Raw genomic sequence first — 71,826 nt, 5'->3', positions numbered from 1 at the left:
GGACATCTCATCTCCTGCCCTTGGACTGGGATTCACACCATCAGCTTTCCAGGGTCTCCAGCTTGCAGATGGCAAGTTGTGGGACTTCTCAGCTGGCATGATCACATGGATGAATTCCTCATTTTCTCTCTCTCTACCTACTCATCTTTCCATCCATCCATTCTATTGGTTCTGTTTCTCTGGAGAGCCCTGACTAATCCATATCAACAGGTTAGGACAGGAAGGTCGTTTGCAACTTGATTTGGGGCAGGCTGAACATTAGGTGTCCATACAATGTCCAGGGGGAGCTATCCATTAGCAAGAGGAATTTATGGGCTTGTACTAAGCAGATGGTTTCGATCTCTAGATGTGCACTGGTGACTTAGGTACTTCCTGACAATAAAAGTGAGAAGAGAAAACTGAACCCAGAGGATACCAACATTCCATGGCCTAGTAGCAGAGGGTAACACTGAGGAATCTCAATAACAAATTCAAGAATAGGGAAGACGTCACACAAAGGAAATAGAAACCATCAAATAAAATGCAAAAACCTAGAACTGAAATATAAGATACTTGTATTTGAACTACAAATAACAAGACATGAAACTTACTGCCCATGCCACCGCCAATACTAAAGCTGAAGATACATGATCTATTAAAATAATGTATTATCAATGAACTTGATGGCAATCATCTGCTTCTGAAAATTCCAAATAATCTCCCTCAAACATGAAATATGTAAAAGGAAATAAAAATATGGGATGGGAATCAATGCTGTTTCACTTTCTCTGTTTGATGAATAAAGAAAATGGTTTCACCAGGCATGGTGGTGCATGCCTACAATCCCAGCTACTTGGGAGGCCGTCGCAGGAGGATCATGAGTTCAAGGGTAGCCTAGAGGTCATGGCCAAAGCCTATCTGAAAAGAAAAGAGAAAATGGTTTTAACATTTTTGTATTTTAAATATTCCTGATGACATCATAAAAACAGGATGTATAACTTCTAATGCACCCCAGAGAAAATTATTTTTAAAAGACCTGACTCACTAATAACAAAAATCATAAACAAGATGGCGGAAGTAGGCCAAAAAGCAGTATCACAATAAATGTGAGCAGGTTAAATTCATCAACAACTTTGAGGCTGGATCAAAAGATAAACTCCAGATTGTCAGACCTCAAAGTGAAGTTTAAATATTATCTGGTGGCAAGTTACTGGAGGACTCGAAAATACCCAAGTCCCACCCTGCCAATTACCTTTCCTCATGAAGTTCCCAAAGGGAAGATTCTCAAACGAAACAAAAGAAAATGGAGAAACATATTTCCATGTTGATTTGATTAGGTTGGAGCCCTAATAAGAGGCTCTGTGGAACCCCACATCTGCATCAGAGAGCCAGCAGTCCCAGGAGATCCCCGCCACCACCAATAGCTGCCAGAGAACACAGGTTGCCAGACTGAGCAAAGTTAGCACAGAATGCCCAAATTTGAAGTGCAGGTAAAGACTGAATAATTTTTAACATAATTATGTCCCACGCAATGTTTGGGACATAATTATGTTTAATGGTGTGTTTTTAAAAAGTATTTATGATTTATCAGAAATTCGAACTTACCTAGGCATCCTGGGGTTTGTGTAGCACCCAGCACACCCTAGCAGGAGCACTAGAAAATGAAAGCCAAGCAAGAGGCAGTGGGTAGCCACACAGATCCATAAGGAGGAGAATGAAAGAGGAGTGGCCCTCCCACCAGTGAGACAAAGGGCAGCAGCTTTCCCTCCGTGCTATTTATAAAAAACCCATGAAATGCTGCATGAAGGTTAAAGGCAAAGAGATTCACAGATGAGAGACTCTGACATACATTTAACCACTTCCTGCAAAGTGCCCGCTGAATCCGCTAAGAAAAACACAGGTGAATCTACATTAGCATGTAAAACAGGAAGGAAGCCCCAGCACGCGCCAGAACCTAGAGGTGAAGTGTGAGGTGGGAAGGACCCAATGTGACGATCCAACCTAGTGGTGTGCTGGGTGCAGCTGGCTCAAGTTCACTCACAGTAGTCGATGGTTGTTAAATGGCTGTTCAACCTTGAAATTGTGGTGGGAGAATTTACACCTTGGAAATTGGCAGGTGCTACACATTAGGGATTGTTAGTTTTTTGAATGCTTGTTGATAAACATTTGTTGCACTAATTACTCTAAAATTCACCAAATAAGAAGAAATAAGACAAATAAGTCTAAGAGAACCTAAGGCAGATGTGGTCTGTGTCCCACTCATATCCTTTTTTCAGTATGTTCTGCTCATTTCTACCTCATCTCTGCATCAGTACCTGAGACCTCTTGTTCCCAGAACTGCCCGGGCTTGCTGCAAGTTAGAAGTGCTAAGGAACTTACAAACCCCCCAGAAATAGCCTTCAACAAATGCCTGCCTGGGAGCTGCTGTACAAAGGCCCCAGCTCCCTCCTGATTTGGGTTTTTTTCCCCCAAAGGCCTTCAGATGTCCGCTGAGGTAGCCAGCTTCATCACACACATTTTGACCTCTGAAAGTCCCTCCACATATGTACTTTTCTAAATATAACTTTTTCTTGATGTTTCTTATTATGGAAAAATACACTGGTTACAATTCTAAAAGATGCAAGAATATATATACAATTACAAAATTTTCTCTTATTCTTTTTTTACTATTTGCATGTGAGCACATGTGCATCACTCCACCAGCCAGGGAGCGCAAAACGGCAGGGAGCCGAAAACAAACGCCACCAGGTGGCGCTGGCGAGTAGTGCGCAGTGCAGATGTGGGCAGTACTGGCCCACAGGGCTGTAGGCATGGCCCGTCCCTCCTGGCCTCCCCACACTGATGTTGGAAGGAGGTGTGGGTTGTTCCTGTGGCCAGGCTCAGAAAGGAGGTCTGGCTAACTTTGGGTGGCGATGGCACCCAGAAAAACCCTTGAGCACAGCAGTAATATCACCATGCCACTTCACTTCCCAGCCAGGTCCCTTGGAGACAGCGGAGCCTCCAAGGTGGTCAAGCAGGACAGCCAATCCAACTGAACAGAGCCTGGCACGGGCATCACACAGAGACCACACACACATTCCCGCACCAGCCCCTCCTTCTGAGGAAATGAACAGAGAAACAACTTGGCCCTCAGGCATGGCTCAGAGGTTCAAAGGAAGAGGTCATACCAACAGAACGAGAACTGCTGGCCTGCATACATCGTGGTTTCTCAAAAACAAGAGAAACGTTAAAACAGTTTTCTGAAATACATTCCACAGAAAACCAGCTGCTAGAGGTAATGTGTTATCCCGCTTTCCATCCCTGTGACCAAATATCTGAGATAATCAACTTATCAGGAGGCCAGGTTTCCTCTGGCTCCCTGTCTCAGAAGTTTCAGTCCTCAGCTACTTGGCCGGTGGCTTTGGGTCAGTGGCGAGGCAGAGCATCGGGGTGGGAACACATGGTAGAGCAAGCTGCTCGCCTCATCACCAAGAAGCACAGGGAGAGGAGGCAGCCTTGGAGATTCCAATGCCACCTTCAAGGACATACCCCCAGTGGCTTCACTTCCTCCCACTAGGCTATAGTCTTACAGTTTCTACCAACAACCATGTGGCAATCAAGCTTTCAACACACAGGCCTTTGGGGGCATTCCATTTCCAAGCTCTAGCAGATAGAGAAAAGGCTAGACTAAGGCAAGGCCAGGTCAGGCAGAGCTGCAGGGAGTGCCTCCCCCGGGGACTTCCTGGACCCAGGCCAAGGTGTGTAACTGCACAGGACAGGCACAGCGTGACATTCCCAGAACAACTTGTAGGACTCACGTTCCAAGAAATGTCAGCTTGGAAAACTAAGCTCCCTTCAAAAGATGTGTACAAACAGAAAAGACATTTAACTCAAAGGTGTGTAAGGAAGTGACAGAAACTGATGACCCTGTAGGCCACAAAGGGCCCCTCAGCAGGGCCAATATCAATTGATTTTCAGGCCATATTATCCACAATGCAACAAAAACAGAAATTTAAAATGAAAGGATAAACCAAAAATGGGAAAAAAAATCAAATCACTTGGAAATTTATTCCTTAATAATTCAAATCAAAGAAAGGAAGAATACTCCAGTTATAGGCCACTGGAACTCCACACAGCAAAACTCAAGGAGTGCCACCAAAGCGCTCCCCACTACCCTAAGTGTTTTTGTTATTAAATGAGGAAGTCTCAAAGTAAATGAAGAGTGGAACCCAAGGAGCGAGAAAATAAGCAGCAAGATAAACCTAGGGAGAGAAGTAAAAGTAAAGATAAAATTGGTGAGCCAGGTGCAGTGGTACGGCCTGTGATCCCAGTGACTCAGGAGGCTGAGACAGGAGAATCACAACTTCAAGATCAGCCTCCGAAACTTAGCAAGACCCTGTCTCAAAATAAAAAATAAAAAAGGACTGTAGATGTAGCTCATTGGTAAAGTACCTGTGGGCTCCATCTTCAGAACCAAATAATGATAATAATAATAGATAAAAGAGAAAACATAAAAAACAGTAGAACTAACCAAACTGAGACATGGCTACTGGTAAATAGCTATAAGATAGCCAGATTAGTGGAAATCCAATTAAGAGAGGGGCTCAGAAGGAAAGTGAGTGAGACACACACACAACATGAGTAAAGGAAAGCAAGTTAAACCCAAGGTGCAGAGAATGTTTCAGATCCCAAGAGAATACTAAATACATGTGGTTCCCCATCATTTGGAGAATTTGATGGTGAACAGGTATCTTAGCTCAGGCTACTAGCATCACCAAATAGCCTGGGTGCATTTCTCACAGTTGAAGCCCAAGGTCCAGGTGCCAGCAGGATGTATTCTGGGGAGATTCTTTCTCATTTGCAGACATCAGCTTCTCTGTGTGTCCTGGGCCTTTCCTCTGTGTGCAAAGAGAGAGTGCTTTGGGGTCTCTTCCTCTCCCTACAAGGACAACAGTCCAATCTGATTAGGGCCCCACCCTTATGACCTCATTTAATTTGACCTCCTTATATTCAAATACAGTCACCTAGAGAGTAGGGCTTCAACATATGAATTTGAGAGGGACATAATTCAGTGCCAAACAGGATGCTTTTCTAGGAAATGGAAATTACAAAAAGAAAAAAATGGAAATTGCCAAGAAAATTAGAAAGCCTTGGAGTCAACCTCACGCTTGACCTTAGCCAAAAGGCTGTGAGGCAATAAGAATTAACTAAGACTGACAGAACCATTTCCAAAAAGGATATGGGTCAAGTAGTTGACAAATTAGGAGACAAGTTCCTTCAAACTTTCAAAGGATGTATATGGGCAATTCAACCATCCTGAAAACAAGCAAATAAAAAACAGAATGCAGCCTGGTTCACTTTACAAATCTAGCACCACGGTGACACCTGCCCTGGCCAAGGTAACCAACGGTACCCAGTTGGCCTTTGCCAAGATGCCAGGTGATGAATGTGCACTTCATAGGTTAAGGAGCCACAGGATGCTACCTTGAATGTCATACCATGGAAACAGTTTTCAAAATAAGATCTTCAAGATTAATATCCAGAATATATGAAGAATTCAAAAAACACCCCCAGAACCCCACAAATAACCCAATTAATAAATGGGCAAATTAATTACATAGGTACTTCTCAAAAGAAGACAAATGGCCAACAAATATATGAAAAAATGTTCAACATCCTAGCAATTAGGGAAATGCAAAAAAAAACCACGCTGAAATTTCATCTCATCCCAGTCAGAATGGCAGTCACCAAGACTACAAACAATAATAAATGCTGGAGAGGATATAGAGAAAAAGGAACACTTTTACACTATTGGTGAGACTGCAAATTGGTGCAACCACGAGTTTCCTCCAAAGACTAGGAATAGAACCACCATGTGACCCAGCTATACCACCTTTCGGTATTTATCCTAAATATACAGTCAAGGGCTGGGGATACAGCTCTGTTGGTATCTAATTTGTATGCACTAGGAGTAAGTCTTGCCTTGCATGCACTAGGCCCTGGGTTCAATCCTCAGCAACACACACAAAGAATTAAAGTCAGCATGCTATCGTGACACATGCACACCCATGTTTATAGCAGCACAATTCACAGTGGCCAAATTATGGAACCAGCCTAGATGTCCATCAATGGATGAATGGACAATGAAAATGTAGCAAATGGGTATATATATACACAATGAGTTTGATTCTGCCATAAAGAAGAAGGAAATTATGTCATTTACAGAAAAATGAATGGAACTTGAGAAACATTATGTTAAGTGAAATTTAAGCCAAACTCAGAAGGTCAAGGGTCATTTCTGTCTTATATGAAAGCTAGAGAGGAACATTGAAAAGAAAGGTGGTTGTGGGGGGAAACTCGTGAAAAATCCAAGGGAGCTCAACAGAATAGAGGAAAGGCAGAGGGGCGGGGAACTCATGAAAATCCAAGGGAGCTCAATAGAATAGAGGAAAGGCAGAGGGAGGGAGGAGGAAAGGACAAGAGGAACTATTGGGGAGTGATATTGACCAAATTACATTTTTCTATGGTGTGCATGTGCGAATGCGTAACAACGAATCCCACCATTGTGTATAATTATAATGCATCAATAAAAATATGGACAAGTAAATAAATAAAATATGATCCTCAAATCAAAGAGGCTACCAGGAGTCCACCAGCTGAGACCAGAGGAGCCTTGAGACAGGAGCAACCCACAGACAAGGGCGGTGTGCGGAGAAGTCCTAGGCCAGAGCTCAAGGGCATGCTGAGGCAGCCTTGCAGTCTACCTGCCTTCAGGGCACAGCAGGGAGATTATGAAGTGGTCACGCCAACCCTAGCGGCACCTACACATGGTGTACTTAGAGTGTGGCACGTTTAGAATATCCTGACATCCGGAAGAGGGTGTCGTGTTACCTGTGACTGCTACATGGTTCCGGAAGGCAGGTGAGCTCCGTGTAGACCTAACCATTGACCTGCCTGTAACTGTAGGACCATCTTCTAGGTGTGCTCTGGAGGGGACACTGGCCTGATGCATCAGACTTATTCCAAGCCTGAAGAATTCAGATTCCCAATAACTCAAATCCCCCAGTGGTTCCATTCCACTCCATGACAAGGATTGCTGACTCGCTGACCGGGACACACCAGTTTTTGTTTCTAGAAAGCACCACCTGCCCGCCTGGGGACTTTCCTCTGGGTGCCTGCCTTACCATCGTCAGCACCTATCGGGCTAGGGCTCAGTGAGAGGAAAGCAGACCTGGTCTCACTTGCATTATTGGTCACATTCACGCAGACAGGCCTGAGGAGTGCCACCCAGATAGGAGTCTGTGCATCCCTCTCTCTGCTCAGGTTGCCATGGTGAGCAACCAGTCAGGTCCCAGGGTCCGAGCAGATGCTGGGAACAGGCTGCCAGTTTGAGGACCTTTCAAGATGTCCATTAAAAGCACAAACAACCCCGTCTCCTCTCTACATAATGGCCCTAATATCAGCCTGCGGCACTAATGGGTGCTTGGCCTCAGAGAATCCTGCAGTGCCTAATGCCCCTTCCTTGGGATCTCCCCGAACAACAAAGGGTTCCGTCTCCACCTCCCTAGGCTGACTCTCAGGGGCCCAAGGACCCCATGGCGGGCCACCTGAGGGAAAGGCCGTGGAACAGGAATAGAGTAGCTTTGGGGTTGTATGGAAGAAAGATGCTGACCCGCCTGTTGACTCCCGGGAGAGCCAGGCCACGATGCCTCTGGGGCTGGGTGGCAGGTTTGGAGAAAATGGGTACTCTGTCACACATAGGACCTGACTTACAACTTCCCAAGGGCACCTTCTCAGCAGAGTGAAACCGGAGCTTCTGTCACCCCTGTGAGTAGGCTGGGACACCACAGACACAACTCCTTGGCCTCCTCCCTCCCACAGAGAAGCCGGCTGAGCTGGAGGCCCTCAAATCCCACCAGCCTGGGACAAGAGCCTGTCAGTCTCCAGAAGGCCCCCATGAGCACTGACCAAGCTCTTGAACGCCAGCTCCAAGCTGGGACTTGGGTTTTCTCCTTTGAGGAGAGGAGAGCATATGTTATGTGTGTGCAGAGAAAAGGGAAATCAAATATAGTTTGATAACAGCCGATAGACAATAGGTAAACTTTATTCACAAAAGTATAGTTACCTGGATTCAGAACATGGGCCATAGTTTCTTAATACCAGACCTAGAAGAACTAATTTTTTATGATTAAATTACTGTTACTTATTTTCCTACAGGTAATTTTTCTAGTTTCAATATTTTCCCCTCAAAGTTAAATGAAAAAAAAAAAATTGAAAGTTTAAAACTGGATCACTTGGCCCTTTCTCTCCTTGTCTCCTCTTGTTCAGAGTGCTTCCATCTCTTGATGGCCAGCATCCTCTTGGATCTGCAGTTTGGCTCAAGGCATTTCACGTCTTAGCAGAATCTTCTTTGTGGTTTTAGCCTTCTTGCAGAAAATTGGCCTTGTCTGCCCACCGTAACTGCTCTGCTTCTGATCACAGCGCCTCTTTCCCTGGGTGTAAAGGGAATCCTTGTCTGCCACAGTCTGGTTAGGCACAATTCAGGAGCCACTTATCAAGCAGAAAGGAACTTTATTTTTAGAACACACACACCGCACCACAGAGCTCTTCAGGAATTCTCTCAGAGCCCAACTGCCACCACCGGCTTCCCACAAGCCTCTCAACCTCCCCTACTCCTCCTGCTCTTGAGGCCGATTGGCTGGGTCATGTGGACAGAGCCAAAAAAAGTCCCCCAATGAGCAGCTCCGTGGTCTGAAAGGGCGGGGAAACAGCTCAATGAGCATCACCGCAGAGGAGCCGATCCGTTGGCAGCTAGAAGTTTGCTGGGGCTGCTGTGAGCCAATCATCAGCTGGCAGCTGGAAGTTTGCTGGGGCCCCTTGGGCTGTGGATCTCAACATCTCCCCCTCTCTGTTTAAACAACAAGCATGTGGCTTAGGGACCGTGCCTGCCTTAGGTTGTCCAATACTACATATGGTCCTTACCCGTTATCGGATGAGTTGACCTCAAGGCGTCAGCCTCCTGTCTTAGGTTGGTACCATTGCAATTGGATCTTACCCGTCATTGACTACCGGTCCAGCATACAGTCACACCTGTGGATAGGTCTTTGTACTAGCGGGGGGGGGGGGGTGAGGTTCTTTGCCTCACCTCTGTTGGCCCCCAAATTTTAGCTGAACAACCATCAAAAACAGAAGGGAGGAAGATACACCAAGCCAATTGACGGCTCCTTTTGGAAAAATTGTACCACCGATGACACCATCAGCAAAAATACCCCAACACTACCACAAGTCGCTGCCAACAGATAGTTCACAATGCATACAAGTGATACATAGTCCAGGCAAGTTCTGCAAGCAGTTCAGTGATAGCTATTGCAGAAGCTGTAGATTGGTTTTATCTTTGTCTTCACCGGCACTGGGATGAAGATAGGAATTCTGGCAATAATAGCTAAAGAAAAAATTATGTAACATTCCAGAAGTCACTAAAAGAAAACAATTTTCTGAACAATTTACATTATCTTGAACAGAATTATTAAATATAATGAAAAGGAAAGGTGAAAGTAAACAAACAGATCTGTTAACCTCCTTTTTTGTTCACATATTAAAACAATCCTCGGGCTGGGGATGTGGCTCAAGCGGTGGCGTGCTCGCCTGGCGTGCGTGCGGCCCGGGTTCGATCCTCAGCACCACATATAAACAAAGATGTTGTACCCGCCGATAACTAAAAAATATTAAAATTCTTTAAAAAAAATCCTCAACAGCTGTTTACCCAATTTAAATTAAGCCATTTAAATCACGTGAATAAAAAAAATTATTTGGATCCATTTTTTCATGAGCGCTCATCATATATGATATATGGACATACGTACATACAAACATACAACATAAAACACAAGTGTGCACACATAATATAATACATACAACACATAACATAATAGTAAAGGCCTTATAACTTTTTACAGGTGAAATCTCCATTGGAATGTTTAAAAACTCTATAGTCAAAAAATAGAACTGATCAGCAAAACATTAACCTAGGTCTGTATGAGCTCAAAAAACAAAATAGAAATTCATAATGTGGGAAAGGGTAATAATAAAATAGATACTGAAAAAAAGCATCCTGGTTCTGTCACAGATGTAAGGATAGCCAAACTGGAGTTTTGGATATCAGCTGTTATGGATTTGAGCCAAATCATCTTCTTTTTGGTCTGTAGAAATTGCTTTAGTTAATCTCTCTGGAATCCAAATCGGCTGCTGTTCTCCCTGTGGAAACACACAAATAGACCCCCAACTCCAGACAATCACTGGGTCAGGACCTTAGTTAATCTCTCTGGAATCCAAATCGGCTGCTGTTCTCCCTGTGGAAACATACAAACAGAACCCCGACTCCAGACAATTACTGGGTCAGGACCTTTCCATTGTCCTGTTAGAATATCCTTCCAAAGTACCTTGGGCTTATGTACATATTTTGGACACATATGCCTTTCCGCAGCACTAAGTCCTGATGAATCCAAATTTTAAAAGTTTAGAGTAAAAAGCGTTATTTTAAGTTTATCTTTGGGGAATATATACCCCTTCCCAATTCCCTATTTTTGCTTTAATAAGTACATTTTAATAGTTTGATGAGCTCTTTCAACTATGCCTTGTCCCTGTGGATTGTATGGGATTCCTGTTATATGAGTAATGCCAAATGATGAGCAAAATTGTTTAAAAGAGGTAAAAGTATAACCAGGGGCATTATCTGTTTTTAACTGTTTTGGAACACCCACAGTGGCAAAATTTTGTAAGCAATGAGCTATAATATCTTTAGTTTTTTCTCCGGCATGAAGGGAGCCCATCAAAAATCCAGAAGAAGTATCAACTGTAACATGCAAATATTTTAATTTTTCAAATTCTGGCAAGTATGTGACGTCCATCTGCCAAATATGGTTAGGTATCAGTCCTCTAGGATTGACTCCAAGATTAACTTATGGTAAAAAGATCACACAATTTTGACATTGTTTTATTATTTGTCTAGCTTGTTCCTTAGATATTTTAAAACGCTTTTGTAAAGTATTAGCATTGACATGGAACTTTTTATGAAAATTTGTAGCTTCTTCGAGTGTAGAGAAAATATGTATGTCATGTGTAGTTTTATCTGCTAAATCATTGCCCAAACTAAGGGCTCCAGGCAATCCTGTATGTGCCCTGATATGTCCTATAAAGAATGGATCTTTTCTGTCCCAGATTAGACTTTGTATAGTGGAAATATATAGACTTTGTATACCTAGTTTTGTTAAACCCTCCTCCTATGGGGCAATTCCTTTTAAAATGTCCTGTTTGTTCACAATTGTAGCATGTTTTTGGCCTGGCATCTAAAACCTGTTGTACTGCAGCTGCCACGACTCACCCTTGTTCATTAATGTCTCTACATAATTTAATATATGTGTTTAAATCTTCATGTTTCCATGGTCTAATGACTTCTCTGCACCAATGATTCGCTTGCTCATAAGCCTGTTGTTTTATTAATGGCATTGCTTGTTCTGTATTCCCAAAAACTCTGGTAGCTGTTTGAATAAGTCTATCTACAAATTCAGCATAAGGTTCATTAGCTCCTTGTATTACCTTAGATAATTGACCTTGTAAACCTCCATGTCCTTGTAAAGTTTCTTCCACGCCCTAACTGCATCATCAGCAATTTGTAAGTATACGCCAGGATCATATGCAATTTGTTGCTGCTGATCCTCATAAGGTCCCTTTCCTAACAACATATCTAGATTTCTCTGAGGATAACCAGCTGCTGCATTTTGCCTAGCCGTGCCCTTGCAAAATTCCTCATTGGCAACCTTCCATAACAGGTATTGTCCTCCATTTAGCACAGCTTTACACATACTAGCCCAATCTGCTGGCGTCATGTTCAAGTTGTTAATGGATTAGACCTGTTTACAGTGAAGGGTGCTTGAGGACCATAGGTTGTTACAGCCTCTTTTAGCTGCTTCACTGTTTTGAAATTTAAAGCATGGTGAATTCGCTGCCCTCCTGCCTGCTCAAATACAGGGCATGGTAATATTTGAGGTCTTGTCTCAGGATCCCTTCTATCAACTGTGGGGGTTGGGGGCCTCCCAGCATATGGAGGTGGCGCTGTTGGTTGAACACTTATGCCCTCTGGTGACAGAAAGGTGTTAGTAGCAAGAGGGTCAATACAAGGAGTTTTATAGGAAATTTTTCCCATTTAAGCTGGGACACCGAAGGGCTCCATTTTCAGGGATGTGTGGGTAATCTAAATCCCTCCTCACCCCAAGGAGACTGTGAAAAGTCACCTTGGTCTTCAGCACTGCAGCAGGAGGGGGAGACAAGCCGCGCGATCCTGCCTGCAAATCAGGCCACATGCCAATGTCAACCAGGTGCAGGAGCCTGGCTTAGCTAAGGAAGCCCTGATGTGGGTTGAGGGACACTCTGCCTGGCAAAGTCCCTTTGGAGAAAGGCTCAGCTCTCTCAGGTTTTGTGAAAAACCCACAAATAAGTTCTCAAGGACGACAAACAGTAAGTCATTAAAGAAAATCAGTGTTCAAGGGGACAGTGAAAACCTGCAAAAACAGATCCACACAGGCTCAGACACAGACTGGAAAACAGCTCGACTTACCATGCTTTAAAAAAGGACAAACTTGAAAATACCCTCAGGGAATGAGAAACTATAAAAAGTAATCTAGCAATTTTGAAAAACAACAAAACTAGGATCCTAATTAGAATAAGATGTACTCCATGTTTGTATAAATATGTCAAAATATATACTGTTATGTATAACTAAAAAGAACAAATAAAAAATGCAAAAGAAAAAGAAAAGCAACCAGAACTCTAGAAATACAAAATATAAAAACCAAAATTAAAAACCAATGGATTTATTTAACAGCAGATTGGTCTCTACAGAAGAAATAGTGTACTAAAGTATAGATCAGAGGATATTATCCTAAATGAAGCACACAGAGAAAAAAATATTCAGAAGAGAGGGTGTGAGATGCTGAGAGAATAACGAGAGAAGGCCTACCACTGGGGCTCCAGTCTTTGTTGGAGAGACAGTGGATGAACATTTCCAAAACTAATGAAAGACAACAATCTACAGATCCAAGAAAGCCATCAGATAAATAAGATCTACAGCTCAACACCTGAATGAAACTGCAGAAAAAACAAAAATAATTTTAAAAAATTATTTTATAACAGACATCAAGTTAGGCAGCTGGGCCTGGTGGCACATGCCTGTAATCCCAGTGGCTCAGGAGGCTGAGACAGGAGAATCACAAGTTCAATACCAGCCTTAGCAACTCAGCAAGGCCCTAAGCAACTTGGTAAGACCCTGTCTCTCAATAAAATACAAAAAAGGGCTGGGATGTGGCTCAGTGGTTAAGTGCTCCTGGGTTTAATCCCAGTACCAAAAAAGAGGGTGAATCAAAGACATCTTCAGACAAACAGAATCAGAAGTTTATCAAGAGGAGATTCTAAATGATAAACTTCAGCCAGGCATGGTAGTGCATTCCTGTGATCCCAGCTACTCAGGAGGCTGAGGCAGGAGGATGGCAAGTTCAAGACCAGCCTCAGCTACTTAGTGACATCCTGTTTCAAAAAAAATTAAAAGGGCTGGGGATGTAGTTCAGTGGCAGGATATTCCTGGGTTCAATCCCTAGTACTGTGAAATAGAAATAAAAGTGTCAAGCAGAAAGATGGAGATCCCACTGATAGGTCTATAGTGCAAGGAAAAACAGAACAACAAAGACAGGAGGAAATAAGGACAAATGGAAATAAACTTACAATACAAAATGACAATCACAATATGTCTAAGCTTTTTAAATTAAGTTTAAAACACAGGGAATAAAATCATAATAAATCAAGAGAGGATGAAATAAAGAAAAACCCCCACCCAGGAAGAGGGTAAAGTATTTAATTTCAAACTTTAATGAGTTATCTATGAATGTTTTAATTTGTAATCACCAAACCATTAGCAAGTATGCAAAATTGTAGGGGGAAATGGAAAGATTTTTTAAACTATTTAAAATAAGGAAAGGAAAAAACAAAGACTGGAGATGTGCTCGGTGGTAAAGCTCTCCTGGGTTCAATCCCCAGTATCAAATAAAATGAATAAATAAACAAAATAAAATAAGAGAAGGGGGTAGGGCGTAGCTCATTGGTAGCATTTGACTAGCATACACCTGGCCCTGGGTTTAGTCCCCAGCACTGCCAAAAGGGGAAGGAAGGAGAAAAAATAGGCCAAAGAATGAGTTAGAAAGCACAAAATAAGATGGTAAATATTTAGGGACTTTTAGTAAACTAATGTGTGGAGTTAGAAGACTCAAGTGATAATATACATGCCATGAAGAATTTGGATGTTTTCCTCCAAAGCCAGGCACCCCTCCCAAGCAATGGACAAGAAGCAGCCTTTTCCTGATGACTTCAGCGCCCATTGTGACCGCCGGTGACATCACACAGCATATCTCATCCCTCTGAGTCAAGGGGGGCGGTCACATAGCTTCTTCACCTCCCTGCGCGGCTGCTGTGATTTGGGCTCTTGCGTCTGCTTTGCGTAGTTCTTCTGTTTCACGGGCCTGTGTGAACTCTGTTCTCTGCAGAGCTGTTTCTGACAAACCTCAAAGGTTCAGACCTTCACCCTACAGAGTTCTAAGGGCCACTCGTGGGGCAGAGGACAGCTCCACCCTTCTTACGAAAGGGCTTTTCCACAAGGGGCATCTCATTTAGATTCTGGGCAGTGGGATACTCAACTTGAAGAAGAACGTCTCATGGAGCCAGAAGCCTTAGAAATTTGCCCTTACAATCCTCACCACCGAATCCCACTCAGCAGATTCCAGTACCACCTGGCATCATGCAGGAGAAAGAACCCCAAGAAAGCCAAAAAGATGGCCAGCTGCAAATACAATGCCTGCCACGTGGTCCCCATCAAAAAGCTGGAGGAGCACGAGGCTGCCTGTGTCAACAGAAGCTCTGTGGAGGAGGAGGACACCCTGAGCCCTCTGAAAGTGAGTCTTCCGAGTTCAGAGCCAAATGACGACCCCTTGCAGGTCTCTCCCTGGCTTTCCAACCCAGATATCTGGAATGTCGATGGTGCTAACTGCCACCCCATGTTTGTCCTTAAGACTTTTGTTCCCCAAAAGCTTGTTTGTGAAAGTGACACAAGAGAGTCAGAGAGAGAGGAGACCAACCCCCAGAAGATCCTCAGACCAGGAGAGTAAACTGCCAGCAGGAGGAACAACACACATCTCTCAAATGCATGAAAGGATATGCAGCTCATCAGAATAAAAGACATGCAAAGTAAAAGCCCCGGATGCTGTTTCTCCCCCATCACCCAGTAGGTTGTTATGGTTAGAATGTAAGTCGACCTCCATGGAGGGCAAGGTGGCAATAGCTACATGGGCTTTGATGGAGCAGTTCTGCTTCTCGGCCTCCATCCTGGAAATGCACTCACACATGTAGAAAACAGGGTAGGAACTGCTATCACTGAGCTGTCCTGCGCAGCAGAGAAAGGTCAGGAATGACCTGACGGTCCACCAGGAGGGCCTGCCTAAGTCAGTTATGGTGCAACTTCCGGGGAGCGAGTACACTGCCGTGAGCCAAGTGCAGAAGCTCTTTGGGTACTGACAAGGAAGGGCTGGCTGAATAGTTCTGTAACTTTGCCAGACTAAACCCGGCAACAACTCGGCCCTGTCCATAGCACAAAAGCAGTCACAGATGGTGTGTTAAAGAGGGAAGGGGGTTCCAATAAATCTATTTACAGAAACAAGCCATGGGCTGGATTTGGCTGGTGAAAACAGTTTCCCAATCCCTGAGTTTAACTGATAAAAAACAAATCCAGGGCGATCTGTAGATATGCCACCACTTTTGCAGGGTTGAAGTGGGGGGAGGGATGGGACTGTGTTTGTACTTATAGGTGCATAAAATTGATCTTCAAGAATACACTAGAACAGGGCTTTCTGCCCGCAAGGCATTAAATATTTACCATCTGATCCCAATAGGAAATTTGCTAACCTTGGGCTGGGGCTGGGGCTCAGTGGTAGAGCACTTGTCTAACACCTGTGAGGCACTGGACTTGATCCTCAGCACCAGATAAAAATAAATAAAATAAAGGTACTGTGTCCATCCACAACTAAAAAAGAAAAAGTTTGCTGATCTCTTCCCTAGTAACTAAGCCCAGTTGCTTCCGGGGAGGACCACTAGGGAACCGGAGGATGGGGAAGAGAATACATATGAATATTTCTCTGGTCAAAAAATTAAAATATGTGTTTTTAAAAATAGCAGATGGAAGCCAGGCACAGTGGCTTCACTACTCAGAAGTCTAAGGCATTAGGAGGACCACAAGTTCAAGGCCAGCCTGGGCAACTTAGCAAGATCCTGCCTCAAAATAAAAAAAACAAAAAGGGCTGGGGATGGAGCTCAGTGGTAGAACACCCCGGGTTCAATTCCCAGTTCCAAGAACAGAAAAATACAAACAAAAAACCCTAGCAGACAGAAGACTTCTTTTTGAAAAATTTTCAAGAGGAAACCTTAACTGCTAACTTTTTAAGAAATAATTACAACTTTCCGACTACCCCACACTTCTATTACTATTTCACCTGTTTCTATTAATACTTTTTTTTTTCCCCAAGAAGGAAATTAAGATTTCTTCTTTGGGGAAAAAAGAGAGGGACAGAGAAAGTAGTTCTGGGCATTGGCCTTAGGAACTGCATGATTAAAAAAAAGTACATGGACTAGACAATTGCCATAGAAGAAGCAGAGGACAAACAGCAATGTGGAGAATACGTATCTGTAAACTATGAGCCAATAGGACCAGGAGAAAGAAATTAATCTTGTTTGGGGTATGAAGGAAACAAATCAGTCATGAATTAGTCATTGTTGAAGATGAGTGACAGGTACATTTTACCATTCTCTCTATTTTTTTTTTTTTTACAAATTTACTTTTTTACTCTATTCACATTTATTTTCTTATTTTGGTACTAGGGATAAAAAACCCCGGCTCTGCTCATACTAAGCATACACGCTACCACTGAGCCACACCCCAGCCATCTACTCTTACCTCAGTTTGAAATCTCCCCTGGTAAGAACCGTTTTAAATATATACGAAATGCAGGGGTATCTTCAATTGGATCCCAGAACAGAAAAAGATGTGGGTGGGAAAGCTGGTGAAATCTGCAGTCTAGAGTTAACAGTGTTAGACCCCAGCCAGCTTCTCGGTTTTGCTAATACACCATTGTCTGTAAATAGGAACGTTAGGGGTAGTGGGGTAAAGGGTACGTGGGTACTATGCACATGATCTCTGCAAGCTTTCTGTATGTCTAAAATGATTTCAAAATAAAAGGCTTAAATGCAGAGAGTAAAGAGCATCAGGACCAGAATGGACTCTTGAGCCCATTGTTCTGAGTTGAATCCCACCTCTGCTGCCTGCAGCCTGCTGGACTTCTTCAGGGAGTTACTTAAATTCTGATTGTTTCTTCATCCACAAAATAGGGACAATGAATTCTTATGATTGTGAGGTGGAATAAATAATTCAACCCATGTAAAACTATCACAAAAGCCCTCAGTGCTGACAACTGTCACATTGGTGGTATTATTCAGCCAAAAAATGGAAGGGGTAAGAGTCAATGATGAAAAAGTGAATTTATAAAAAACTTAAGCAAATTTAGTCATCTGAAAAAATAATCAACTTTTGCAATTAAAATGATTTTTAAAACTTTTAGACCAAAAAAATAAAAATTAAAAAAAAAAAAACACTAGGAGAAGGATATCATTCAGGAGGATGGAAACATAATAAATGCATATATTTAAAATTTAAAATAGTTTCTAAAATAAAATATTTTATATTTCTAAAACTAGGCAAGAGGAGAAAAAGGACCAGAGGATTACAGAAAATTTGATAAATTCAAGTCAAAAGAAAACACCAAATAAAATGGTAAAATATCTATCCCAAAATATCAATAAATCATATAAACGTAAAAGGATTTAACTCACCTATTTAAAAACATTCCATTTAATGCACTAAGTCAAATACAAGTCAATTCTGATCCACAATAGCCAATACTTTTGAACCAGAAATAGTAGTAAATACCACCAAACCCTCCCAGCCATAACTAACCAATCACAGCTCTGGAGCCTGGACAATACCCTTCAGAATCCTCCACACAATGCGGAAGGCCACCACACACAGTGACAGAAAGCTCCATCTTGCCACAGCTCCCTGTGGGCAGCTTCTACTCGACGCCCCCTCAACCTTCTGGCCTGACTCAGGGTGTTTAAGGAATAGTCAAGAAATATAGGGGGGCTGGGGCCGTGGCTCAGTGGTAGTGTGCTCACCTAGTACATGCGAGGCCCTGGGTTCAATCCTCAGCACCACATAAAAATAAAAATATTAAAAACATAAAATTGGAGTTGGTGGTATTTTCTTAAAAAAAAAAAAAGAAAAAAGAAAGAAAGAAAGAAAAGAAAAGAAATATAGGGGCATGCCGGGCATGGTGGCACACATCTGTAATCCTAGAGCCTCCAACAGGAGAATCATAAATTCAATGCCAGCCTCAGCCACTTATGAGGCTCTAAGCAATTCAATGAGACTTTGTCTTTAAATAAAATATAAAACAAGGGCTGGGGATGTGGCTCAGTAGTTGAACACCCTTGGATTCAATCCCCAGTACCAAAAAAAAAGAGAAAAAAAAAAAAAAAGGAAAAACAGGGGCATAAAACTCTCCTCTGAAGACCTGGGGGAATGACCTGGCAAGAAAGGAATGTCAGTTCTAAAATTCCTGAGCTGGAGCTCAGCCAATTGTTCCCTCCCCTCTTCATTCTTCATACCGTGCCTCTAATTGGCCGGCTGGTTCCCAGGAAAACAATCACAAAATCTTAGCAGTGACTGGCCAAGGCGAATGCTGAGGCTGCCCAGCAGCTGACCACACAGGAGAGCTAGGGAACAGGCCGTGGTCCTAGGTAGCAGGCAAGTTCTCTACAATAGTTTCCTGGTGGAAAACTGAATCTTAGGGCAGAGGAAGGAGAGAAGAAAGAGGAGCTGCCCTGGGGCCAGATGTCTTACAGAAATTATTATATGAAGTCCTTGGCCCCAATACTTGAGGGGCAAGTTCCAAATTCAGATACAAAAAGTGAGTCTGGGTAGCTAAGTAATTGCCGTGGTTCCCAAAGCTGGCGAGTGGCAAGTGCCCTACATAAATGGAACCCATCCCCAACAATTCCACTCTCAGATATGTAGAATCCAGTAATGAGCACAAGAGCTCACCAAACTATGAAGGCAGGGTGCTCATATAATAGCCAGGCTGGACACAATCCACACACCCTTGGGGAGTATGGGTAAACTGGGGGAAAGTCAAAGGAAGAATACTAGGCAGTTTCGTCTATTTCAATATTGAAGGAAAAAAAGATTTTAGATATCCTCACCACCAAAAAAAAAAAAAAAAAGGATAAACATAAGTGTGTGACATAACAGATGTTAGTTTGATTTAATCATTCCACAATATGTACATACATCAGAGCATCACATCACACCCCATGAATATTTATAATTATTGTCAAAAACAAAACGGATACCAAAGAATGAACAAACTTCCCAGATAACTTGGCTGAACCTCTCATCATGTGAAATTCAGTTCACACACACTTAAGAAAAAGAAATCTACAGTGTTGGAGTCAGGATGGTGGTTACCCCTGGTGGGTGGGGAGAGGGTCCCTAGGCGCTGGTCCAGTTCTGGGGTTCGGTCTGGGAACCATTACATGAGTAGGTTCACTTTGTGAACTTTACCTGCACCCACTTGGAGCTGGTACTGTTTTCAGTATGTAGGTTGCACTTCCACAGAAAGTTTTTGAAAACTGAACCTTTAATGCTTATGTTTTCCTGCTTCCCCACACTCCTGCATGGTTGGTGACTATGACACAAGTGATGACACAGAACAGGGCCCACAGGGGTGCTGGCCTTGAGGTCCAAGACTGGGCTCAAGTCCTGACTTGCCATATTCTAGTACCTGCCCTTCAAGGCAGGTACTAGAATTTAATATCTAGAATATCTAGAACTTATTTTATGATTTATCTGAAATTATTTTATGATTTATCTGCATTTATCTGAGCATCAAGTGTGTGTCACTGTTCTCTCGAATCCCTTCAACAGCTCTGAAAATTTAGGGATTCTCCATTTTATAGCAGAGGACCCAAGGACTAATGCAGTGAAGAGACACACAACTAGTAATAGCCACACCGGGATTCACACCCAGGTCTATGGGAATCAGAGTCAGAGCTCTATCTGGGGCTGCCAAGAGGAGCAAGGAGGGTGCCAGAGGCCAGGACCCCTGCTTTCGTCAGGTGCCTCCAGCCCTAGGAACAACCAAGACACAGCATAGTCACAATGGCTTTGGATTCCAGAATCCTTTATCCCACTTGTTTCTAGCAAAGTTCTAGAAACCCCCAAGGTTCCTAAGATCCTCCCCTACCTGTTTGAGCCCAGGACACATCCTGCATTTTCCTCAGGGTTTTATAGTAGACACAAGTCTCTCTTCTGTATCAGCTAGTTATTGTGACAATAATGCCAAGTAACAAAACCGTCCCAATATACAATCTTTTAAAACAATATTCTTATCATGTATCATTCGGGGTCTGGCTAATCTAAGTCCCCAAAAACAAGCAGAGAAAATAAATAATAAACACAGGATATTGAATATTTGTAACATAGCATGAACAAATGACCTAACCTAGAAAAAAGGGGATACTTCCCTAGCTTTTTAAATTTTTTAAAAATTTCTTTTATGCATTCTTTTCAGATGCATAAAAGAAATTTAAAATATTGATCATATGCTCGACCATGAAGCAAGTCAACAAATTTTAGATTGGGACCTAAACAGACCATGTCTCCTGACTATCGTAGAATTAAGTTAAAAATTAACAACAATAAATAACAAAGCCTTCTCCACCACTTTGGTCCTGGCTGCCCTAGGACTTTCTCTGCCCCATTGGCAGGAGAGAACCATTACTGAGCACTGACTGTGTACTAGGCTTGTGCTGATGCTGGCTGAGCAGGGTGCAGGGGCTCTCATGGAGAAGACAGACAGCCTTCCAATTACCCCTTCCCAAGGGGCATGTGACTCAGGCTTGCCCATCCTTGGTAGAGACCATTACATAACTTTCACCTGCACACCTGCAGGTCAGCACCAGTTAATACACAAGTCATACCTTAGTCCTGACTAGGTGAGACCACTAGTCTCAGCAATGAAAAGTTTGAAACTCAATTTTAATTGCTTTCAAACACATCTGGCTAAAGGTGAAAACCCAAAACTCAACCTAGAGGGGCTTAAAACAACACTGCTGTCATCTCTAGAGACAATAAAACAGATCAGACTCGCTCTGGGGACCCCTGAGAAAGTGGCTCACTCTCTCAAGCGACTCCTGGTCTACCTGTCTGCGAAGCAGTTTCCCTATGAACCAGTTTCCTGTGTCCCTTAACTATTTCTGCTGTTCTAGATGTTACAAGCGGGAGATTTCTTTTCCTTCCAAACAGAATTCACAATTGATTTCCAGAAATGGACTTGACATCAAGTAACAGTCACCTCTCCCATTAACAGAAGTGTTAAAGCAAAGACCAGAAAACTCTTGGTAAGAATGCTGAAGAGGGGGCCTAAAATTCAGGAAAAGTTTTCAAGGGCTTTCCATGGCCTGTTTAATCACCTGCTGCAAGGCCACCAGTGGACACCAGGTGGCCTCAGAGAGTCACCATCGAGGCATAGCCTAATCTACCAGCATGTAGCTCTTCCTGCAAATATTGAAAACGGAATGGAAGCAAAGCATAAACTATTCTGTCCCACCAGTTGACTTCTGATTGCCAAAAGAATCAAAAGTAGCATCTTGACGACATTTGTGCACTGATATTCATAGCAGTGTTACATTGGCCCCAATATTGAACCAGCCCAAGGGCCATTGACAGAATGACCAATAAACAAGAATGTGATATATCCATTCAATGGAATAAGATTCAGCCTTCAATCAGGCCCATGTCTATAATCCCAGGGGTTCGGAGGGTGGAGACAGGAGGATTGAGAGTTCAAAGTCAGCCTCAGCAAAAGCAAGGCACTAAGCAATTCAGCGAGACCATCTCTAAATAAAATACAAAATAGGGCTGGGGATGTGTCTCAATGGTTGAGCGCCCCTGGGTTCAATCCCCAGTACCAAAAACAAAAAACAACAACAACAACAAAAACAACTCAGCCTTCAAAGGAAGGAAGTTCGTGTGTGTGTGTGTGTGTGTGTGTGTGTGTGTGTATTTATTTATTTATTTATGGACAGAATACCTTCATTTATTTATCTTTATGTGGTGCTGAGGATTGAACTCAGTGCCTCACCAGTGCTAGGTGAGTGCTCCACCACTGAGCCACAAACCTGGCCCAAGGAAGAAAATTCTGACACATGCCATCACAGGAATGAATCTGGAGGACATTGCTAAGTGAAATAAGCCGGTCACTAAAGGATAAATTCTATGCAATTCCATGTACTTGAGATCCCTATAATAGTCAAACTCAGACCACTGTCATGTATTTAAAAAATAAAATCAATTAAAAACATAGTCAAACTCAGAGACAGGAAATGGAATGGTGGTTACCAGGGACTGAGGGAAGATGGAGCAGGCATACTTTGTTTGGATGGGTACAGTTTCAATTTTGCAAAATGAAAATGGTCTGGAGATTGGTTGCCCTGAGTTCTGCTGAACTAGACTTACGAAAGAGTGAAATGGAAGCCAGGTATAGTCACACACTCCAGTATGGTCCCACACTCCTTCTAAGGAAGCTGAGCCAGGAGAATCAAAAATTCAAGGCCAGTCAGGGCAACTCAGTGAGACCCTGTCTCAGAATAAAGACCTTAAGAAGGGTTAGTAGCTCAGGTGTAGAGCACTTGCCTCACATGTACAAGGCCCTAGGTTCAATCCCCAGTATTAAGAAAAAAAAAATTTTGTTGTTGTGTTTTAAAATTTTTTTGATATGTTTTCACCACAATTTACAGAACATAAACCAGGCACAGTCATGCATGCCTGTAATCCCTCCGGAGGCTGCGGCAAGGAGGATTGCAAATTCAGAGTCAGCCTCAGCCACTTAGCAAGGCTCTAAGCAACTTAGTGAGACCCAGTCTCAAAATAAAAAAAATAAAATAAAATAAAAAGGGCTAGGGATGTGGTTCGGTGGTTAAGCCCCACTGTTTCAATCCCCAGTAGTAAAAAGAGGAAGAAGAAAACAGAACATAAAAACTGAGCCCAGCCTGCAGAAGGGATGGGAGCACATTGGCTCAGTGGTTCACCAAGTGCCATGTCCAGCTTGCACCACTTAAGAGCTTCTCAGAAATGCAGCATCTCAGGCCACCTGAGACCTGAGTCCTGGGGCCTGAGTTGCAGGCTGCATTCAACCAAGGTCTAAAGTCATCCATTTGCACAATCCAGTATCTCAGTAGCCCTCAGTTGTTGTCCCCTCTGAGGAAAACAGGCATGGAGGTTGAGAGGAAGCTTCTCCATTTCGATTTATGTATTTATGAATATCATTTAAATTCCATGTAAGTTTTTTTATAATTAAAAAAAGACAAATATAGAGCAGGGTAGGCTGAAACACCAAATGTACGCATGAGGTCTTAGGTTCGATCCCCAGCATGACAAAAAAACACTAATAATAGAAAGATATGCAAGGAAATGTGCTCCAGTGTCTCAAACATTACCCTAAACCAACACCCTGCACCTTGACATTTATCCCCAACAGCCCCCCAGAGTGTCACCTCCCTGCTTCACCAAGCCCGGAGACTTCCTCGGTGAATACCATCCTTCCAGGCAAGCTTCTCACAGCCAAGCCTCCCCCCTCCCCCCACCCCCTGCCCCATGTTGGCCCAAACCCAGGCTCAAGCCATCAGCTCTGGCCCTCTCCTGACCCAGGAAAACCAAGACTCTTGACTGATCCTGGGCCCCACAAGTGCCCCACACCCCAGCCCCCATGCCAGCGTCTGTTATCAGTTTCTGCTGCGTAACAAGCCACCCACAACACAACTTCACCAGACAACCATACAGATGTACCATTTCTCCTAAGTCTGATCAGCTGGGCAGTACCTCTGGCCTGCCACATCAGGTGAGGCTGGTGGTTTGGGATGGCCTTGCTCCCATTCTCAAGTGGGAATTCTTGTCTCCCTCAGCAGATTCTCCAAGTCCCATTGGGTGCAGCAAGTCATATGACTCACCCAAGCATGTAGCTGCAGGAAGCAGGGACTCACTGGGCTACTTATTCATTACTGAATGAACTAGCCCCCAGCTTTTGTGTTGGCCTCTCAGCCTCACCTGGAGGACATGTTAGCCATCAAATGCCAGGCCAGCACCTGGACCCTGTCAGTGCACTCATCATCCACAATCTTAACTAGAAAACACCTGCCCGCTCCCAGGCAGAGCCCAGCACTCCTACCCCTCTACTTCCAGCCTCTGCCCCTCAGCACTTAGGCGGACACATCACACTGGTCTAGGAAGACACCAACCCTGGACCAATCCCCATGACCAAGTTCTCTCATGGCTGCAGAGTCCCACTAGAACTGAGGTGCCCCAGGTCATGCTCAAACAGCACCTGGATCCTTGGCTCAGCTTAAAGCAATGGCTGGTTTGATGCCAGGTGAATTCACGACCAGTATCATGCAAGGTTCAAATGTACTACCCCACTGCACTCTCCCACCCTGTCCAATCCCACCCCATTTTGGGCCAAGAGTTCTGAGAGCTCGGCAGAGATGCCCACTGGGAGCAAAGCCAAGAGAACCTGCTTCCTGATCACTGAGACCCTCTGGGGAAAAGGGTCCAGAGCACCTAGGACGAGGGCCCGAGAGAAAGAAGAGTCCAGAGCAGCACAAGGAGAAAGGAAATTTTATTTTTGCAAGAAAAAGTACCAACAGAGGTTGAGAAAAAGAGCACCCAGCCCTGTCCCCTGTCCCACGCAGGGGTCTGAGATGAGGCCAGGCCTGACCTAGGCCTGAACTTGGGAGAAGGCAATAAGGCTTGCTCCCTGTGGCACTGGGGAGGGGACAGGCAGGCCCAGGAGTGGGACTTTGTTCTGTTAGCACCAGGACTTGGTGACAGGACAGTGTGTGGCCCTCCTGTCACCACCTGAGCAGTCAGTAGAGGAGGGGCTGGTGGCAGAAGTCTCCCTGTAGTTGGTCTCACTTGAATGTGACTCTTGAATCCAGACCCCTCCACCACTTCCAACCCCTGTAAACATGAGAAACAGGTATGTGCCCTCCAGGCCCTTCAGGACAAGATGAGGGTACGCGATGTGTGGCTGGGCTTCAGGCGGCCCAGAAGCTGCCGGGCTTTTTCCTGCATGAAGAGCTGATCCCTGGTCCTCCCGCAGGCCACTGTCTTCCAGGCGCTAGTCATCTGGGAGAAGGCAAGAGGGTTACCATCCAGGCAGGACAGCACGCTCCCAGCAGACCTTTGGGGCCCTGGTCAGGGGGTCTGGGACATTTCTATGACTCTCCCTCTAGAATCCGAAAGCCACCTTGTCCTGAGACTTTCCTGGGGGGCCCTGAGTTAGTGGCTCCCCGTCTGTGGGCTTCAATTGTGAAGCAGGAGGTTGGTGAGGATAGAGATGAAGAGTAAGCAAACCAAACAATGACTCAGCTATAAGTGAGACCCAGGTCAGAGGGTGGACTATGGGCAGGAGAGTCTCTCCAGAGTGAGGTCAAAGAAGGCTTCCCCGAGGAAGTGATGCCTGGATTGAGATCACAGCGGTAAGGTATCAGACATACAGCAGGGCAGCACTCAGGCAGAGAGAAGAACTATGCAAAGGCCCTGAGGTGAAGAAGGCAGCAGAACAGAGGTGGATTAGCACTCACAGGGGCAGGGGCTGGAAAGTGGCCTCGGGGCTTCTGGGCTACCACCTTCTCAGGCTTGGCCTGTAGGAAGCCCTGGTTGAGCAAGCTGTTGTCTTCTTTGACACCTGGCAAGGAGAGGCTGGAGGAGCTGGATGGGACATTTGTTGGCTGCAATCAAAACCAAGTCAGTCACCATTTGGCTACAAGTTGTTAGTGAGCCGGGAAGAAAAACCCAGAATCACAGCCTGGCGCCGCCACCTCCTGGCTGTTGAGATTCTGGAAAGGACGTTAACTTCCTCTTTCAGATGTGGTTTAATGAATCCACCCAATCTTTTAAGGGCATTTGCAAAGTGCCCTCTCAGAGCCCTGCACCCAGCCAACAGAAATGCTGGCCCTTTCTTGTGGAGCTCCAGGGCCAACATGCCATCTAGCTTTCCTGGTACCAAAAATATTTACCAACATCAAGGAGATGTAGCAAACCAAGCCCCCCTCCCACCTATCCAGCCTCACTGCTCTGCTTGGCCCTTTGCTCCCAACAGTCCACCTGCTCTTGTACAGTGCCCTTTTACAGCGAAGACCCCAGAGAATAAATGGTGGCATCAGGACTCAACAAGCCCAGGACCCCCCACCCCAGATGCAGGTGCTTTGGGAAATTATTTCACTATCTCAGTATAGTGTGTGTGCCCAGCGTGCATAAGGCCCTGGGTTTGATTTCCAGCACCTTAAAAAAAAAAAAAAAAAGACATACACCAGCCTGGTGGGGTCCCCAGACACAGACTTTTCTGCCAGGAAAAGGAACACGGGAGCAGCAGTCTAATTTCAAGACACGATCAGTTGATTCTTAACCTCTGGTCGTGACCCACTACTATTCTGTCTCCCTACTGGGGATCAGGACAGGACAGGCTCACCCATCCTCAGCTACAAAGGGTCACTAGCACAACATGGTTTCTGGGGACCCATATTTTGTGTAAGCACTAACCTAGGTCAGCTAGACCTAGCACAGGAAGCCCATTGGCCTGGGAACCAGATGGCACCCACCCAGGGTTGATGTGGTCCATACTTCTCCCAACCACCTGGTCATGCTTTGAGACACATCATTGACCCTCTGCAGGGTTACATAATGCAAGGGAGGGTGCTGGGGACCCCAGACTCATGGTTTAGAAACCATGGTATTCTAGCAGTGCAACTCCCACCAAATAAAACCTGTGAGAGACAGAGCTGCCAGTGCAGCCAGGGAGGGCAGAGGGGGCGGGGGGTGGGGAGAAAACAGACTCACCCTTCCCTGCCTGCCCCCTTCCTGCAAGGCCCCACCCTTCTAAGTCCAGTCTGAGGATCCACAGACCACCGCAACTGACACTGACCAAACAGCTGCAGAGGCAGAAGGCTCCCAGGGAATCTACCCTCCCCAGGGAAGAAGAGCCTCTGGCCCTGAGACAGAATGGCCACAGCTGACCCCTTACCAAGGACAGAGGCTTGGGCAGTGTAGACATCATCAGCTTCACATCCTCATCCACAATGTCAAGAGCCAGGGACTTTCGGACTTTCTTGATGGGGCTCCTCCGCAGCTGTGGTTGGGGAGAAAGGAGGTGGTTAGGGATTCCTACAGTCTGCACCTTGATGGCCCTTGTCAGAGATTGTCATAGAACCAGGCCCTGCCACACTGCAGTCGAGTGAGGTCTAGCTGGTGGGGACTTGTTGTTAAGAACATGGGGGGGGGTGGACCCCTCAGCCCTGGTACAGATTCCATACCCATGTGGACCCTGACCCCGTCCTGCAGGACACTGCGATAGTGAACAGGACACAACATGAACTTATGCCTACTAAGAAGCCTGCTCTTGAACCCTGAGAGGCCACACACAGCCTCCCCACCCCAGCTTCTATCACACCAAGCATGCCCCTAACAGGACTGGCAGAGACAGGCGGTGCAGCAGGAGGAGGCTGGCTAAGCTTGGCATCTGTGCCAGCTTGAGAACAGTCCTTGCCCCTCACCCAGGTGTGTCTCTCTGCTCTGCCTCCCTGAAACAATGCCCCATCCTGCTCAATGGCCCCTCTCCCTTGCCTGGCTATCTCTTCCCATCTGAAGAAGGCCCTAGGAATCGGAGTCCCCTTCTACTGCCCTTCATCCCACAGGGACTCAGATGGTCATGGGATATCCGCTGAGCATGCGACTCTACCTGCTGAACTCTATGAAGGTGTGACTAGGTCCTGTCACTACTGCAGCCACTACAGCCAGCCCAGGGCCCACGGCAGAAGAGTCCTATCACAACACTGGACAAACAAGTCTACCACTCATAGGGGGAAGGGGAGAGTCCAGGTAAAATTCTGGGGCCTCATTTGTCTATCAATAAGTCACCCCACTTTCACCAAGTGTCCCCAGGGCTAAGTTCCTCCCCATGGCTCTAGCTCCCCATGCCTAGACTGGGAGCAGGGACCGGGTACCCCCACCACTCACTCCGGGCTTCCTCTTCTGTTTCTCGGGCCTTGTGTCATCCTCGATAATGAGCTCAATGCCAGCTTCAGAACGCAACACCTCCTTCAAGTCTTCCTCCAGGTGCGGGGTCTGGGGCTGTGGGCATGGGCAGAGGTGGTCCGTGTGAGGTCTTACACGCAGGCTGTCTGGGTATGGGACACAGCCTGCTCACAGGTCCGTGGGGTCAGTCACAGCTGGGCCAGACGGGAAGCAAACCTGTGCCAGGACGCTAACCTTGCACATCATTCTCAACCATTAACTGTCCTGCCTTGGACAAGTGGACAGAGACCTCAGTCCCCAAGGATGCCATGGCTGAGAGCAGCCCCATACTCCACAGAAACTCCCACAGTCCTATGCAATAACTGGTCTCCCCACGGCAGAAACTCAGGTCTGAGGTCAAGCACCTGCCCAAGGCCACCTGCCTCTGCTACACACTAACAGGGACATGCAGATCCATCTCCCTTGCTCAGGCCTGGGGTTTCAGCAATCTCTCCAGCCTCCTGGAAGTGGGTGTAGGGTGCAGTGATACATGCCTGACCCCAGCAGGAGGATCACAAGTTTGAGGTCAGCCTGGGCAACTTAATAAAACCCTGTCTCAAAATAAAAAGGCCCAGTACATCTCTACTGCAGGAGAGGGCAGTGCTGGCTCGTACATGCCACATGGTCCCTAGAAACTCCACCTAATTCAGTGGAGTCCTCCATCGCAGGATGGGGACCCCAGCCCCACAGGCTTCACAGGAGGCTGCACACAGTGAGGCCAGAGGCGCTGCAGACTTTGTTCATAGACGAAGGCTTCTCTATAGCCACCCCTCTCTCCTCCCCCCAGCTCCCGACTACCCTCTAGTTTCAGAAAGCCCCTGAAGGGTGCCAGCTATTTCTTTTTTCCTAGGGAAAGCCATCGACTTGGAGGAGGATGGGGAAATACCCAGCAGGGGCTTCCTCACCTGCCATCACAGCCCTGGTGCCTTCCCTGTGTTCTGCAGGCAACAGGCTCCAGGGTGGGGGCAACTTGCCCCTTCTCAGAAGCAGGCACGGGACCTGAAACATCCTTCAGCTCTCCAGTACCCGCCCTTCTCTTCCCAGCCTGCACTGTACACTGAAAGCAATGCAGCCATTCATGTGTCACATCCTCCTCCACGATCTACACACTAAGCATCACCAGGACACTGTCACAAATCCCAGCACCTGTCCAACACACTGGAGATGCTCAGGAAATGTCATCAAGGTGATTAGAGGTAGCCCTGCTGTCTTCATCGATAAAAACAGGACATCCACATCTTAGGAGAGAAAAATCCGGAGATCTCAGAGTGGAAGGGCCCTGTGACCCACACGTTGGATGAGCCCACCACTCAAAGACCAGAACAGTGACCACCTACATACCAGGGGCTTCAGTGGTCCATACTTCTCCAGGGCGTTCTTGAACGGGGTTGGCGTGTGGGGAGTGTTGTCCATGGAGTACTTCTGATCTGGGGTTACAAACCTGCCAGGGACCAGAGAGAGGCAGGCTCAGTGAGGGGGCAGACTTCCACCTTCCCTTGGGCCCAGTGGCTGGAGATCCTGCCCAGCTCCCTGCCCCTCGGGTCCAGGTCAGGGCCCAGAGGAAGGGCCATGTTCAGAAACAGGAAGGATAGGAATGAATCTTAAGGGGGCCAGGAGACCCAGACAGTGACAAAGAATGATGCTCAGTCATAGTCCAGACTTGGGACTTTCCAGAAACAAGTCTGTGTGGGGTGGGAAAACCGCAATCTATGAATCCACATCCCTGCTCAGCCTCAGGACAACATTGTAAGGCCAGAGCCTCACCCCAAAATCATCATGGTGGGGACAGAAATATGGAGGGAACACATGAGTAGTGAGAAACCTAGAAACAGCCTGGCCCAGAAGCAGAACCACTGTGACCCTTCCCTCAGACACAGAATTCCAAGAATGCTCTCTGCCTATGACAGAGAAGCCTGCTGGGGAAGGGGAAGAGGACAGAAGTGGCACTTCACACCCCAGAGTGCCAGGAACAGAGAGAGGCCAGGGTGGGCAGCAGGTACCAGACTCCCAGAACATGACACTCCTATGCAAAGCCCACTTGGCCTGGGTCACCTGGAGATACTGCCCACTGACCAGGACAGGAGGAAGAAGATACATTTCATCAGAATTCAGGGGCAGAGGCCAACTCCTGGATGTGGCCACCTGTGCCTCTTTGACCCCTTCCCTTAGCCTGAACCACTCCATTGGGAGATGACAGACCCAATGCAGGTCACTCTTTCTTCCTTTCTCAGGACTCAAAGCTCAAACAGGGATCCACAATCTCTTCCCTTCCTCTATCCTCCCCCACACTGAGCTCCCCTCTGTAAGAAAGAGTGAAGACAGACATCCATGCCTGGACAAATGTCATACCCCACAGTGCAAACCACACTCCATCTACCTGGGAACTACAGAGTCTCTTTAACCCACCGCATCAGCAAGACTAAGCGCACGTGCGTGTCAGAAGACTCAGGAGGGTGGAAGTGAAGAGGCATGTGGAAGGCAGCCAGGAAGTGGCACATGTAGTGCTGTAAGCCAGGGGGCTCAATGGGTGGGAGACCACAGAAAACCACACCAGCAAATCAGAAGACAATTTATGACATTCTCACAGAGGTCAACATAGGGGCTTAAAACAATGAACAGGAACATAAAGAAGAAAAGGAAGGTGAAAAGGGGCTGGGGGTGTGGCTCAGCAGAAGAGTACTTGCCTCGCATACGGAGCCCGGATTCCTCCTCTGAAACAGGGCAGTAGAGGCAGGGGTAAAGGTAAATAAACACACACTCATAAAGAGCTTAGCAAATTGAAGAGGTAACTAAAAAATGCTGAGCACGGTGGCACTGCCTATAATCCCAGCTACTCAGGAGGCTGAGGCAGGAAGATTCAGGTTTGAGGCCAACCTAGGCAATTTAGCAAGACCCTGTCTCAAAATAAAAAATAATAAAAAAAGAAGAGGTAACTCTAAAAAACAAAAATCCTATAAGGAAGGATCCACAGACAAAGACAATAAAGGAAACAGCTAGCTGGGCCTCAGATGTTTCCACTACCTGAGTACTGCAGGAAAGCCAAGTAGAGGCCACAGTGTGAGGCCACAGCTATTCAGGATTTCCGTCTCCACCTTCCTTGCTGAGAAGCAGGAAGAAGGACCCTGTATACCTGTATGGTTCCATTAGTGGACAGCCGAGCCACAAACAGCCAGAGGAATGATAAATTGTGCTCCATTTGTGTATAATATGTTAAAATACACTCTATTGTAAAATAAATCATAAAAAAGAAAAGAAATAGGAAGAAGGCCCAGATCGCAAGAGCACAGTCCTTGCCCAGCCATCTCTGAGAACTCTAAAAAAAAAAACTCTGAATCAACTAAGGAAATCAAATTTTTACCCAGGGAAGTCCTGCTCTCTTTCAGCAGTTAAACCCTAGGGCCATGTCAACAATGTGTGAGGGGCACAGGGCCAGACACCTCCTACCTCCTCTTCCACAGTTCCCTCCACCTGGTTCTCCCCAAACCCTTACTATTGCTCCATAAACACAAAGGCATTCATGTCTACCTTGGAACTGTGCTTTTTCCTCAGCAATCTTCACAGCCATCTAAGAGGCCACCTCTGACCTCCACCAGTCAGAAACCAATCACCATCACCCTCCTCCGCAGGCTTGTATAATTTCTCCAAGTGCTTGTCACCATCTAAAAGATCACATACTGGTTTCTGTTTATAGCAGGTCCTGGATTTAAGACCATTTGACTTACAATTTTTGGACTTTACCCATTCTATTTTTTAGAAATACTGACTTTTCAAGAACTTTATTGTAGAACAGGCTCAGGTTAGATTTTGCCCAACCATCGGCTCAAGTGCTCTACCACCTTTAAAGCAGGTGGGGCTCAGCTGTGATATTCAGGAGGCCTTGATATTCAGGAGGCCTGGTGTGAAACTCTCACTGGGCTTAAGGGGTCATAACCCCATGGTAAGCAAAGAGGAATCTAAATTTGTTAGTGAACATCCCTTCCAATAAATCACAACCTCTGAGAGGAAAAAAGCCAAACAAAAAAAAAGGAAAGATGGGATATAAAATCAGTGGGCAACAAAATGATACCAATAAAATCTGAACTTTAAGGCTGTATCATTCTGGCCTAGTATGTCTTGGCAAACATCAAAAAGAAGTTTTCAAAGAGAATATTAGCAAACCAAAAAAATCTTTAATTTAAAGATGAAACATCATGCTTCCACTTCTGCTCAAAACAAAGTGTCAGGGACCAGATGTACCCTCCCACCTGGAAGAGCAAAGAAACCAAGATGCAACAGATGAACAGGCAAGGTTTAAGACCCCAACACCAGGCAACAGAGGACAGTGACCCCTGAGGGATGGGGGTGGAGGGCAAAAGAGTGAGCCAGCGACTGCTGGCCACAGCACTGGCAGAAGACACCCAGGTGAAGCCTGGCAGACCCTGGAGTTGCAGAGAATTACTGAGTCCAAGGAGTCCCCAGCAGCTAGAGGTCACAAGGCATAGTACCAAAGAGGAGAGAGCTACAAAGGAGAGAGCCCAGAGACATGCAGAGGAGCCAGGGGTGTACTCAGGAGAGTGCTAACCTGCACATATGTCAGGAAACTACCAGAGACAGCGGGAATAACCTGCTTAAAAAAACGTGCCTGGCATGTAAACAAATATTCCTGGGCCTGAGAAGGGAAAAGAAGGGAGGTATCAATGACTTCTTCAGTTCGAGATCTCTGTTTAAGGGTTTAGATATAAAATCTAGAATTCTGGTTTGAATGGAGAATCATTTCTCACAAAACCTATCTTTTTACTAAGAGAGGGAGAGAGGGAGAGAGGGAGGGAGGGAGGGGGAGAGAGAGAGAGAGAGAAAGAGAGATAGAGAGAGAGAGAGAGAGAGAGAGAGAGAGAGATAGAGAGAGAGAGAGTGAGTGTGTGTTTACTTACTCATTTACTAGGGTACGGGGATCAAACTCGGGCCTGGAACATACTAGGCAAGCACTCTACCACTGAGCTATATCCCAGCTCTAAAACATATTTTTTAAAATCCACTGTTGAGACTGATTTCTAACCAAGTGATGCATGAGTTCTTTCTAAATTCACCTGTCATTATAAGGGCTAAGTTCATGAACTGATTCCTGAATCACAACTTCCTTCTGGGACACCTGCAAGCTTCTCCTGCAGCAAAAGCAACAGGCAGAGCAGCAAGGAAACAACTGCATGTGGAATTTAGTTACCTGAGCCATGGAGTGAAGAATAGAAAGCTCTTCCAAAAGGCAGGTGCTGGGCAGCCCTTGCAGGCTGCTGGAGCCAGGGTTGCACAGAGCCCCAGAGATGAGGGGCCAGGGTCACTTTCAGCCCACACGCCAGGCTGTCAAACACTCCAGGTTTGCACTTTAAGTTTGTAAAGGGGGGAAGAAATCACCGTTTTGGTGTCAACTTGGGCTATGCTCCTGATATTATAAAACTATCAAGTTAAAAAAAATTAAAATGATAGGGCTGGGGTTGTGGCTCAGTGGTAGAGCACTTGCCTAGCATGCATTAGGCACTGGGTTTGATCCCCAGCACCACCTGAACAAATTAAATAAACAAAATAAAGGGATTGTGTCCATCTACAACTAAAAAAATATTTTTTTTAAAAAAATGAGGGCTTTTGATTTAAGGAGAGCAACTAAGAACTGAACAGAGGGAAAGAGCATGAGGAAAAGATTAACATTAAACTGAGACGAGTGATGGGAGGGAAAGGGAGAGAGAAGGGAAATTGCAAGGAAACGGAAGGAAACCCTCATCGTTATACGAAATCACATATATGAGGTTGTGAGGAGAAGGGGGGGAGGGAGAGAACGGAACAACAACAGATGAGGTAGAGAGGGAAGATGGGAGGGGAGAGGAGGGGGGATAGTAGGGGATAGGAAAGACAGCAGAATACAACAGTCACTAATATGGCATTATGTAAACATTGTGAATGTGTAACTGATGTGATTCTGCAATTTGTATTTGGGGTAAAAATGGAAATGCATAACTCACTTGAATCAAATGTATGAAAGATGAAAAAAATAAAAATAATAATAAAAAAAAAAAATGAGGGCTGGGATTGTAGCTCAGCAATAGAGTGCTTGCCTAGCGCGTGTGAGGCCCTGGGTTCGATACTCAACACCACATAAAAATAAAATAAAGATATTGTGTCCAACTACAACTAAAAATAAATAAATATTTTTAAAATATTTATTTAAATTTTTTTTTCCTAAATGAGGGAGGGAAAAGATAAAATAGCAGGCTAGAATGACAAACATGGAAAGGTGTGGAGTCAGAGGGAGAACACTTTCTGAAACTGATGTGCTTTTCCAGGAGTCCTCCCCACTGCCTCAGGCACACACACTGTCCACTGCTATGGGAGGGGCAGGTGGACGCCAGCACTCACGCAGCATGTTTCTGGTGCAGGGGTGTCTTGTCCCGGTGCAGGGGCGTGGTGACTACCACCTTTTGGCTGCATACTGGAGTGGACGTCAGTGAGGGGCTCTCCAGCTCTAGAGTATCCTGTTTGTTCCAGAAGTTCAAGAACTGCCAGGGAAAAGAGAACACAGGACAGGATGACCTGTGGGCCCTGGGGCCCTGGGGCCCTGGGACTGGAGGAGCAACCTTCAGAAGCCCCTCCCCATATACAGCTGCCCTAAGGCCAATACAGCTGAACAGCAAAGAGGAGCACAGGTGGACAAGAACCCATCAAGTAGCTGTATAGGCCCGGGCTCACAATCACCCAAATCATAGCTGGGACACAGTGCAGTAAAGATAAAGAAAGCTGACCATGCTTCCTTTCCAGAAGTAAAACACAGCTTTGAAATGGCCTGTGGAGGCACAGACTAAGACTCGATACAGTTATTAGTCCCTGTGAATCCTGAGACACAAGCACCCTTTGAAAATCAAATACTTGTACACGTCAGACTCAAATCTAGCTAGAACTGGCATCTGTGATCTGAAGCACATCTACACCTAAGCCCTCCCTGCCTGAGAGGTTGTCACCAGCTTAGAGAGCTACCTGTAGGTAGCCTGAGGCCCACCAGCCCAGGCAGGGTCTCCAGAGGACAGCGGCCACACTCCCATCCCTCAGGGCTACTTAAGCAGCCCAAAGCTCTTCTGTCTTCCTTCTCCACCCAGGACCCCACTCAAGAATGTGTCATGGACTGAACTATGTCCCTCTCAGGCTCACATATTGACATCCAAACCCCAGCACTTCAGAATGGGACTATACTTGGAGATGGGGACTTCAGTTTTGTTTTTCAGTACTGAAGATCAAACCTGGGCCTCATATATGCTACCGCTGACTTCTGGACCCCAGCCTGGAAATGCAAATTTTAAGAAGGTAATTAATTTTTTAAAAAGACATTAGGGTGGGCCTTCACCCATTCTAACCCAATACAATTGGTGTTCTTATAAGAAAATTATAAAATAAGGGATTTTAAGAAAAAAGACAAAAGTCACACAGTGGAGGAACGGTTAAGACAGAAAGAGACCTTAGAACCAAGGCTGCTCACACCTTGATCCTGGGCTTCTACTGAAGGAAAACACATTTCTGCCATCTAAGCCACCCAGACTATAGTACTTTAATATGACACACCTGGCAAACTGAAACAGGACTTCCCCAGGAAACACCATCAGCCACTTCGAACCATAATCTGAGCCTCAATCCCTCCAGGACAGAGGCCCATCTGCTTTATGCCACTGTTGGGCCTGAACGCCCCCACGGCCTCACAGAGGGCCAGACCCCTTGTCTCAGCCCACCAGTCAGGTTTAGGGAGTTCTGAACATGGAGCGAGGGGGGCCAGGCACACAGGACCTACCTGTCCTCCCACTGCCCCAGGGCAGCATGTAACCTAGGACACACCCAGTCTCTGAGGCCCATCCTGCCCCCACCTCTTCCAGCAATTTTACTCTTGGTCAAGGTGATAGAGGAAAGGAGTCCCAGCTCTAACACCGCTTTCCAGGAAGCTTGGGTGCCTCCCCTGACCCTTAGAAAAGACCTGGCGTCCTTCCTGGCTCCCCCAACACTCAACATATACTACAAAGCCCCTGGAGACAGACCCAGGACCTGGCTAGCTCTTTGCAAGCTCTTGATGACTCAGCATTCCCCATTTTCTACACTGTAGTTTGGTTAATTCACCTTGAGCCTGTCCCCAGTACTGACTACCTGTCATCTGCAATTCAGCTCCCTGGGGTACTGGCAAAGCTGCTGTGGAACAGGTGGTCAAAGAGCAGGATCTTCTCCCAGCAGTCATCTGCTGGTTGCTCCACCTCCTGAAAGCCCTCCTGGCTCCCCAGCTTAGATGCATGCACAGCACCACAAGCTACCTCCTTCATACCTCTTATCACAGTTGAGTCTTCCTGCCACAGTGTAAACTCCCCAAGGGCAGGGCCAAATCTGTTTCTGCACATCACTGAGTTCTGAACATGGAGCACAGGGCCAGGCATACAGCAGCTGCTCAGTGAATACTGGCTGAACAGTGCATGCTTGTGTGTCAGGCCCTGAGCCAGGGATACATACCTGGGAGGGTGAGAAGGGGAGAGTCTTTACAGGTGTGCTCTTAGGGGTGAGGCTGTTGCAGGAGTCCAAAAATGACATACTGGCACTGTTCTCTGTGACAGGGGACAAAGCCACTCGCCGCTTCTTCTGCCGCTTCAGCATGGAGGGTGGCGTGCCAATACCCAAGCCTCCCACTTCAGTGCTGGGGGAGATAGGGATCAGTTCACCCCGGCTGCTCCGGCTCAGGTCCGAGATGGTGTGGCCATCCAGGCGGTACTCTGTGACGTTTGGTGCCGAGGCAGCGGGCTGGCGGACTGGCAGTGCCTGTTGCTGCTGCTGCGGCTGTAATGATGCTTGGGGCTGCCCCGGGCTGCTGTCAACGCTGCCCCCTACAGAGGGCTCCTCGGGGAGGTCGAACTTACTCAGGTCACACCAAGCATCGGGGTCCTGGCCAGAGAGGAAGGTTAGGAATTACACTACTTTTAATACAGTACAACCATTCAGAAAGGAAGATACTTAGGAGTAAACATGGTCCCTCAGCCCCAAACCAATTATTAACATTTCCATGCATTTCCTCAAAGAGTCTTTGGTGGCACTAGGGATTGAACCCAGGACCTCGTTCGTGCATGTTAAGTGAGTGCCCTACCACTGAGCTATATCCCCAGCACTTATTTTCATAGTTACTTTTAGAAATCAAAATAGAGCAATGGAAGGGCAATCACAGTGGCCTCCTTGGGGCACTTCTAAGTAGTTTCAATCCCAACAATCCTGCTGGGGAAACAAGACTTTTCCTATTTTCAGACCAAGAAACTGGCACTGGACTTCTGAGAACAGACCCGAGTCACCTCAAGTCTTTCTACCTTTACCCAGGAAATGACAGTGCAAGCCCAAAGGCTTCTAGAGAGGGGGCTCTGCTCTGGTCTTGGAGGTGTGGCCCTCAGTGGATTCAGCCTAGCAGCATTTCTGGTCCTTGGGACTTGCTGGAGGCAGAGGAGGTTCATTCTTAAAGGTGGAAGCCAGCTCAGGGCAAGGAGACCTCAGGCCCACACCCTAATCTCAAGAAGATCCTGGAACTGACAGCATCTGATACACCAGAAGCACATCCCACAGGATTGGCCTGGAGCAGGGGGTGGCAGGTTTCTCACTGGCTGCAATTTCCCTTCAGCAACAGAGAGTAACTATGGAAAGAACCTGAGTTCTGAGCCACACAGCTCAGCCAGATTCCTGGATGATGCAAGAGGTGCAGCCCCCACTGAGGGGCTCTCCACAAAGGAGTCCAAGCCCCAGCTCATGCGGCAACCTTACACGGAGACCGGCTGCTTACCCTGAGCAGCAACAGACCACCTATCACTCCAGAAGCAGCCCTAAAGCTGGAACCTCCTGGGCCTCTCGAGGGAAACCTAACCATGTGTGTCCTGTGCTGTTAACCTGCCACTCGTCCTTGTGGACTCATGTAGTGCTCTCCTCTGGGAAGGCCTTCCCATCCCACCGGGTGATGTCCACAGGGGACAGGTGCACCGTGCACATCCTGATGCTCATAACAGAGGGCGAAAATTTCATGGTGACCAAGTCAGTGTCTTCAGGCCCTGCTCAGGGTGGTTACTCACATCGGGTCAGTAAATGGTAGTAGGATGACAGAGTGAAGGAAAAGATACAGGTCCGTGAGGAAAATGCTCCCTGCTGGGGATTCTCTGCGCCCACTGTGAGCTGCTCTGGCCAACATACCGACTCGATCAAGTCCAGGGCTTCAGAGAAGCTGGACCCCACAGCAGGGATGAGGAGGTTTGCAGCCTCCACCACCCACTTGTAGGGTAGGCTGGTTTCTGGGGGGGAGCCCTCCTGGTCTTCATGCTTGGGGAACTCCTCCAGTAGCTCTGGGGTGTGGACTCCATCCAGCTCTGCAGGGACAGGCTCCTGCTCCTTAGACACGGCAGTTGCCACAGCTTCCCCCTCACTACCCTCCTCTTCCTTTATGGTAATGGGTGCTGAGGGCCAGCTGGTCATGAGATTTTCCTGGTAGACACAAGGGTATATTTTTGTTATGAGATATAGACTATGTAGCAGTTTCCAGCTAAAAATACACAACTTCAATCTAGTAACAAGCAACTCACATGAACCCCAAATGAGAGACATTCTATAAAATAACTAGCCACACTGCACACTTCAAAAAGTATCAATGTTGTGAGACAAGAAGGCTAATGAAAGCAACAGAACAGCTAAATACACAGTCCCAGAATGAATATGGGAAAGGGTGGCACATGGACTGTGCATGAGGTAAAAGTCCAGAATCAATGTCAAAGTCCCTGAACTGATTGAAGCTATACTATGGCTTCATACTACTGTAAGTGAATGGTTTTGGGTTTTTTTTTTTTTCTCGGGTTGGGGTATGCAGACGGATCAGAGATTGAATTCAGGGACACCTGACCACTGAGCCACATCCTCTATTTTGTATTTTATTTAGAAACAGGGTCTCACTGAGTTGCTTAGGTCCTCGCTAAGTTGCCGAGGCTGGCTTTCAATTCGTGATCCTCCTGCCTCAGCCTCCTGAGCTGCTGAGATTACAAGCATATGCTATTTATGTGCCCAGCTTCTATTTCATCTTTTGTATGGCAAGTTTGTGACACAGTTGTCGTCATACTGTTATGCTCTTTCACATGAATTTATATTCATTTCCTACCTCATTATAAGCTTATTATTGATAGTTTCTCATAACTGGTTAAGTCTATCATGATCTTAAGAAAATAATTGTGCAAGGATTTGTGATTGTGCTTTTAAGGAAAAAAAAAAACCTATCTAATAACAATACATCCTTAAGTATGTGAAATCTAGGGGTTAAAATAATTCAATCCAGGAGAATGAGCAGAAGTACAGGGTACCAAGGGTAGCCAAGCATTAGCAACTATCAAAGATGAAGTTGAATGCTGGGTAAATGGTGGTTCACAGTACTCTTCTTGATTCTACAATAAAAATTCTGGAAAAAGAAAAAAATGGCATATGTGATTAACCAAGGCCATGTGGAGAACAAGGAGCAGGATGCCACATTAATAGGGAACCAATGAGGCTAGGCAGAGAGCACAGGCCCTAGATTCAGAAACAGCTTTGCCCCTGAATAGCTGACCTTGGGCAAGTAGTGTGACCTCGATGCCTGTAAAATGAAGACACCAAGGTTCTCCACGAAAGGACATTATGCAGATCAGCAAGGACGCTTAAAGTTCTTGATTGAAATGGTAGCTGTTAATTTCACTGCTGTCAAGTGAATGCATGACACAGAAAAAAAGAGAAGACAGATAACAGGTCAGATTAAAAACTTTTAAATGCTATCTATAATGGGGCAGATGAGATGCCAAAAACACTGTTTAAAAACTGCCATCAAGACACCATCACTTAGGGTCAAGCACACACCTGCAATCCCACTGGCTTGGGAGACTAAGGCATGAGGATTACAAATTCAAGGCCAGCCTGGGCAACTTAGTGAAACCCTCTGCAACTTAACAAAATGCTGTTTCAAAATAAACAATAAAAAGGACTGGGGATGTAGCTCAGTAGTAAAGTACCCTTCAGTTCAATCCATTATCAAAAACAAAACAAAACAAAAAACTAAAAGAACAGGGCTGGGGGGTTGTGGCTCAGCAGTAGAGCACTCGCCTAGCACGTGCAAGGCCCTGGGTTCAATCCTCAGCACCACATAAAAATAAATAAATAAATAGGGCTGGGGATGTGGCTCAAGTGGTAGCGCGCTCGCCAGGCATGCGTGCAGCCCGGGTTCGATCCTCAGCACCACATACAAACAAAAGATGTTGTGTCTGCCGAAAACTAAAAAATAAATATTAAAATTCTCTTTCTCTTAAAAAAAAAAAAAAATTTAAAAATAAAAATAAATAAATAAATAAAAGTATTGTGTCCAATTGCAACTAAAAAATAAATATTGAAAAAAAAAAAGAAGAACAAGAACAAGAACACCACTTAGGAAACCAGTTTTGTAGCTTCTATAAAGTTAGGAAAATACTTACTATATTTATATAAAAGGAACGGAAACTTATTCAAGCAAAAACCTATACCCAGAGCTAAGAATATAGCTCAGAGGCAGAGCAATTGCCTACCATACGCAAAGCCCTGGGTTCAACAAACAGCACAACAAAAACCAAAAACCCATAAAGGGATGTTTCTAGTAACTTTATTTGTAAACACTACCTGAAAAAAATGTCCCTCAGCTGGTAAATTGATAAACTGCAGTACATCCCTACAACAGAATATTACTCATCAATATAAGGGAATACTACAGATAAACACAACAACATGGATAATTCCTAAATATATTATGCCAAGTGAAAAAGTACCACAAGAGAGCTGACTATGTATATGGTTCCATGTGTACAACCTCCTTATAAAGGCAAAATTACAAACAATAGGCAGATGGCTTCAGAGGACCAGATCAGAGAGAGTGGGCAACTACACTTTGGACTTGGGGTTGATAAAATGTTTAGTATTGATTGTGCTGATGACTACGTGTAACTACATACACTATCAAAAACAGCAGAACTTGGGGCTGGGGATGTGGCTCAAGTGGTAGCACGCTCGCCTGGCATGCGTGCGGCCCGGGTTCGATCCTCAGCACCACATACAAACAAAGATGTTGTGTCCGCCGAAAACTAAAAAATAAAATATTAAAATTCTCTCTCTCACTCTCTCTTAAAAAAAAAAAAAAACAGCAGAACTCTCAACTCAGGGTGACTTGATGTCTGTTTTACCTTTCTAACCTTTATAAAATAAATAGATGAGGAAGCTACCAACACAATGGGAAATTTACTACAAGATAAAGGGATAGAATTTTAATATATAGAATAAATACATTTGAAATCAATAAGAAATAAGACAAACCATAATAGGTATGGTGGCGAAGGCCTGTAACCCTTATAACTCAAGAGGCTGAGGCAGGAGGACCACAAGTTTGAGGCCAACCTCAGCAACCCTTTTTATTTTAAATTTTGAGACAGGGTCTTGTTAGGTTGCCCAGATTGACCTTGAATTTGCCATCTTCCTCCCTTGGCACCCTGAGTAGCTGGGATTATAGGCGTGTATCACTGCACTGGGCTCCATTTTGTCCTTATGGTGACAATGTGGGACTGGTTGTTTCACACATTGTTGTTAGTGCTGACTGTGGTGGCATAATATACATGCCAGTCTTATGTGCACCAAAAAACATTATCATTGCTTATTTTTGAGTTTTTTTTTTTTAATCTCCTCCCCCTTTGTTAAGACATAATTGACAGGTCTGGGGGTGTGGCCAAACTATTAGAGCACTTGCTTATGATGAGCTAGGTCCTGGGTTCAGTCCCCAGCACTGCAAAAACAAGCAAACAAAAAGTCATAATTAAAAAATACAAATCACATATATTTATCTGTCTACAATGGAATATTTGTGTGGCATATAAGCTTTTATATGTATACACGTAATGTAATGTTTTGACTAGTGAGGGTGACTGTTTTCGCTTAATGTGTTCATTTGCCTTGACTTGCTTTTTGTTTCTTTTTTCTTTTTTTGATTCTGGGGATTGAACCCAGGGTGCTTTACCACTGAGGTGTGGGACGAAGGTATATTAACATGTGCATATATTGGTTTTGTTTTTAAATTTTAAATGTAAAGCTTTAAGGTTTCATTTATATGACTGTCCAGAAAAGGCAAAATTACAGAGAGGAAAAACAGATTAGGAAGTTAGGGATAGGAAAAAGGCCAACCAACAGCAGCACAGAGAATTCGGTCTCAATTGTGGTGGAAACTAAACATGACTGCATGCTTTTTTTTTTTTTTGCTTTGTTTTTCTCTTTTTTTAACTGCAAAAATGCTTTCAATCTTAGGACTAGAAAGAGCAACAGGTAAGAAGGAGCTGCTAATGAGGACAGGAGACTGAGAACGCCCCTTCCGCAGCCTAAGTTTCAGTCTCCACACCAGACAGCTCTGTTCTCCTTCGCCTATAGGCACAAAAATATGTGTGGATGTCTATTATAAGAAAAGGTCCTAGAAACACAGGCCACATTGAACCCTGTAGCAGAACCTGGATAACTGATGTAGATAAGGTGTTCTATGAGATGGTATCAGATATACGTGAAATGAAACAAACTGGAGGTGAAGCCAAGGCTGGGCTATGGTACAGCCATCTCACCTGGCCTTCTGCAGGCTGGGCACTCTGGTGGCTGTCCTTGTCTTCGAGCTCCAGCAACAAGTACACAGGAGGTTTGCAGTCTTTGGAGTCACTGAGGAAGCCTCCCGTGTCCACCTTCCTTTTGATGGTGGAATTCCAGTGATTCTTCACGGCATTGTCTGTCCTGCAGGGGAAAACCAAGGACCTCTGAACCCCGAGCTCTTGGCTGGTGCACCCTGAGGCACACTGCAATTTCCCTGAACTGAGTTTCACTTCTGTACATGAAGGTATATCTGGATGAACTCTAAGGTGTCACAGCTCTAAGGCAATGTCTGCTTCTAGCCCTCAAGAATTTCCACCCATCTTTATGAAGTAAACAAAATGTATTATTTAGGCTCTGTCAAAATGGCAAAATCTAAAATATATTTGCAACTCTTATTCCCCCCAACCCCTGGGCCATTTTGAATCTGCAAAAACCATAAGCAAACTACTGACTACTGACCCCTGACATCAGTCTCACAATCACGTTGCATGCAAGCCTTGTTCAGCTCACAGACTTATGAATGGTCAGAGAGGGTACAAAGACCACTTACTGTCTACCTCTGAGCCTCTTTATCTAAAAAAAATATACTTTTCATGTTCCATCACTAATGGATGATGAGGACACATCAGCAGAGGTATAAATAGTATACAGAGGAGGATGATAGAGGAAAAGCACAGAGCAGGACAGGGTTAGTACAACCAGCATGCAGAAGTACAGAAGCACACAGCATGCACTGTAGAGACACAGGACACTGTGGTGCACAGGCGAGTGGTGCACGTGGCAGTCCAGCTGTGCCGCAGTGTCCCAGCAGCGCAGAGCACTGCCTTCTTCGGGTTCTGAGCAGAGTGCTTTTCCGCTGAGATGTGACCAGAAGAGAGTAACAGCTTAACTGAGCAAGAAGTCTAAGGAGGGTCTGTATCTCTGGCCATTCGTGCTCTGGCCCTACAGGACAGTGCTGGCTGGGCAGCATGTGGGGCATGGGATGCTGGTGCTTCGCCCAGATCCCCCAAGTGTACAGTACACCCAGCCCCCAGCAGCTGTTTTGCTGCCAACAGCTTCTACCTATGACTTTTTCTCTAGAGAATGGCCTTGGAAGACAACCAGAGATGTCCAGGAGCTACCAAACCCCTGCATGCACACACACCCCTACTGTTCATGTGCCCCACCCGCACACCTTGGCCTCGTTCAGGCCAAGACCAGACTTTACCAGAGACCCCACTCTTGCTCCACGCTTTCCCTGTTCTTCTCCACTTTTTCCCTAACAAGTGACAGCCTTTCCTTAGTAAATTCCTTGTACTTGCATCTCTGTCTCTGGTTCCTGACCACTAGAAAACCCAAACTACAACATCTCCCAAGCCCTCCCACCCACCAGGTCAGAGTCCAGGGTGCTCCAAACTCATGCCTCTGCTCACAGGTATTTATGAAGCACCCATGGTACACCGAGAATCATTCCAGTTACTGGGGATACACCAGCCAATGAGACTGAATGGTTGCCATTTCGTCTCTTCTAGTGGAGGAGATAGGCATTAAATCTACCTGCAATTACGGTAGAATTCCTTGGAAGAAAGGTAGAGCACTGCACCACACAGAGGTCACCAGGACCTGACCAGTTTTGGAAGGACAGAGAAAACTTCACTAAAGAAGTAATACCCCTACCCTGCTGAGAATGAAGGACAAGAACCCAGGAGCCACACAGCAGGGACAAGGCGGCAGGGTCCTCCAGGCCCACAGAGCAGCAGAGTTGTCAGGAAGAGTTTATGGTGTTTGAGGGATTGAGAGAGAGAGAGAGAGAGAGAGAGAGAGAGAGAGGGGCGCTAAGGACTACCACGTGACTAAGGGTGCCGACAGATCAAGGCGAGGTTAGTGGCATCTGCAAGGCCAACCAGGTTATTTAGCGTAAGAGGCCTGCATCTCCAACCTAAGTATATCGCCCCCAAAAGACGATATACTCAGGCACTGAATTATGAAAACAAAATTCCTGACTTCAGGAGAAAAATGACCTGGAACTTTGTTTCCTCTCCCTCCCAGGACTTTACTGCCATGACAAAGAAAGGAACCAGAATGAAACAAAATACAATATGGCAAAAATGCCCAAGAATGAGACCAGGGTAGAAGACAGCAGCAAACAGACCTTTACAAGTCCCTGCAAGCAGAAGGAAGGTTTATTCTCAAGGAAGAAATGATTGGGCACCCTGGCCACAGCCAAGGGCTGGGATGATGCACCAGGGTGAAACTGGGACTGAATGAAAATCCTAACACTGGAGGGGAGACCCCTATACCTTCCCCATCTCTTGATCTAGAATTTCCACCAGTCTCTGGAGCTCTAGGGCATCAATCTGAAGAACTCATGCATCTCTATAAGGCCAGTGGATACTCAGTCACTCCGTGACGCAGAGCCCACCAGCAGATAAGCACAGCCTGTGTGCAGTGGGCTTCCAAACCACTTTTAACAACTGGTTCCTGAAGATTAATAGCCAGTCAAGGATCAGCGGACTTTCAAAGAAGCCTCCAAAATGAAATGAAAACTAGCAAAACAAAAAGAAACACAGGAAAAGCAGACAATGCAGGAAGGGAGCAGTATTTTCAAAAAACATAACACCAATTGTAAAATAAGTTGTTACAAATACAAAATAAAAACAGGGCCAGAAAATGAAAACAAAAGTACCAGGTGTGGTGGCTTGGGAGGAACACGAGTTCAAAGCCAGCCTCAGCAATGCGAGGTGCTTAGCAACTCAGTGGGACCCTGTCTCTAAATAAAATACAAAATAGGGCTAGGGGTGTGGCTCAGCAGTTGAGTGCCTGAGTTCAATCTCCAGTATAAAAAAAGTAAACAAAAGTGTGACTTTATAAGACTTCTTGATCAGAATGATTTCCAAAGAAGGATTTGGAAAGAAAGAACAAAACATACACACAATGGACTATTACTCAGCTATAAAGAAGAATGAGATTAGGGCATTTTCCAGTAAACAAATGGAACTGGAGAACACTATGGTGAGTGGAATAAGCCAGTCCCAAAAAACCAAAGGTAAATGTTGTCTCTGATACATGGATGTTAACACACAAGAGAGGGTGAGGAGGGGAAGAATAGAAGTCTACTGGATTAGACAAAGGGGAATGAAGGGAAGTGGGCAGGGAGGGGAATAGGAAGGACAGTAGAGTTAATCATGACATAACTTTCCTATCCTTCCTTGTATTTGAATACATGATAAGGGTAACTCTGCATCATGTACAACCACAAAAATAGGATCCTCATTAGGATAAGCCACAATCCACTGGATGGATAATATGCCAAAGTACACTCTACTCTGTCATGTATGTCTAAAAAGAATAAAAATAACAATGGTAATTATAAAAGCCACAATTATTAAAAACCTCATAATACGGTCGTTACGAGGTTTCAAGTGGTGCTCATGAATTTCTTTATTCCTAAAATATTCTCAAAGGAGTTTACTATCATATTCATTTTATAGATAAGGAAAATATATAGAGAGATTTGTTGTTTTGTAATGCTGGGGATTGAACCAGATTCTTATGCTTGTTAGGCAAGAGCTGGACAACTGAGCAACATCCCACCAGCTAAATGAGGACATTTAAAATACAGGAAAGGAGGAAGAGTAGAACTCAGTTTTATTATACCTTATTGCTTTTTCTGTAAAAGATTTCTACATGTCTTTGGGAGATATATTTCCTGAGCTGAGCTGAGCTGAGCTCTCCTTTCTCTGCTTCCTAACCATCAAGTCTAGAGCCACTTCCCTCCCCCACACTCTTTTGCCACAATACTCTGCCTCACCTGGAGCCCCAGGGGATGGAGCTAGCTTCCTATGGTCTGAGACTTCTGAAACTGTGAACCCCCAAATAAACTTTTCCTGCTTTAAAATTGTTTTTGTTAGATCTTCCAGTCACAATAGCAAAAAAAAGTGACTAGAACAAATGCTTTCAATATTCTGAAGGAAATTATTTCCAAACTCTGTATTCATCCAAGCTATCAGTCAAACGTGAGGTAGAATGGAGACACCTTTGGCCATGCCATTACCAAAAATTTACCTTCCTTGTACTTATCTCAGGATCCTAATAAAGAATGTGCTTCACCAAAACAAGGAAGGAAATAAAGAAAGAGGAGGGAGCTAACAACAGGAGGGAGGCAAAGGAATGCTCCAAGGTCACAACAGGGCAGGATTCCTGGAAAGAAACTGGCAAATGGAAAAGCAAAGATAAATCCATGATTGGTTCTCTGAAGAAAACAGTAAAAAATATTGCCTGATTCATTCTAAGCATTTGAAAAATAGCACTTATGGATACTCTAAGGACATGATGGGCCACTAAGAAACACACAAGAGCTATAAGACTTAGAAACTGTGTAAATCAAAAAACAAGGCAAACATTAACTCCAAGAAAAGCAAATGTCAGAGAAGAAGGAAACACCTTAGATATTAGAATACTATAAGCACTTTGTCTTTAAGTAAAAATTTCCATAGTATACTGGGGCAACAGGGAGGTTTGAAGGGTAGGAAAGTCTAAGAAATCTAAATTTTCTCCTATAGCTGAAAACCAAGATTCAAAAAGAAACAACATATCGTTAATAAATGTAGAAGTAAAAACCAGAAGTAAAAAAAGATATGTTTCAGTAGAAGGTGGAGAAAGAACTGAAGTTTCTCATTACAACCTTCCAGTGGATTGTAGTACAAACTGATTTCTGGCTGTGGCCTCCCTTGGTACTGTCTGTCTTTCTAAGATCAGGAAGCCTGGGGGACGCACTTTTTCTCCTGACAATGATGCCTCTGGGCTACCTGGAGAAAAGGCTGGATGGAAAGTACAGAACAGAGTATAGGACCGCAGTACACTCAAGGAAGCACGGGCCTTGCCTCCTGGACCATCACCCTGCCTGCACCAGTCCCTAAGCCTCCAGAAGGCAGCTCACCTCCCCGGCAGCATCTTGGCAATCTCAGCCCATCGGTTGCCCAGCACCTTGTGGGCCTCACAAATGATGCGGTCCTCTTCCTCGGTCCAGCAGGACTTCTTCACCTCAGGGTTGAGGTGGTTGTGCCAGCGCTCCCGGCACTGCTTTCCCAGCCGGCCCTTCAGGTGCTTGGCAATCAGCGTCCACTTCTTTGTGCCATACTTCTTGACCAGCTCAATGACCTTGGAGAAGAGTCTCTGTGAACCAGCAGGACCAGCACTTCCCTCACCCACTCTTCAGTATCTTTACATCCACATGAGCCTCACTGTGGCTGTTGAGAGGCACCACTGGCCGCACCCCCCCTCAAGTATCATGGGAGTTAATGGGGATGCTGCTCAGAGGACTTTGTGTAGTCCATGTGACTGAGTCCATGTCCCTGTCAGTTATGGCCTAAATAAACCAAAGAAAGGAAAAGGATCCCCAAGGTCCTCCTGCCTTCCTCCTCAGAGCTCAAGCCAGCCTACAAGGCTCCAACCCACAGTACCCAAGGATCTCTGCCACTGCAGAGCTATGTGAACTAAGTGTAGGAGACATGTCTTCCTCCTGCCAGACATACCTCAGGTGCCACAATCCCCTGCAGCACTTCTGTGGAGATCAAGAGGGTAGAACCCCAAGGCACAACTAACTATGGCTTGATTTCAGTTCCCAACTGCCTCTCAGTCAGGCCCCGTGGCTCAGAACACAAACCACAACAAATGTAGCCACCAGAATCAGACCAGGCCCCTCACAAATTCTCTCTATATACATTCTCATGTACACATAGGTCACAGCACACTAAGAAAGACAGACCCTTCTGGGCAAAGGGATTTGGGTGAGAATTATTCAAATCTATTTCTGTGTAGTTTAAACATTTAGAGCAACCACACATTACTTGATTAAAGAGGAAAAAAAAGGAGCTGAACTTGGTAGTGCATGCCTGTAATCCCAATGAAAAAAGCTGAGAAAGGAGGACTGCAAGTTTGAGGCCAGCTGGGCAACTTAGCAAGACCCTCCAAAATTCGGTAAAACCTTTTTCAAAATAAAAAAATAAAAAGGACTGGGGATATAGTTCAGTGGTAAAGCACCCCGGGTTCAATCTTAGTACCAGAAAAAAGAAAGGATTCTAAAAGCAATTTTAACATATCTAGCTTCCTTCTCCTTCCTGCTTTCTTTGGGTGCTGTACCTACAACCACGGAATGGAATCTCTGGACTGACGTGGGGGAGAAGACCCAGATGAGGAACTCCCAAAAAACAGCCCAGGACGGTCATGGAGCTGCCCTTCCTAGGGTGAACAAATCCTCAACCCTCTTTGAGCCTTGGGTCTCCCCACTTATAAAATGGGACTGAGAGTTCATCTTCTGCCCATCTCAAAGGACTATGGTGCTCCCAACAAACAAGGCACCCCAGAAGCTCTGAGCTCCTTTACATCACAATAAAGGAGATCAGCAACCACTGCCTGCTGAGCAAGCCCCTCATGCACATCACCTGTTCACTGTTACAGCAGGTACGGCAGCTGTTTCCTTTCATGAATGGGAAAAAGTCGGGTAACTCATCCAGCAGCCCTGAGCCCATATGTAAGGAGTGAGGAGATTTAGACACTCTGAGGCTCTGAGCCTTGGGGCCAGAGCTGGATAGTATGGCCCAGTTCAGACTGACAAACAGGATGAGTCACATCCACCGTTTAAGTGGACACCCCTGCCACCAGGCAGGGCAGCCTCACAATGCCCAGATCACTGGAGGTGAGTAAAGTCCCACCCTCTGTGCAGCGCCAAGTCAATAGTTACCTTCTGGTCTTCCTCTTTGGTCCATGGCCCTTTGACAAGGTCTGGATTCAAAACCCTCAGCCATCGGTACTGGCATTGCTGGTCCGTGCGGTTCTGGGAAGGGAACAGGAACCTGTGAAAACTTCTAGGATAACTGGACTCTGGCTGAACACTGGGCTCAGGGCCCTGGGGCCTCAGGTGGGTGCACTTACCCCAAGCACCCATCACATGCTACACTCCCACATGACAGAACATGGGTGCTTTCCCTTTACTATAAAGCAGGATGAACTCAGGCCCCTGTGGAAAGCCACTTCCTACCACCTAAGCACAGAGGACCCTTCTACAGAAGCTTTGTGGGGCATGAAGGAATCCCTGTTTTCTGGGGAAGCATGTTTATTCCTTGAAATGTTCAGATAACCTACAAGACAGGGAGCTGAAGGGGGAGAGGGCTCTGCTGACTCTGCCCCTGAGCTGTCTGAGGAACCCCAACCGTCACCCAGATGGGAGCTACAGTGATACTCCTGCCTCCAGTCACCTACAGCCTGGGTGTTAGGGGTGCCAGCGGGGGCCCCTCATCCTCAGGGGGCTCTAAATGTTCAGATGTGGAGGGACTAGCCAGCTCTTCAGGGCCCCCACTGTGAAATCTGCTGCAAGTATCACTTCCCCTCTGTAGAGAAAATGAAGCATCTATTCTCTCCAGTTTTGCAAGAAGAAATGCAAATAGGCCATCAACCACATACTGCAAATGTCTCTGAGCCTAAAGGCTCCCAGGCATGCTGAAGTAGCTGAGAAACATTTCTGGTAGGCTTCCTCAAACCGGTATGGGAAGAAAAGTCCTGGGACACACTGGTTACCCAGACCCTTGTCCTACAAAGGGGCTCCAGAGAGGCCTACTCACGGGAAAGTGGCTGGCCAAGAACTTCCAGTCTTGCTGTCCAAACTGCCTCACCAGAGCCCTCAGCTGCTCATCCTGCCAATGAAAGGAAGACCAGCTCATATGTACAGGAAGTCTCGCAGCCACCCCTGATACAGCCTCTTTTATCCACTCTTGAAGTGAGCACTTACTCTGTGCCAGATGCTAGTCACAGCAATAGCCAGCAACAAATCTGACAGGAGCTCATAAGGCTTACAATCTAGAAGGAGGCAGATGCTAATCAAACTGCCCATAATGCCCCCCTTCTCTATACAGGGGTATAGTGATTGCCTAACCAGGAAGACCAAGGGAAGGTTCCAAAGAAATGCAGTATAGCTGGAATGCAAAATGGTTCTAGAAGGGATGGCAGGAGCCAGACCACAGGTAGAATTTAGGCCTCTACCTCCTAAAGCCACTGGTACAATTTGGGCAATGCACAGTTAAGGTTCCATGTGCTTGTTACAAAGTTCCCTTTGGCTGCTGCAGAAGGAAAAGAGTTGAAAGAAGGCAGAGTGTATATGAAAGCCCTTATCATACCAAGACCAGATTTTATGGCAGAATCAAAAGTAGCTGAAAGGATAGGCTGGGGATAGAGCTCAGTTGGTAGAGTGCTTGCCTTGCATGCCCAAGGCCCTGGGTTTGATCCCCAGCGCGCGCGCGCGCGCGCACACACACACACACACACACACACACACACACAAAGTAGCTGGAAGGCAAAACAGAAGCTGTCAAAATATTCTTCGGCCAGGAATGGTGGCACACAGCTATAATCCCAGCAGCTTGAGAGGCTGAGGAAGAGAATCTCGAGTTCAAAGCCAGGCTCAGCAAAAGTGAGGCACTAAGCAACTCAGTGTCTCTAAATAAAATACAAAATAGGGCTGGGGATGTTGCTCAGTAATTGAGGGCTCCCGAGTTCAATCCCTGGTACTCCAGAAAATTAACATTGATTCACACAACATGAATCTCAGTATCATGATGATGAGTCAAAGAAGTCAGACATAAAAAGATGCTATATAATTACATGCATGTGAAATTCTAGAAAACATAATCTAAGCTAAAGGGACAAAAAGGTAGTCAGTTGTTGACTGAGGCCAGTGGGGGAGGGAGAGCTATTGGGGGTAATGGAAATATTCTAAAACATGATAATACTAGTAGATTCATGGCAGTAATGTAAGTACCTGTGGAAACTCATTGAATTGTATTTAAAAGGCTGTGGTTGTTTTTACAAGAAGCATTCCTCAAATTGATTTTTAAAAAAAAAATCTTCCAAGAGTGGTAGTACACACCTATAATAATTGCAGAGACTTGGAAGGTTGAGGCAGGAGAATTCCAAGTTCTAGGCCAGCCTCAGCAACTTAGTGAGACCCCGTCTCAAAATAAAAAATAAAAAGGACTGGGGATGCAGATCAGTGGTAAAGCACCCCTGGTTCAATCCTCTGTACCTCTCAACCAAAAAAAGAATTAAATAAAACCTCCCATGGCTCCAAACTGCAAACTCCCAGAGTTTCTGAGCCCCAAATTCAAGGCCCTCTAGGAACTGATCTCTTTTCACCTACCTCACTCAACACTTCCCCTTCAAAAGCCTGTCACTCCAGAATTGGACTCCTGAACTCACTTTTCTTTATCCACAACCATTTCCTACTCTGACTTACCCAGTTTTTTCCAGTTTGTCTTCCCTCACAAATGAATTTCCAAATCCTCACCCTGAGCTCAAAGGTCACTTTCAAGCACTCCCTAACCTCTCAGGGAGCTGTAATTTCTCCTTTGAAAGGTACAACATCCCCTCATCCAACAATCAGCAAGTACCTCCAAGTGCTAGGAGCCTCACTCAGTGTGAAACAGAGGGGAAACTCCCCCGGTGAGCAGCAGCTGAACACTGGCCCTGCCCACAGGGATGACTACAGTCTCCTCTCCAGCCCAGGGGTAGTGCTGCCCTGAGGCAGGAACAGAAAGGCATGTTTAGTATTTGAAGAAACATCTTGGAGGATTGAAAAGGGATTTATACCTCATATAGAAAAAGATTTTTGTTGGCTGGTTGGTTTGTATAAGAGGAACAACTATGTTGCCTGGTCTGGCCTCAAACTCCTGATCTCAAGTGATCCCCCATCCTCAAGAGTAACAGGGATTACAGGCCTCGGACACCATGCCAGCCTTATAAAGCAAATTTTAAACTAACAAACAAACAGGCCTACAACTAAACACATCAAGGAAAACAGAAGTGGAATAAAAAGACAAGAACAGGAGTCTAAAATGGAACAACCAGTTAAGGAAAAGGTCTGCTGTAGCGTACTGCTCAGTGATAGGGTATGTGCTTAGTGTGCCCCTAGTTTCAAATCCCAATACCCACCGCCCCTCCCCCCGCAAAAAAAAGGAAAGTTAAAAGAAAAGGTATGGTGGTTTCTATAAAGTTAAACCAATACCCAATATATGAACACTATTAATCTTCCAAGAGGAATCAAAACACACATTCACAAGCAAAAAACAAAACAAACAAAACTTATGCAAGAATCTTCATATAAACATTATCCACAATTAGCAAAAACTACAAAAGTCCAAACAGCCACAAACAGGTAAAATGTACATGCAAATTGGGCGCGGTGGCACACTCCCATAATCTCAGCGGCTCTGGAGGCTAAGGCAGGAGTATCACAGCTTCTTTTTTTTTTTTTAAGAGGGTGGGAGAGAGAGAGAGAATTTTTTAATATTTATTTTTTTTTAGTTCTCGGCGGACACAACATCTTTGTTTGTGTGTGGTGCTGAGGATTGAACCCAGGCTGCACGCATGCCAGGGGAGCGCGCTACCGTGTGAGCCACATCCCCAGCCCAGGAGTATCACAACTTCTAAGCAGCCTCAGCAAAAGGGAGGCACCAAGCAATTCACTGAGACCCTGTCTCTAAATAACATACAAAATAGGGCTGGGGTTGTGGCTCTGTGATTGAGTACTCCTGAGTTTAATCCCTGGTAATTAAAAAAACAAAAAAGTTCACACAAATAATGGAAGTTACCCAGTAATAAAAATGGATAAACTACTCAATCATGCAACATTGTGCTGAGCAAAATAAGCTAGATACAAGCCAGGCACAGTGGTGTATACCTGTAATCCCAGCTACTCAGGAGGCTAAGGAGAAAAGATTGTAAATTCAAGGCCAGCCTTAGCAATTTAGCAAGGTCCTAAGCAATTTAGCAAGATCCTGAGATCCCATCTCAAATAAAATATAAAAAGGACTGGATACATGGTTCAGTTGCTAAAGAGCCCTGGGGTACAATCCCTGGTACAAAAAAAAAGAGAGAGAGAAAGAAACTGTAACATGTTTGAGCCCAGCCTTGGTAACTTAGTGAGATCCTGTCTAAAAATATAAAGGGCTGTGGGTGTAACTCAGTGGTAAAGCACCCCTGGGTTCAATACTGACTACTAGGGGAGAAAAAGTCAGATACAAAAGAATACAACTGTGTGATTCCATTTATAGGATGTTCAAGCATAGGCACAAACTCAGATATTAGATCAGTAATTGCCTGATCACAAAATGACACAAGATAACTTTTGGGATAATAAGGGTGGTGTTTACGTGAGTATGTATTTACCAATACCAGTCAAATTGTTTAATTTAAAAGGTGCACCTGGAGTGGGGGTGGTGTATCTCAGTGGTAGAACACTTGCTTAGCACACAAGAGGCCCTGGTTCCATCCTGACCCACCAACCAAAAAAAAAAAAAAAAGACAAACAAGAACAATTATTCAATTATATACAATGTGCTTAGTATACATAGGCCCTAGTTTCAACCATCAGTACCAAAAAAACCCACAAAGAAATAAAAAGAAAAGGCCTGACATTTCTATAAAAACCAAACCTTCACCCACCCAATGAAATTATTTATGAATCTAAGCAGAATAAAAACACATCCCTCCAAAAAAAACTTATGCAAGACTCTTCATTTGATTATATACAAATTATACTTCATTAACACAAATAATAAATTATACTTTCAATACTTCTTTTAAAGAATAAAAAATATATCTAGTAGAAAATCAATTCAGAGCTTCATGTTATAAGATTCAATATGATTGGGGCTGGGGATGTGGCTCAAGCGGTAGCGCGCTCGCCTGGCATGCGTGCGGCCCGGGTTCGATCCTCAGCACCACATACAAACAAAGATGTTGTGTCCGCCGAGAACTAAAATAAATAAATATTAAAAAAAAAAAAAAAAGATTCAATATGATTAATTTAAAAAATAAAGAGGGGGTGGTAGATTTGGCAGGTGCTCCTGCATTCCAAAGGTGCTGTGTCGGATGTTCCTACCAAACCTCATGAGAAAATTTATATTTGTGAGGTATGAAGAGGTGATTAGGTCATGTCTCTGTCCTAATAAGTGGATTAATTCATTCATTCATGGATAAATGAATCAATGGGCTAACATCTTGATAGTAGCTCTGTCAAAAAAAAAATCTTTTTTTTTTCCAGCACTGGGGATTGAACCCAGGGGTGGTACCACCCCTGTCCTTTTTTCTTTTTCTATTTTGAGACAGCATCTCGATAAGTTGCCCAGGCTGGCCTTGAACTTGCAAGCCTTCTATCTCAGCCTCCTGAGTCAATGGGATTACAGGTGTGCACTGTCAGTCTTGCCCAACTGACTGTCTCTTGTATGAGGCCCTTCTCTTGCCATGTGAATGCCCTACACTACCTCAGGGCAAGCAAAGTCCCCATCAGCAAGAAGCCTTCACCAGCTACAACCAATCATCCTCAATCTCCAAGCTTCTAGAATGGTGAGATCAACAAATCCGTATTTGTAAATTACCCAAAGAGTACCAGGCAAGGTGGTGGATGTCTGCAGTCCCAGAAACACAGGAGGCTGAAGCAGGAGAATTCCAAGTTCAAGACCCTAAGCAACTCAGAGAGACTGGCTCAAAATTACAAAAAAAAAAAAAAAAAAAAAAGAGGATGCTCAGTGGTAAAGCATTCCTGGGTTCAATCCCAAGTACGGGGGGGGGGGGGGGGGAGGATAATAAGGATAATAAGCACAATCAATATCCATAATACACATAATGCAGGATACACCAGACTTTCAGGCAACACAAAAGGAACTATTGGCCCTGAGGTCTGAAACACATACCCCACCCACTCCATCCTCATAAAAGACTGCCCAAGAATGCTCTGAGAAGAGGTAAAGGGGAGAAGCAGAGGACCCACCCACTTCTTCCACTGGCTCTTCCTCTTCATCCCATCAGTGGGGACATCAGGTAGAAAACCCCGGCTCAGCTGTCTGGCCAGGCACCCAGCTGCCATCAACCCTCTTCTTCCCAGCTCTAAGGAGTTGCTATGGCACTCACCTCCTCATGGGTCCATTTAACCTTGCACTTGCTGTCTTTCTGCTCCAGAACGTCTGAGTCAATGTCCTGGTAGTGCAGCTCATCAAGCTCCTCACTGCAGGAAGAGTGAGCTAAAGGTCAAGGACAGTGTCCACAAGCTTTTACATCACGAATGGACTGTGTGCCCAGCAGCCAGACAACTCTAGAGAAAGGTTTGGGGAGGCAGCCTTTTACTTACTCTGCTTTTTAAAAAGTAGGTACACTTTTACCTTCCTCTCTTTAAAAATTTTTTTAATGAAATAAGGTTGTGGTTTGCTTTATTTTCTTCCTTATTCTTTATTTTCAGGAACACTCTAATGATTTCAAAAGCTACAAGAAAATAATTAAGGGCTGGAGATGAAGTTTATTGGTAGAGTGTTTGCCAAGCATGTGTGAAGGCTGGGTTTGACTCCCAGCACCACCAAAAAATAAAAGAATTTCATGATATTCAAAACCAGATTCCTAGTTGAACATGGGGTTGCATACCTATAATCCTATTGACTCAGGGCACTGAGGCAGGAGGATCACAAGTTCCAGAGCAGCCTGAGCAATTTAGGAAGACCCTATCTAGAAATAAAAAATAAAAAGGGCTGGGGATGTGTGGCTCAGTAACAGAACACCCTTGGTTCAATTTCCAGTAACACACAAACATGATTTCCAGTCAATATTTTCTTTTCAATGAATTTATATTTGCAATGGATATTTTAAAGATAATGTATACAGGGGCTGGGATTGTGGCTCAGCTGTAGAGCACTCCCCTAACATGGGCGAGGCCCCAGGTTCCATCCTCAGCACCACATAAAAATAAATTAATTAATTAAAGATATATAGATAGATAGATAGATAGATGGATATAGATAATGTATGCAATCATCAAGCACCAGAATTTTAATATTAGTTACTTGGAAGCTGGATGTGGTGGTGTACACCTATAATCCCACCAACTCAGAAGGCTAAAGTAGGAGAATTCCAAGTTCAAGATCAACCTCAGTAACTAGGGAAGTCCTAAGCAATTTAGCAAGACCCTATCAAAATAAGAAGTAGGGCTGGGGCTGTAGCTCAGTGGAAGAGCACTTGCTTAGCATGTGTGAGGCATTGGGTTTGATCCTTGGCACCACATAAAAATAAAAAAATAAAATGAAGGCATGTGTCCATCTACAACGACAAAAAAAAAAAAAGTAAAAAGGGCTGGGAATGTGGCTCAGTGGTTAAGCACCACTGGGTTCAATCCCCAGTACCAAAAAAAGAAGAGACTATTAATTTTATTAATTACTTGGGAAAAACATTTTAAAAACATTCTCAGTAATTAAATCCATTTTTGTATATCCCTTTTTAATCCTGGCCTACACACTTACAGAGTTAACGGAGAGAAAAATCAGTATAAGTATCTGCATTCTAGGGATTTTACTCCTAACAGGCAGTTTTCCTGCTCCAAAAAGTCATATTTATCTTGTTTAATGGCTACAAAATTGGAGATGATGCATACCTCCAAGTTATGTCAGGTGTTCACAGAAGGCTGGTGACCTCCCCTAGCTCTACTAGCAGAACCTGCCTTAAATTACCTTTAACAGGTACATTCCTAGGTCAGGCATTTGTAAACTGAGAAAAGCCTACAGTTTTCCAAACAAACAAAGCAAAACAGCTCTTGTTCCCTAAAAGGCTTCCTTTAATCTCTATTCCTTCCTCTTCTTCCCCAGAACTCAGCATTACTTCCTAGCCACTCTCACAGTCCCACAGAATGAAGAAACCCTCAGACCCTTAGTTGCAACTGCCTGTGTTTACACCAACCACAAAGGTCAGCTCCACCTTCGTATCCTGGAATTTGTCACTAAAAGACCTTGAAGACATGTTTGCCTAGGGCATGACTGGATACAGAAATGAATAAATAAATGTGTAAAGCTGCTGCCTACTGGTCATTAAGAATGGCTAATTTGGGGCTGGGGATATAGCTCAGTTGGTAGAGAAAAGTGTCTTAAGCCTCATAATATATTGGTCACAGAAGGATCTGGAATTGAGTTTTGCTCTATCGTTCCTGACCCAATTCACAAGTCTACCACCACTGGTAGTATAGACAAAATCTAAAAGATTCTAATAACAGAATAAAATTGGCTTTAAAATCAACTGCCCACAAAAACTCCTTGCTGACAGAAATAATCTTTGCTTCGCCAGTAACCAGCACAAGGCCCAGCTTAGCCAATGTCCTGTCCAATGTCCTATCCAGTGTGGATACTCTAGTGCTCTAATTTGGTGTAATGAGGACAGCATCTCAGAACTAGAAGTTTGTGAGATAATATACTACTGTCACCCACTGGTGCTGGCCATCCACTTCCCATTCTCACTGTACCCAAGTAACAGATGTGGAAATTCAGGTTCACAGGAGTTATGCCATTTGCCAAATCCACGGCCAGGGTCTGAACTTCCTTAACTGCAAAGTCCTCATCTTAAAATCTCCACTTTAAAAGTAAAAGCTTGTTTGTGGTGACAACCACAAAAATTTTGGTGCAATATAACCTTTCTCTTGCCCTTGGATGTACTGGGCTCTGCTCCAGGGCCAAATGAGAAGGTTGAGTGAGAAATGGGGCACTGGGGCACAGGACAGTCACAGCCAGCATGACCAAGAGCTGAGGCTTGTAGAGTGCCTGGGTGCAGCAGGCATCCCTCACATGGAAGGGGGTACCAGGAGAGAAGTTACAGAGGAGTTGGAGATGGTCTAGGGAAGTGATTCCTGGAGTTAACACTTCCTGAAAAACTCTTCCTGGTCATTGGAGCTGCCCTGGCAAACTGGAAGACAGTCCCTGTGCCAGATATCCTGACCATTGCCCAAGAACCATATGCTTCGCAGTGGGGAGGAACGCTGGGGAAAGTCAGCAAAAAGGGCTTCTCAGATATGTAACCTCAGCCTGTGAAGGCCAGCATCACCCATCTGAAGACCAAGCTAAGGTTATTGGGTTGCACAGACCCAGGGAGGGAACATGGCTGGATCCCACTGACCCCTCTCCCAGACAGGCTGAAAAGACCAGAACTCAGGTCCAGGTCGACTCTGCCGCTTATTGCTTATTCTCTGGAGAATGAGTAAAATGGAGCCGCAATTCCTCTCACTGCCCCAGGGGCTGCTGGCAGAGCGGTCCAGATACTCATCAATTTCTGTACCTTCAACCCCAGCTGCCCAAAACTCGTGTGGAACCGGAAGAGAGAGAGGTCTCTGAAACTAAACCGAGCCAGATGCGTGACCCAAGTGGGAGAGACAATGGAACCCCCACTTGGCACACTCCTCAGTTGGGGAAGAGGGCTCGGGGGCTCTGTGCTTCCCGGAATGTGAGCAGAAATACCTATGGGCAAATGTGAACCACAACTGGGCTTGAACGACAAGAGTACCCCAGTATTTGGCCTCCCATCCGCTGTGACTTGGCTAATCACTCTCCCTCCCCATGGGTGGCCTCCCTTCCCAATAAAGGACTTTCCAGCCGACACTGGGCGTCCCACCCCCACCCCGAAATTAGGCGGGAGACAAAATGACATCATACAGGACTTGGTCCTGGTCTCTGGAGACCCGCCTGTTCCAGCTCCCAGGCCCAGAAGGCCCAAGACCGAGGTAGGGGTCTCAAGAGCCCCTTGGCTTTGCGCGCGACCCAGTGTCGACTGGACGGGGACGCAGCATTTTCCGCCGGAACCCCTCCACCACCATCTAGTCGCGGTCGTACCAGCCCCGGCGAGGCAGCTAGGGAAGAGGAGGACCCCAGCCCACCCGGCTCCGCTCACCCGCGAGTCCGCCGAGACATCCCCCCGGCCCGGGCCGCGCCGCGCTCGCCCGCCCGCGGCTGAGCCCGGAGCGGGAGCCGGGCCGGGGTCAGGACACGAACTGCTCCGGCCGCTCCGGGCCCTGGGCCGTGCTCCGAGGTGTCAGAGTACCCGCAGGTCCCGCCGACCGCTCGCAGGAACTGTGGCCGCCACCGGCGCGCACAGAAGCACTTTCCTATCTCCCGCCAAGCGCTTCGGCGCCGCCCGGGCCTGGCGCGCGAGCGTAGGGGCGGGGCCTAAGGCAGGGGTGGGGTCTCCAGGAGGGAGGAGCTTGCGAGCCGGACCTCAGGGAGGGGCGGGCCAGACCTTAGGGAAGGGCAGGGCAGGACCCGGCCAACCCCGCCGGAGGTATCGCCTTGGGAGACGTGCGTCCTTACAGGGTGCCACGTGACTTAGACCAGATTCAGGCCACGTGCGGATCCTGGGAGGCAAAGGAACAGCCCACGTAGCAAAAACTGAGGGAAGGCAATGAGGCATGAGGATGGGAGAGTCAGGCTGGAAAAACCACCTAGGCAAAATCAGTAGGCTAAGCCACTCCTCTGTCCCTACAGCTCTCACCCCACCTTAACTGGTGCTTTACCTACCTGACCGACTGGGTCCTCAGACCTGCTTATTGTTCAGACTCAGAGCCTCCCTCCTAAAATGCAAACGAAATGTCTCCAGACCTTAAATTTCTCTTCTCTCCCTGTGTCACCTTAGGGTAAATTCCTTACTCCCTACCAGGGCTTATAGGGTTCCACCAGATGACCACACAGGACCTGGCCAAGGGAACTGGCCTGGCCTCTGCATTTGCCTGGGCCATTATTTGAATTGGAACTCCCTTCCCCTCCCATCAGACTATTTCCTACTTATCCCAGGGGTCCTCTGCCCACCATCTGTTTGTTGACTTATGCATTTCCCCCTTCAAGCTAGGATCATAGGGAAAGGCGTTTCAAACAGCCTCTCAATTCATCCCAGAAGCCATTACAATACCTGATACAGGAAGCCCCCCATCCCCCCACCCCTGTACTGCTTAAAGGGTTTTTTTGACTTTTAAATTCAGTTTATCTTGCACTTAACAAATTTCTAGAAGTTCAGCAATAACTTTTCATTTTAGGTTGTCACTAACCAAATATCTAAGTGTCACCCTGGGAGGAGTGGGAGGGAACTGGAAATGAACTTTGAGAAAGGAGTCTGGGGCAAATGTGGCAAACTTGAGCCTTTTAGTGGGGCTTAGGCCTCAGAGTCTTCCAGAAACTGTTGGCCACGTGGGTACGGTTCAGCTAGCCTCTGCAAACTTCATTTACCACAGGAGATGGAAGACTTAAGAGCTAGAAGTTTCCATGTCATTTAATTCCTTCCACCCACTCTGGAGCCTCATGAAGTAATGCAAATGGACATCCCCCCCCCCCCCCCCCCCCCCCCCCCCCCCCCCCCCCCCCCCCCCCCGGTTAAGCTCAGCAGCCAGACTTGCTGGGGTTTAAGTTCCAGCCTACCACTCATTGTTATTAGGTTGGATTTTTTGTGGTTTTGTTTGTTTGGCACTGGAGATTGAATTCAGGGCTGCTTTACCACTGAGCTCCATCCCCAGCCCTTTTTTATTTATTTGAAATATTTTTTTAGTTGTCAATGGACCTTTATTTATAAGTGGTGCTGAGTATAGAACCCAGTGCCTCACACATGCTAGGCAAGTGCTCCACCAAGCTACAACCCCAGTCCCCTTTTTTTTAATTTTTTTGAGATAGGGTCTCAATTATTTACTTAGAGCTTTGCTTAAACTGCTGGCTTGGAACTTGGGGTCCTCCTGCCTCAGCCCCCATTGTGGCAGGGATTACAAGTGTTTGCATGCACCACTACACCAGGCAATGAGTTGTTATCTAAAGCAAATTACCTAAATCCCCTGTGCCTTGGGTTCCTCATAAAATAAATAAAATCTTTTATTTATTTTACTCTGTACTAGTCACTGTTTTGTGTATAAATTTTAATTAATTTAATCCTCATAACAACCCTAGTATTTTTCTCTTTGGCATAGAAAACTGAGGCAGATTCCCCAAACCTGGGCTGTCTAGTTCTAGAGTCTATAGTAGGAAAAAATAGCCTCCCTCTGCTGCCCTTCTGGCTCTTTTTTTTTTTTTTGTACTGGGAATTGAACCCAGAGGTGCTTAACCACTGAGCCACATCCCCAGCCCTTTTTAAAAATTTTCTGAGACAAGGTCTCACTAAGATGCTTAGACCCTTGCTAAATAGTTGAGGCTGATCTTTAACTTGTAATCCTCCTGCCTCAGCCTTCCAATCACTGGGATTATAGGACTGCTCCACCATTCTCAGCCTCTCTGCCTTCTTTGCCTGGGCTACAAATTAAATTTATATAAAACAGATTAACAGGAGAAAAAACATTTAATTACTTACATATGCACAGAAGTCACAATAAATAATGGAGGAGTCATATGAAGAAGTGTTACATAATTGAAGCTTCCAAAGCTATAAAGAGGGGTGGGCAATGAGACAGTCACTGAAGGGTGAGGAAAGGAATTATACAGTGAACAAAGATTTTCTTGTGATGCAGATAAAAATCTCAGATAATAAAATTTATCAGGAGCAACCCTCTTCCTAATACAGAAACTTTACTAATGTAGACTTTCTTTATAGATGTAAATTTCTTTTTCAAAAGGATAGTTTTTCCAGAGCTATTCCCGGTGTCTACAGTCTATCAAAATAACCAGTTCAAAATATGCCCAAGCACTATATATTTTGGGGTGACACATTCTGGTCTCTTACAGTCATGTTTAAGGGTTGTGTGTCCTGAATCCCAACATCATGCTGTTAATATTTACACTAGTATATACTTTGTAGGGTTCTTATCAAATTAAATAAATATGTATAAAGCAGAGGGAACAGTCTGGCACATAAGTACTATTATTACTATCAGCTTTTTTGCAGGGGGAGTGCTAGGATTGAGTCCAGGACCTCCTGCATGCTAAGCACACGCACTATCTCTGAACTAACCCAGTTTTTGTTGCTAGGCATTATTATTCTGACTTCAGCTGCCCTCACATTTTGTCTTTTTGAGGTCCAGGAAGCGCTTTGCATGCAGTACACACTCTCATAGATTATTAATCCCATTTCAGAAAAGGCAGGACCTGGCAGTTTGGGGAAGATATTTGCCCAAGACAGAGGCAGGGAGGGAGCAGATGCAGAAGTCCATCTGGAATCCGAAACTGGGGCCTATACACTAGAGCCAGGGCAGTCTGGGAATCAGTGCCTTAAATCAGGCAGGTATACCAGATGAAATCTGGTGACCTCCACAAGTTTGTCCTCTCCAGTTATCATCTTGCCTACAGACACACCCTAGGAATACTCCAGCATCCTTGGTGCAGCCACACCTGGGAGTGGTCCCTAGACTCAGGAGAGATAACATACATTCTGAACTCTGCTGGGAAACATTTCCTACACGAGCCCTCCTTAGATAGGGACACCCCAACTACATTCTCATTCCATAATCTGCCCCACCCCAGACTCCAGACTCAGAGCCTGTCCCTGCACAGGCTGGAGAAGGGGGGGTGGGGGACAAACACTGACTGGTAAATGATAAGTAGGATCACCTGATCTTCTGCCTGGAGTTTTCTCTATTCACTGAATTACGTTTCTTTTCTTTTCTTTTCTTTGCAATTGTGGAGATTAAACCCTGGCTCTCCTAGAAGCCAGGCTAGCTCTCTACCACTAAGCTAAAATGGCAGTCACTTTTTTTTTTTTTTTTTTTTTGATACCAGGGATTGAACTCAGGAGTACTCAACCACTGAGCCACATCACCAGCTGTATTTTGTATTTTATTTAGAGACAGTGTCTCACTGAGTTGTTTAGCACCTGGATGTTGCTAAGGCTGGCTTTGAACTCATGATGCTCCTGTCTCAGCCTCCCGAACCGCTGGAATTACAAGTGTGTGTCACGGCACCCAGAGGCAGCCAAATTTTAAAGATAAGAAAACTAATAAGACACAAAAGTTATGAAGTAAATTACCCTGATCACACAACTAATGGGCTGGTAGTCGGAAGCAAAGCAATCATATTTTGAAAATAACAATCTGAAATGTAAATAAATTTGGTGTATTCTGTGAAAAAATGCTAAAAAGACTGAGAATGGAAGCCGGAGGCTAGTCAGGAGTCAATCCAAACATCCATATGCTTCCAAAACTCATCAATTGGTAGTGGAGACAATGAATAAGCAGAAAAAGAGCTCTGAGATAAAGATAAATTGCAAGGGTTTGAGTGCCCACACTCGCACTTAAGTGGGTCACTGAAGGCTCTTCAGAGCTGGGTGATTTAGGAATCTATAAGGTGAACAATGTAGAAAACAATACAAAGAAGCCAGGCACAGTGGCACACACCTATAATCCCAGAGGCTCAGGAGGTTCAGGCAGGAGGATCACAAGTTCAAAGCCAGCCTCCACAATTGAGTGAGGCCCTAAGAAACTTAGCAAACCCTGTCTCAAAATAAAATAATAAAATGGGTTGGGGATATGGCTCAGTAGCTAAGCAAGCACACCTGAGTTCAATCCCTGGTACCTAAGGGGGAAAAAAATAGAAAGGATGGCACAAGGAACAAGGAATGTATGACAGGGAGGAGGAAGATTAGAAAATTTTCATTGATTGGCAAGAGTTCAGTCATTCTAGACTCCTTTCACATAACCTATCTGATCTATCCATAAATCTTATTCACTCTACCCTCAAACTGCAAATATATCCAGTGCACATGAAAAGGAGCTCAATACTACATCCTTAGAGAAATGTAAATTAAAACCACAGTGAGTTTACCCACTAGAATGACTAAAACTAGAAAGACTAATGTTGTTATTTTACTAATTTTGTACCCACGGTGTTTCTTTCTTTGTTGGAATCTTGGAACCAAAAACAAAGCTGAGGGCTAATTATACAGCAAAGGAAAGTTTATTCTTCTGCCAAAAGAATAAAGAGAAGCCAGGATAAAACTCCAAGATGAGCTCCTCAACCAAACAAAGGATTAGGGTCCTTTTAAGATGAAGAGGGAGGGCTGGGGATATAGCTCAGTTAGTAGAGTGCATGCTTCACATGCATAAAGCCTGGGGTTCAATCCCCAGCACCACAGTAAGAGGGAGCTGGCTATGGTGGCACATACCTGTAAATCCCAGCAGTTCAGGAGACGGAAAAAGAATGACTGTCAACCTCAGCAACTCTGCCACAAACTATTTCAAAATAAAAGCTGGGGTTCTGGTTCAGTGGTAGAGTGCTTGCCTGGCACGCTGAGGCACTGGGTTCGATCCCCAGCACCACATAAGAAAACTAAATAAACAACGTAAAGGTATTATGTTCATCTACAAATAAAAATATTTTTTAAAAATAAAAACTTAATACCAAAACCAGGCATAGTGGCATATGCTATAATCCTGGGCACTTGGGAGACTGAGGTAGGAGTTCTAAGCCAGTCATCTAGATATTTTTTTCTTATTTTTGACAAGGACTTGCTCAACTGCTGAGGCTGGCCTCAAACTAAGGATTCTTCTGTCTCAGCCTCACAAATTGCACCACCATGCCCAGACAGCCTAGATAATTTAGTGATTACCCTGTTTCCAAATGAAAAATTTAAAGGGCTGGGTGAGGAAGCTTAAAATGAAAATAAAATAAAAAGCCTTTTCAAGATCAAAAGTTGGGGGACTGGGGATATAGTGGTAAAAACTGCCTGATATTTATGAGGCCCTAGGTTCAATCTCAGCCTGCAAAAAGAAAAAACAGGGGGTGGGGCAGATTTCAGTTAAGGAGTACTATTATTCATGACTTCTGGGATGAGGGTTGGGTCCATTCTGGAAATAAAGGGCCCCTTTCTTTTGATCCTTATATCAACCAGTTTCAACCTGGGTGAGAAGCAGAACAGACCAAAATAGATAGATATAGAGGGTAGGCCTCAAGGAAGAGGGGAAACTGGAATGGGGGTGCGGAGAAAGGAGGCCCCAAAGGCCAAAAAGAGACCCAAGGGAGCCGGCCAGCCTGGCCCAGCTACTGGCCTGAGCAGAGCTACAGGCAGGGCGCAGACAACCCTAACCCTAAGAACCAGATGAAAATGCCCATAAACCAACCGAGACCAGCCCTGCAAAACACAGGTTTTGTTGGTGTGAACCGACCACACCATTGATCGCACTGGGTTCGATCCTCAGCACCACATAAATATAAAAACGTTGTGTCCAATTAAAAAATAAATATTTTTTTAAAAAGTAGGAAGGCTGCAACCAGATGAGGATAAAACAAACTCAGTTGGAGAGCACAAGGCGTTTGAGAGGGGAACAGGGCAGCTCAGAGGTGGTGGGCAGGCGGAGGGGTGGTTAGGCTTGCAAAATGGTGCGCCCCCTCCAGGGTGAAACCTAGAGGAAGGGCCGTCCACACAGCAGTGAAACAAGAACAGAGGGCTGGAGGGAAGACGGGGTGGAACGCGAAGGAGGGGAGTAGAAACAGGTCAGGGGTGAATCTGAGTGCAGGAGCCCCCTGCAGGGACCGAGCTCACACCCACCCAAGGGAGGGCAGGAAAAGAGGTGGGAGGTCCCGAGTCACCGACACGGTTGGGGGGTGGTTCTAGGATCCTAAGCACCCAAAGGGCAGGGATTATGGGGGACCTTGGAGAAGATTGCAGCAAAATAAACATTAAAAAAAAAAAAAAAAAAAAAAGAACAGACCAAAATAGAGATAATAGAGGGGAATTTATTAGGGCCCTACACTACAATGAGATGGTAATAAATCTGGGGATGTACAGCAGGTTCACAGGCAACCCCTCATGGCTGGAACTGATTTTGCCCATTCCATTTTTTTTTTTTTTTTTTTTTTTAAGAGAGAGGTGAGAGAGAGAGAGAGAGAGAGAGAGAATTTTTTAATATTTATTTTTTAGTTCTCTGCGGACACAACATCTTTGTTTGTATGTGGTGCTAAGGATCGAACCTGGGCCACACGCATGCCAGGCGAGCGCGCTACCGCTTGAGCCACATCCCCAGCCCGGACCGTTCCATTTTGTATCTGGTTTCCAAGTAGCAGCAGAGGTCCAGGATGTCAGATGTTGATGAATATAAACTCTGGAACAGAACACTGGTTAGCCAAAAAGATTGTTTCTTAGGGTTTGAGAAGTTGTTTGCTGGTAACAATGAGAAACAATTAGAATTCTTATTCTGCTAGTGGAAATGAAAAAAAAAAAAATTGTAGGACCACTTTGGAAACTGTTCAGTTGTTTTTGGTTTTGGTCCTTCTGGGTACCAACCTGGATTGGGCACACTAGGCAAGTCCTTTACCACTGAGCTACATCCCCAGCCCCACCCAGTTTAATAGTCTCTTAATAAAAACTTAAAACATCCAAGCACTATGGTGTATGCCTATAGTCCCAGTTACAGGAGGCTGAGGCAGAGGGATCACTTGAATCTAGGAATTCAAGACCAGCGTGAGCAACATAGGGAGACCCCATCTCAAAGGAAAAAAAAAAAAAAGTACAAGCATACACCTATAATGTGATCCAACATTCCAAGAAATACGACTGCATATGCACACATGAACAAAGACTTTTACATAATTTTATAGCTTCAATCTGGAAAAGAACATCCTTCAACAACTATTGGATTAAGAGAATGAAGGACATAAAACAGATATGCCCATACAATCAACAATAAAAGGGAGCTAATTATTAATATAAATTAATTTCAAAATAATTATGCTGAAAGAAGCAAAAAAAGAACACACTGCATGGTTCCATTTATATAAAACTCTAGAAATTGCAAACTAACCCACAATAGTAGAAACCAACCCAAAGTGACAATGGAAGTGGAGGAGGAAGAAGGATAACAAAATTTTGGCAAGTGATGGATATGTGCCTTTTCAAGACTCTAGGGGTTTCTCCTGAGTCACTGTAAGAAGTGTGGAGGCATTGGTCAACAACTAGCACCATGAACACTGCCTGTGTTTGTTCTACCTCCTACAGTCCTGGGCTGTGCCTTCATTAATGCAATTAGAAAGCAGAGAACCTCGATTTCTAATTCAAATCCTCTGGGTTTCTCAGGAGGGAGAGGAGACCCACGACAAGGGCTGGGGTCCCGGGCTAATTTACACACACTCCACGCTCGGGCCAGCCCAGACCTCTACCCTTAACCTTCGGGGGCATCAGCTTCCGCCAACTCTTAGCCTTTCAACTTATTTCAGTTTTGTAAACACGGTCACTTGCAGTTCAGCAGACTAGCAGGGAAGGGAGTCGAAGTCAGGGAGAATGGCAGTGGTCGCCAAGGCCTCCTCAGGGGCAGGTGGAAATCTCCACAGCTGCGTAAGCCCCCCAGCTGCAGCTGGCGGCGTCTACAACCTCCTCTGTTAAGACAGAAAGGGAGCCCGGGATCGGAGTCACCCCGGCAATGCCGCTATCAGCGGGTGATCCTAGGCCAGTGACGTGGCCGGTTTCGAGGGGCCTCCCGTGTAGGTGGAATCCAGAAGCCCCAGGCCACCGCTTACGAGAGCACCCACAGCACTAAGTGTCACCCAGATCGCTCCGCACTAGGAGCCCGCGCTACGATGCCGCGCAGAGCATCGCGGGAGTCGCGCCGTCTGACGTCACTAGGGGCGCCTGAACGCGGGGTCCGGGCCATCACCTGCTGAGTCCTAGCCACTGCTCTGGCCATGGCAGCCTCCGACGTTAACGTGGTCCTGGAGAGTTCATCCTGCCCAGGCTGGGTTATAGGCACTGGAGAGGCTACAGGCACCGCAGATTTTCAAGCCATTCGTCAAGCCTTGAGATTTTGACTAGTTAATTTCTCTCTGCAATTACATTGTGAACTGCCGAGGGTACCTAGGATGATACCTTGTTAGGCTTCACGTGAAAATCTCTTATGTACATAAGCAAGGCGATTCGTTTCAAAGCATATATTTCTTCCTATCTCTTGAAGGCACGGGAAAAAATGCTAACACAGGTTTCATAGGCTGAGGGTAGAGTTCTTTCCCTTCAACAATATGCTCAGGTATTGCTTGGTTAAATTTTTAAATTTAAAGACAAAATTTAATTTCAGAAAGGCATATGTAGCTGCTCTAGGACCTTTTAGGAAACAGGATTTTTTTTTATGAACTTAATATTTATTATTATCTTTTTTTTCTAAGTTTTTGGTGGACACAACATCTTTGTATGTGGTGCTGAGGATCGAACCAGGGCCACACGCATGCCAGGCGAGCGCCCTACCGCTTGAGCAACATTCCCAGCCCCAGGAAACAGTTTTTAAACTGTCCTGATACTTGGTTTTACAAATAAGAAGTAACTTATCAAAGGCACCCACATCCATGAATCATATTTTATGGCATTTTGCCACAAACTGGCCAGGCATGGAGGCTGAGGCAGGAGGACTGCAAATTCAAAAACAGCCTCAACAACTTAGCAAGTCCCTTTCTTAAAATTACAATTAAAAAAAAAAAAAAAAAAAAAAAAAGAGGCTGGGAATGTGGCTCAGTGGTTAAGTGCCCCTGGGTTTAATCCCCATTATAAAAAAACAACCACAATTTTTCCCCCTTGAGGATAGAGTTTCCTTCACTTTCATTTACCTCCCGCTTTCTGATGATCTTATGTCCTCTTTATTTTTAAAAAATATTTTTTAGTTATTGATGGACCTTTATTTGCTTATTTATATGTGGTGCTGGGAATCGAACCCAGTGCCTCACACATCGGGGGCAAGCACTGTACCTCTGAGCTACAACTCCAACCCCTGTCCTCACTTTGACACTTATGTTTCTCTCATCAGAGACATCTGAATTCAACAAAATCTCGTTATTTTTATTTATTTATTTATTTAGCTATTGGCGGACACAACATCTTTCTTTGTATGTGGTGCTGAGGATCGAACGTGGGCCGCACGCATGACAGGCGATAGCGCTACCTCTTGAGCCACATGCCCAGCCCTCCAGTTATTTTTATTCTGCTATCTACCAGGACTGATACCATCAGTTTTATTGCTTCTGTTTTTTTATGTTTATTTATTTATTGGTACAGATTGAACCCAAGGGCACTTTACCACTGAGTTACAACCCCAATTCTTTCTACTTTGAGACAGGGTCTTGCTAATTGCTAAAGCTGGCCTCAAATTTATGATCATCCTGCTTCAGACATGCAAGTCATTGGGATTACAGACATGTACCACCACACCTGTCTGATTTTTTATTTTGAAGAGTGAGGTTGAAATACTTGTTCAAGATAGTTACTTTTCCTCTCAAATGGTTTTAGTGCTAGGAAAAGACTGTGCGCCAAGTTAACAATCACTGAAATAGAGGGGCAATCTTTTTTTTTTTTTTTCTTTTGCAAGACTGGGAATGGAACCCAGGCCCCTCTACACTGAGCTACATTAGTTTTTACTTTGAGACAGGGTCTCATTAAATTGTTGAAGTTGGCCCTGAACTCGAAATTCTGCCTCAGACTCCCAAGTAGCTGGGATTACAGGTGTGCTAGAGGGACATTCTTATAAATCACATTTGAATTTAAAAACACTCATGCTTATGATTTTAACTAGTTGATTAAACTTAATTCACTAACAGAGGACCAATCTGACATTGTACACAATACTACCTATGAAATATTCTTGCCAAAAATGTTAAATTCAAAGTTAGTCAAGCATTTAGACTGAACTTTCAGTTTAAAGAAAATAAAGGAACAGTAGACATCATGATGAAACAACCAGATAAATCCAGAATGTGGGCTATTTGGCACACCACCTAATTTGATCTCTTCAAAATCTCAATGGTTGGCTACAGGTGTAGCTCAGTAAATAGTAGAGTGCTTACCTAGCCTGCTTGAGGACCTGGGTTTAATCCCCAGCAGGGCAAAAATAAAAACAACAAATGTTAATTTAAAAGAGAAAGAAACAAAGAAAGAGGGAGACTTTTCCTAATTTCATGAGACAAATAGGGGTTGGATGTGGTGGTGCATGCCTATAACCCCAGCAACTCAGGAGGCTGAGACAAAAGGATCACATGTTGCAGGCCAGTCTCAGCAACTTAGAGAGACCCTGTCTCAAAAAATAAAAAGGACTGGGGATGTAGTTCAGTGGAGAACCACCACTGGCTTTAATGCCCAGTACCAGAAGAAAACAAAACAAAAAAAACCCCAGACAAATAAGAGCTAGATGTGCAGCTCAGTTGGTAAAGAGCTTGTTCCCGGGGCTGGGGATGTAGCTCAAGTGGTAGCGCACTCGTCTGGCATGCGTGCGGCCCGGGTTCGATCCTCAGCACCACATACAAAGATGTTGAAAATAAATAAATAAATAAATATTGAAAAATTCTCTCTCTCTGTCCCACTCTCTTAAAAAAAAAAAAAAAAGAGCTTGTTCCCTTACATGCTAGTATTTCACCCATAAATACTTTATTACATAACTATAATATCATTATCACTTTTTTAAATACTTATTTTTTAGTTGTAGTTAGATACAATATCTTTAATTAATTAATTTATTTATTTGAATGTGGTGCTGAGGATCGAACCCAAGGCCTTGCCTATGCTAGGCGAGCACTCTACCACTGAGCCACAACCCCAGCCCAAAAACATTAACATTTTTACTATCACTTAATATTAAATGCATATTCCCCAATTATCCCCCAAATTTTTTTGTTTTTAAATATTTTTAGTTGTAGATGGACACAATACCTTTTCTTTAAAAATATATTTTTTAGTTGTTGATGGACCTTTATTTTATTCATTTATTTATAGGTGGTGCTAAGAATTGAACCCAGTGCCTCACACATGTGAGATAAGAACTCTACCACTGAGCCACAACCCCAGCCCTATAATACCGTTATTTGTTTAGAGGATCAAATCCAGATCCTTACACATGTAAGGCAAGTGCTCTACCACTGAGTTACAACCCCAGCCCCCAAAATGTGTTTTATGTTTTTTATTTAATTAAGGGTTATATTATTTTTTTGGTACTAGGACTCAAACCCAGGGCCTTGTGAATTGTAAGTAAGCATTCTAACCTTGAGCTATGCCCCCACCTTACCCCAAAGTTTTAAATTTCTAAAAATGTCAATTCCTTGACAAATTAGTTTTGTGGCTTGAATGATCAGTTCCATGTGAACATACATATTTTGGGACTGAACGTCTTCTAAAACTGCTCACCCTTCAGG

The 71,826-nt window shown here is 45.1% G+C and overlaps 2 protein-coding genes across 3 annotated transcripts; one reads left to right on the top strand and one right to left on the bottom strand.

Annotated features, from left to right (window-relative positions):
• Positions 1-14,714: 14,714 nt before the first annotated feature.
• On the top strand, positions 14,715-15,164 carry Gtsf1l (gametocyte specific factor 1 like). Its single transcript, XM_076849110.1, has 2 exons — positions 14,715-14,993; positions 15,069-15,164. Exons 1-2 carry the CDS (start codon positions 14,715-14,717, stop codon positions 15,162-15,164), a joined length of 375 nt encoding a protein of 124 aa, XP_076705225.1.
• A 9,685-nt stretch (positions 15,165-24,849) lies between these two features.
• Positions 24,850-59,871, bottom strand: Mybl2 (MYB proto-oncogene like 2). Of its 2 annotated transcripts, none has more exons than XM_076849108.1 (14): positions 59,669-59,871; positions 55,892-55,985; positions 50,551-50,622; positions 49,674-49,766; positions 47,871-48,091; positions 42,931-43,093; positions 38,495-38,782; positions 36,791-37,216; positions 34,673-34,812; positions 29,630-29,729; positions 28,232-28,345; positions 27,240-27,344; positions 25,801-25,947; positions 24,850-25,342 (listed from the first exon to the last, which is right to left on the bottom strand). In XM_076849108.1, the coding sequence occupies exons 1-14, from the start codon at positions 59,686-59,688 to the stop codon at positions 25,214-25,216; spliced, it is 2,112 nt and encodes a 703-aa protein (XP_076705223.1). In that variant the 5' UTR covers positions 59,689-59,871; the 3' UTR covers positions 24,850-25,213. The 2 variants fall into 2 exon arrangements, with proteins under 2 accessions (XP_076705223.1, XP_076705224.1); XM_076849109.1 differs by having other exon boundaries at positions 25,846-25,947.
• Between the last annotated feature and the right edge of the window lie 11,955 nt (positions 59,872-71,826).

Source organism: Callospermophilus lateralis, chromosome 3, assembly GCF_048772815.1.
Source record: "Callospermophilus lateralis isolate mCalLat2 chromosome 3, mCalLat2.hap1, whole genome shotgun sequence".
NCBI classification, from domain to species: Eukaryota; Metazoa; Chordata; class Mammalia; order Rodentia; family Sciuridae; genus Callospermophilus; species Callospermophilus lateralis.
This window is presented reverse-complemented; position numbering and strand designations above follow the sequence as displayed.

Coding starts and splice junctions, on each gene's coding strand:
- Gtsf1l (XM_076849110.1), top strand. CDS start 14,715: ATGGAGCCAGAAGCCTTAGAAATTTGCCCTTACAATCCTCACCACCGA. Junction 14,994..15,068: donor CAAATGACGACCCCTTGCAG/GTCTCTCCCTGG, acceptor TTTGTCCTTAAG/ACTTTTGTTCCCCAAAAGCT.
- Mybl2 (XM_076849108.1), bottom strand. CDS start 59,688: ATGTCTCGGCGGACTCGCGG. Junction 48,092..49,673: donor CCAAAGAGGAAGACCAGAAG/GTAACTATTGAC, acceptor CTCTTCTCCAAG/GTCATTGAGCTGGTCAAGAA. Junction 29,730..34,672: donor CTGCACCAGAAACATGCTGC/GTGAGTGCTGGC, acceptor GGTCCCTGGCAG/GTTTGTAACCCCAGATCAGA.